This window comes from Rattus rattus, chromosome 4 (assembly GCF_011064425.1).
Source record: "Rattus rattus isolate New Zealand chromosome 4, Rrattus_CSIRO_v1, whole genome shotgun sequence".
Classification (NCBI taxonomy): Eukaryota; Metazoa; Chordata; class Mammalia; order Rodentia; family Muridae; genus Rattus; species Rattus rattus.
The window spans coordinates 52,271,905-52,343,189 of record NC_046157.1 but is presented as its reverse complement, the minus strand read 5'-3'; the positions used below and the strand labels follow the sequence as shown (position 1 = coordinate 52,343,189).

At 48.9% G+C, this 71,285-nt stretch overlaps 5 protein-coding genes across 6 annotated transcripts in view; 2 read left to right on the top strand and 3 right to left on the bottom strand.

The window, feature by feature from the left end:
* Positions 1–12,592: 12,592 nt before the first annotated feature.
* Kcne2 (potassium voltage-gated channel subfamily E regulatory subunit 2) lies at positions 12,593–20,048 on the top strand. The gene is made up of 2 exons (XM_032900409.1): positions 12,593–13,155; positions 18,509–20,048. The coding sequence occupies exon 2, from the start codon at positions 18,521–18,523 to the stop codon at positions 18,890–18,892; it is 372 nt and encodes a 123-aa protein (XP_032756300.1). The 5' UTR covers positions 12,593–13,155; positions 18,509–18,520; the 3' UTR covers positions 18,893–20,048.
* A 6,195-nt stretch (positions 20,049–26,243) lies between these two features.
* Positions 26,244–32,993, top strand: Smim11a (small integral membrane protein 11A). The gene is made up of 3 exons (XM_032900407.1): positions 26,244–27,549; positions 31,194–31,362; positions 32,811–32,993. The coding sequence occupies exons 1-2, from the start codon at positions 27,370–27,372 to the stop codon at positions 31,347–31,349; spliced, it is 336 nt and encodes a 111-aa protein (XP_032756298.1). The 5' UTR covers positions 26,244–27,369; the 3' UTR covers positions 31,350–31,362; positions 32,811–32,993.
* A 6,770-nt stretch (positions 32,994–39,763) lies between these two features.
* On the bottom strand, positions 39,764–42,336 carry Fam243a (family with sequence similarity 243 member A). The gene has a single exon (XM_032899377.1). It carries the CDS (start codon positions 42,329–42,331, stop codon positions 41,576–41,578), a length of 756 nt encoding a protein of 251 aa, XP_032755268.1. The 5' UTR covers positions 42,332–42,336; the 3' UTR covers positions 39,764–41,575.
* A 5,929-nt stretch (positions 42,337–48,265) lies between these two features.
* Smim34a (small integral membrane protein 34A) lies at positions 48,266–48,857 on the bottom strand. Its single transcript, XM_032899668.1, is given in 2 exon segments — positions 48,266–48,435; positions 48,438–48,857. Coding segments are annotated over 2 exon segments (441 nt in total). The 5' UTR covers positions 48,709–48,857.
* A 22,067-nt stretch (positions 48,858–70,924) lies between these two features.
* The window catches only part of Kcne1 (potassium voltage-gated channel subfamily E regulatory subunit 1), a 10,237-nt gene continuing 9,876 nt past the window's right edge, over positions 70,925–71,285 (bottom strand). For both annotated transcript variants that reach the window (XM_032899375.1, XM_032899376.1), the window contains exon 2: positions 70,925–71,285. This exon is cut by the window's right edge and continues 201 nt beyond it. In XM_032899375.1, the coding sequence (XP_032755266.1) occupies positions 71,055–71,285 (231 nt within the window). In that variant the 3' untranslated portion in view covers positions 70,925–71,054.

Genomic DNA, 71,285 nt, shown 5'->3' with positions numbered 1-71,285 from the left:
GCATCCGTCCTCAGCAACACCGAGCACTGGAAAGTTACTCTGTCCATTAAGATGGTCTTGCAGCGTCTACAGTGTCAATACTGATGTTCCTAAGCCTTCCCTTCTAGGTTTTGACACTGTAGGCCATTTCCCAGGGGAGCAGCCTTGCTCTTGTCTAAATAGATTCATTAAAGCCCCCCTTAGCCACAACTCCCTTCCTGTCAGAGAAGTGGGAGGAGCTTCCTATTCACCCCTCTCCCCTTCATCTAAAGCAATCCCTAGCTCACCTCGGCGATGTTCCTTCAAGGGGGCTGTCTTTGGGGCTGGCTTTCCATTGTCCCTAGGAAGAAGCCCAAGAAGTGAGACAATGTTTAGATATTGGAGATGCCTCCATTTTGAAGGGGGCCACAGGTTGAGGCCTTCTTGCCTCAGCTTAATGTAGTAGCAGCTATGACTTGGCAGATCGAGTTATACCCGAGTGGCTATTTCTTTTTTATCTAGAATGCATTAACTGGACACCTGTTTTGGTTTGACTATGTCCCTCCCCAGAAGCACGAGCTGAAAACAATGCCCACCATAACATTGGAGAGACACACATCAGCAGAATACCTTCTGCTCCTGGAGGGCTGGCAGGGAGGAGCTTTAAATGTAGTCTCTGTGTGTCTGTCGCACTGTGAGCAGTAAGCCGGAGATGCCCACGGTGAATGGTGCTCTGGATAGCGTCCTGCTCCTTCTGGTGAGGTTAGAACGGATACCATAGGCCAGGTGGTTTATGATAGGTGGAAGTCCGTTGGCTCACAGTTCTAAAAGGCTGAGACGTCTAAGGCCAAGGGGAACAAAGATCTGGGGAGCTTCTCATTACACCTTACTGGGCAGCAGGCACATAGCAAGAGGAACAGCATGAACCAAGAGATGAACTGAGCTCCCGGACCTCTGGTTACTCTCATGAGTCCGTTTAGGGGTGTGGAATCCTCATGGCCCACACACTCCCCATGAGGTCCAGCTCCTTCCACTGTCATGCTGGGCGTCATTTTCAGCACGAGCTTCTGGGGAGGGACATAGTCAAACCGTAGCAGATGTCCAGTTAATGTCCTCTCCTAGATACACAAGAAATAGCCACTCGGGTGTGTCTTGAACTTCTCCAGGCCCTCATCCTTTCAGGGTCAGCTCGAGGCCCTGACTGCAGAGGACCACCTGTCCTCACCATGGTATCTCATGCTGCAGAGGTGAAAGAGACCCAGCGTGTGTTCCCCAAGACTGGCTTAGTGACCACTTGCTGAATTCTCTTTCCTCTGAGTCACTGGCATACTCTCCTTGGGTTCTGGGAGGATGCGGCAGTTGCCTGACATGGGATGGTAGCTCACCCAAGCAGACTGGCTCTGCAGGAGGGTCTTAATGCTTGTGTGTTCCCATGATTGCTCGAGTTTACCCACGGTGAGGAGACTCAAGAGAGGAGCCCACGGCATAACTGAGCTCAGTCAGGTGCATTCTCCATGAGAAGGATCTGGCGGAAGTCTCAACCAGACCTCTGCCAAAAAGCTGAGACACCTGGAGTTGGCCTTTGGTGACTGTCTCTGTCCTGGCAAGGTTTAGCCAGCAGATGAGGACATGACACAGGAGGTCGGAGGAGTCAGAAGTCACCACAAGTTACCGTGCCAAGGGTGGTAAGATGTTTCCTGGGCTCTGTGGCTGCAAAGCCACACTGCCACCACCATCACCTACTCCCAGGGAAGTATGGAAGAGGCCAGGAGGAGGAAGCGTAGATGCTTAGACTTTGTGTTGGTTTCGGGTTTCTTAGAAAGACCAAGCATGGCTGGCAGATGACTCAGGATCTGAGTTATAAAGCATATATCAGATTAAAATTAATCTTCTCATCCCCCAGAAGCAGTAAACAAAACAAAACAAAACAAAACAAAAAACCTGAAGGGAGGTCAAAGAACTTTAAACACAAAATAAAGGAATTTTATTTATTTCCTGCATATAATTTTACTGGACTCTAAATCTGCCACCCTGCCCTCCCCCACAGACACCTCAATGTCCCTTTGACTCACCCCTGACCTCATTGGCTAACAATTGACCTAAATTCCACAGTGAAAACAACACAAGAGATGAACAGCTCACCTTAAAACCCAGCAAAAGACCTGAGTTGGTATTTTTTCCCCTAAGAGATTGAATAACCAGCCAGCTCACGAGAAGATGCTCAACGCCATTAGTAGTAGAAAACTGCAAGACAGTAGTATCCCAAGGAAGGGCCAGTGTTTGCGACAAAGCCTGGCCACCTCAGACCTGACCTCAGAAACCACAAGGTGGATGAGAGGACTGAGTCTGGCAAGTTGTGCTCTGACTAGCACACTCAAACACACTGAACAAACAAGTAAATACATAAATAAGCAAATGTAATAATTGAAAAAAACACAATGAGATGCCACTTCACATCCATTAACATGATCATGACTAAGAGGAGGGAGGGGCTAACATGTTCCTATGTATGATTCGGAAAAATTAAACCCTACATATGGCTGGAGAAAATGTAAAATGGTAAATCCCCAGGGGAAAAATCTTGTAGTGTTTTCTAAATATATTTAGCCATAGAATTGTCAGTTCTGTTCCTAAATATGAACTCCAATCATGAGAAGGCCCCAAGTACTTCACCTTACTTCCCTATAAATTAATCTGCTGGGAATTAGTGGTGAGGTAGACATGAGGCAGGCCCACCCTAAAGCCATCCATGGTAGGTAGGGCTGCTCCCCCAGAATTCCCAGAGTTCACTTTGGGTAGAAGGCTGGCTCAGGCTTGATAGAAGAACGGAAGCAAAATCAGCCAAACCAAACCTGTTCTGGTCAGTGTTCTTGTCAACTTGATATATGCAAGGGTTGTCTGGAAGAAAGACGCTGTCTGAGAAAGTGTCTCCATCAGATTGGCCTGCCGGCGTGTCTGTGGGGATTTTCTTGATTAATGACCAATGTGGGGGGAACCTAGCCCACTGGGCAGGATGTCTTTATTGTATGAGAAAGGTAGCTGAACCTTTCCTCCATAAGCAGCCTTCCTCCATAGCCTCTGCTCCAGTCCCTGCCTCCAGGTCCCTGCCTTGAGTCGCTGCCCTGGCTTCCCTTCATGATGGACTGTAAACCCTTTCCTTTCCAGATCGATTTTAATTATGGCTTTATCACAGCAATAGAAAGCCAACCAGGACAAAGAAAAACACCTCACACCTCACACCCCTCACCCCACACCCCACACAGGAGAACAGGCTTTGGGTTTCAGATACAAATGGGATGAGCACAAAGGACATGTTACCCCAGCCTTGGCCACCATGGCTAGGTCTCTCATGAAGTCCCATATAGTGGTCCCCTCCTCAAAGGTTATCATGTGGTAATCACTTGAAAAGGCACAGTGACCCTTCTGTCAGTAACTGGCCTCAGCACCATGGCCCTCGAGTATGTCTCATTCCATTTTTCTCTTTATTAGTCACTCTCAGATGACATGTTTTGGCTTCTTCTGAATTACTAAACTGAACTGAGTCCTTCTTAGCTCTCACAGCAACTCCCATCTATCTGTTATGGCTTCTTGGAGTTCCCAGTGAAGGAGTCTTAACCTCAGGAGAAAAGATAGCACCGTTGATTGATTGGCCATGGCTGGAACAGACACCACTGGAGAGAACATGGGGGCAGAAGATGCTGTTCAGATGGTGGCTCACCTACGGTCCTGCTTACCAGAGCTGTTCATGGGAAGGCTGACATGGGGACTGATGGTCTGCAGAATCTAGGTAGGTAATGGTCACTCTTCTAAACAGAGAGGGAAGACATCTGGACAAGCCCCCCCCTCCACATCTGCACTCTCCAGAAGAGCAGTAGGCCAGTCTCCTGCTCCCTCCTTCCCCAGGGAGCAAGCTGACCGTGGGCCAGGGGAGCCCGGACCTTTCAGGCTGCTCTGGATCTCTTGTTTGCCCAGGGCAGCTGCTGCCCACAGTTTGTTTCTGGTCATTACAGACTGACGCCTCTCTGAGCCAAAGCTAAATATGAGCTGTGAAGCATCCAAGGGTTTTTTGTTTTTTTTGTTTTTTTTTTTTCATGAGCCCCTGGTGGATTGAAAGCCAGGAGCAGGAACCCACCTGCCAATTATTACAGTTAATTCTGTGTAGGGCTCAACTCAAGCCCCCAGACAGAAGGTTCTGTCTTCTGCTGGGGGCACACGGGGTAGGTGGGAGGGTGGAAGGGACTGAGGCCATGGGCAGTGAATGACTCAGTATGTGCATGCGCCGATCCTGGCATCCATCTCGACCTGCTTTGCACCGTGACTTTGGCATCTAATTGTGACTTCCACGGCCCCTGTTTGTCCTTGGGTCTGCATCTAAGATCAGAGATTTGAGTGTCAGGAACTTTCCCCCTCCTCATATCCACATGCTTGTGTTTATTTCTCCAAAGAAAAGGGACGATGACTACACGCAACCGTGTATTAGTCCCGTTTTACCGGGGACCTCTCTTCCTCTTAAGGTCCCAGGGGGCGGTTAGATATCATCACCAGCTAGCAGCTGGAAGCCCTAGGTATGGTGGGTCCTGGTGGAGTTCAAGCCTGGTGTCCTCTCAAAGTGACTCGTGTTCTGCCGGGCCACCTCTGGTGCACTCATTAATTCACTCATTAATATATTACAGTCGTTGCCAGGGGCTGGGAAGATGGCGGGAACAGACAGGTTTCTTGTTGTCCAGGAATCAGGCAGGAAAGCAGAAGTCAGAACCGCCAAGCGCTGCCCCAGCTGCAGAGGTGACCCAGGGTACACATTACCTGGAGTTGCATTTAACCAGGGGTGTGATTTCCACAAGGTGATACGACATGTGTAAGAAGCCCAGCGTGTCTAGGCGGGAGGAGCTGCTGTGTGGGTATCTGTCCTTGAGGAGGTAGCATTTATGTGGAGACTGGACTAGTGAGAGTGTCCAGGAAAAGTGCATATACGGAGGGAGGGGAAGGAAGCAGGTTCAAGAGACGATACAGTATTTGGTACGTAGCTATTCGAGAGGCCCAAGAATCCAGGTATACAGACCTGACCCGGAGACTTCAGGCCTGACCTCCATATATGAGCGCTCTGGTCTCCTTAGGGACATAGGAGCTGGGGACATGATTTGCACCATGCTGTGGTCTGGATCCGACACGGATCCCACAGTGGTTCAGGTAAGAGGCTCAGTCCTCAGCCTGAAATGGGTCCCAATTGGAGGTTTCTCTGGATTTCAGCCTGGTCCTTTCCACTGTGAGATCCCTCCTTAGAGCTGAGCTGTTTCTGGCCCCATGTTCTTGAACTTTGAACTGCACAAACCACTTTGCGTCTTAAAGTTACCCAGCCTTAGGAATTTCAGTACAGTGATAGAAAAACCAATAACATAGGGATCCCCAATTGGAGACACAGGATCTCTGCTCCTACCCTCATCCGATGTCACCGCTTTCCCCTGAACAACTTGACTACCTGTGCGGGGCTCCAGGTCTGGGGCAAGGCTTATGCAGATGAACCACATCCCTGACTTCAAAGTCACAGGTGACCCTGATGGGAGGGAAAGATCTAGAGACAAGGGATCCCTTTGCCCTTTCAGATGGGGACAGCTGGAGGTTTACTGAAGGGGAACACAATAATCTGAGTCTCGAGAGACATGCCATAAGCCGGCCATCCGTTCATTGGCCTGGGAAACAAGGGCTAGGAAGAAAGCGGGGCTTGGACCAGGACTGGAGGGAATGTCTGACTGGAGACACATCTGCCAACTCTAGAACATGCAAACCTCCCTGCTGACCAGGCCGTGGGTGGCCAATGAGAACCATGTGTTGGACCAAGTCTTCTCCAGGTGGGGCCATGAGAGGAATCCTCGTACTGAACATGGGCTGGCTTGCAGTCTTCCATGCTGGGAGAGGACAGGGCTGAGACTTTCAGGCCATGTCTCTTTGTGACTGACAACAAGGAAAAGATGCTGGTGTCTCTTCCTTCAGCTCCCACACATCTTAAAGACATGTCTGTCCTGCAGGGGACCTCAACCAGAAGACTGACCCGAAAAAAAACAACCACAAAAAACAAAAAACACACACATAACAGCCCCCTCCTACCTGCTCAGGAGCCCCAGGGAATATGTCCCCTCTGACTTCATCTGCAGCAAATGTCTCCTCATGGGGGACCCGACCTCCAGTCACACGGCACTGGGGTCTATTTTTGTTACATAAACAGAGTTGTCTGCATCTGGATTCCAGGGCTGGCTGCAGGAATTTGTAAACAGTGCGGTGTCCGCGTTTCACGGAGAATTGCCAGCACCCGCTCCTTCCTTCCCCACCGCCTGGTGTCCAGTTTTCCCTTTTATAGAGAGTCTGGCTGGGAGAGAGAGAGAGACAGACAGAACTTATTTGGGAATGGAGTACAATCCCTCAACAAATTCTTTTTCTCCACCCCAGCCACCACAACTTCGTCTTCTTCAAGTCTGGGGGTCTGGTGCAAACATGCGACTATTCCCGAGCGAAGGCTTCCTGTAAACAGGCACAGAGATCCCGGGAAAACAGAGCAATGGCAGTTGTGATTCCCCAGAAGGGTGGCAAGAAAGCTTGGAGGTTGAGGCAGCTTCCAAAAATCTTTGGACACTGATCTCCCGATCAGAGCCAAGACTTGGGGACATTATGACATCTCACGTTGGCCTCCTTTCTACTCCCTCTAAGGAGCTTTCCTAGCCTTCAAGGCTGCAAACCCTTGCATAATGACATTGGTGGCATCGTGAAGAAGAGGGCCACTCTTTTGATAGCCATGAAGAGACATCTTCAGATTAGATGCTTTGTGAGCCTTGGAAGAACAAGACACAATGTGTTGGTTTCCAAACACTGTGGTGGAAAGTGGCCAGACTAAGAGTCCCTTAGATGGGTTTTGGACGCAAAGGAGGATGAGTTTTACTGATAGCTTTGCTGGGAGGGAGGGAGGGAGGGAGGGAGGGAGGGAGGGAGGGCAGAGCAGAGCAGATCTGAGGCTAAGATCCATTTCGACTTGAAACCCACCACAGAGACTGAAGCTGAATCTTAACCCGTTAGCCTTCAGTCGACACAGGTGTTTTGCTTGGACTTAAAGCTAAGAGCTTTGAGCTAAGACATATGGTGAGGGATGGGGCCAAGGACTCCTCAGGAGCCCTTGTATAAAAGTTCCCAGGCAAACATTGATATCGATCCCAGCATCTGCAATCCGAAGACTACAGACAAAAGTCCCTATACAGCAAGCTTCCAAATCAGGAAAAAGAATCATGAGATATTGCCCACCAGGAACCCACAAACCACCGTTTCTGCTCCACATTACGGTCCTGGAGACGGAAGGAGTACACATTCTCCGTCCACACAGAAGAAATTAGTACGTAAGCCATGAGGAATTGTGCGCTGACACTCAGAACAAAATCATGGTGGCCCTTCAAAGTCGATCAAACAAACCTGACATTGAATAAAGCTATGGTTGACTTAACTTCTTCTGCACGGAGAACTGAATGGCTTTTAGGTCACTCAAAATGAGTGTGGCTTTGGGACATTTTCTGTGTCCCAGGAGCATCTGAACTAGCTGGGAAAACTGTGTTGTTAGCTTTCTTTACTTTTTTGATTCGTGCCCCTTTCAGAAAGATGGCATCGGCGATCCTCAGTGAAGCAGGGACATCTGCTATTTTGATAAGGAGCTTGATGCACCAGAAATGCTGGAACTAAACCCAAAATTTGGGACACAGAAAGCACAACCAGCAAGAAGGTTCTTGGCCTGTCTGTCTAAGTTGCTTCTCTGGCACCCCCTGGTGACAGACACTCAAATTTCTAAACTCAGAAATGAAGGAAAGCTGCTGTTTGAGTCACAGAGACCGCAGGTCACAGATTTTGTGCTCAGGGGCCATAGGAAGGAATGGCCTAGACCAGATTCCCCCCAGGCATGGGGTCAGGAATTCCCAGCGATTCTGATATTCAAGGCTATTGCTTTCTTATCGGTCAAGTGCCAATCTCTGACCCTAACTGCAGAGACAGCATGGGCCAGAGCCGTCTAAAGTGCCTGGCATTCTACAGACACTCAGAGACGGGAGGACCTGAGCACTGGCAAGAAGTGTTGACAGGACAGACAGAAAGACGGACAGGTAGATGGATGGACAGACAGGCAGACAGACAGACCTGGGTGAACCTCTGACAAACAGGCAGGCAGGCAGACAGACATGGGTGAACTTGAGACAGACGGTTGCAGGCTGTAAATTCTGATGGAATGTGAACCTTGGACCATTAGTAGTTCCCCGAGAGCAGATGACACAGTATGGATTTAAGGTCAGAGGCTGACGCGGGTCTGAACATGTGACTGCAGCCTGACTCCTATAAGACCGCAAAGCACGAGGTCAAATCCCCTGGGCAAGACTTTTTCTGAGGCTTTGAGAGGCACTTAGGTCCCGTCTGACCTTTGACAAGACCGCAGAGACTGCAGCTCTGCCTGCCTCTGGGCAGGGAGAAAAGACGGGAAAAATACAGAAGAGGTGCAGGGGAGACGTCGCCCAGGCCCCTTCTTGGCATCCCGGTTTCTTCCTCTACAGCCTCAGGCTGGACTGCATCAACTCTGAGGCCCCTCAGGGTTCAAATCTCCTAGAGTCCTAGCCTTCCTAGCTAAGGACAATGGAAACCAAAGATCTGCTGGGAAACTTTGGAGCAACTAGGGTTTGTATTCACAACTAATTACAGAGTCAGATGATACAGTGACCCTGGAGACCCCCTGGATTTTTGGTCCCGTGATGCCTTATAAATCTGAACACGCACCCGCCATCATTGTGGGGAAGTTACTGCATTCAGCCCAGAGAAATGAGAGTTTCTGTGCACACTCACAGGTGAACCACAGGAACTGTGATGGTGGGACACATCTCTACAGCAGAATACTAGTTTAAAATAAGGAGAAAGAACGGGTTGCTATTTGCCACAGCCTGCACAGATCAAAGAACATTAGACTGTGTGGGAAAAGCTGGTCTCACAAGTGACCTACTGTGTGCTCCACGTCCCGTAACACTCTCACAATGACAGATTAATAGAGGGGTTTCTGTTGGGTAGTTGCCTGGGCTAATGGGAGACAGGGCTCAGCTAGAAAGGAATGGCATGATGTGGCTTTGAGGATGGGGGAACTTTGATGGATGGGGGAAGTTCTGCACTCTTGCGTTTGGTGGCGGTACCTTGAGTCTTGTCCATCAAACACATGCGTGTGTCAGTGTGCCCGAGAGTAAGGTCTGACTGGCCTGTGTGTTTTATAGTTGCTGTCTTATCAAAATCAGTAACCTACTTCTTGTATTCTGCATAGTTATGATGATGTAATCACCACGAGAAGCTGAGTGGATGGTCCATGGGACGTAACATTTTCTATGAGTCTAAAATTATCTCAGAAAGTTTTCATGAAAGTGTAAAGAAGTTAAAAATTCCTCTCTTAAGGACTAGAGACTTAGGACTTAGGACTTAACTTGGCTCAGCAAGTTAAGAGCACTGGCTGCTGTCAGAGAGGATGCGTGTTCTATTCCCAGTACCTCGCTGAGGTGGCTCACAACCAACGTAACTCCAGCTCGAACATCAGACGCCCTCTTCTGGCCTCAGTAGGCAACAGCACTCACATACACACACACACACACACACACACACACAAATATTTTAATTATCCTTTTATTACATATACTTAAGGTATACAGCATGACATTCTGATGATATACCTTCACACAGTGAAATTGTGACTACAGTTAATCCATCATCCCCACTCTTTGTGGGGGAGCGCTCTAAAGTCTTGCTGGGGGCTGTTAGCAACCAGATGAGACAGAATGGAGCGAGCACGGTCCACTCAGAGGGTGTGACAAGGCTTTTTTCTTAACGTTCTACATAGAGATAGAAACCTCCGACTTCAACTGCTGTCTTACATGTAGCACGCACTTGACGGTTCTGTGGAGACACAGTGTGGCCATTTCGAATACCACAGCCTCTGAGTTTAGAGTCCCTTTCTCCAGACCTCACAGAGGACAACCTATTACAAACAGCCCGATTAGGCAGGCTAGAGACACGATAAAGCTAAATGTGGCAGCTGGGAGCTTTCTAGATATGGACCACGGGCTCCTGCGGCCGCTTTCTTTCTGGATGATCAGTGGAAGACCTGATGTAACACACAAGCACTCACAGAGGCAACATCTCAACGCCGTTCCAGATTCAGGTGTGCCTGGGAGGTTGTAATGTCGTTTAATATTTAAAATTTTTTCCTTCTTATATTCGTGTTTGTGTGCATTGAGAAAGAGGTGGAGGGTTTCGTTTTGTTTTGTTTTTTGGGTTATTTTGGTTTTTTTAGGAATTTCAAATAGAAGTCTCTCTCTCCTTTCTCTCTCTCTCTCTCTCTCTCTCTCTCTCTCTCTCTCTCTCTCTCTCTCTCTCTCTCTGTGTGTGTGTGTGTTGTATAGGTTTTTGAGATGTGGCTATGCTACACAGCTTGGGTTGGCTTTAAACTCGTCCCACCCCTGCTTCCTGAGTCCAGGGTTACAGACGTGTCACTGTCTCTGTCTGAGCTCTGTACTCAATGACTACAATGTAACCATTGGGCATACAGGTATGCCATGCAGTGGTTCCTGCCCCGTGGAGATTAGCACCCCATTTCACACACCCATTAGTATATTTACATGTCCACCCCTGCCTTCATTTCCACGCCTGGAGAAGGGTCCCCTTTAAACGTCAAGGGCACAGGATCCTTTCGAAGACTTCTTCCCCCCCCCCCCGGAGCTGGGGACCGAACCCAGGGCCTTGCACTTCCTAGGCAAGCGCTCTACCACTGAGCTAAATCCCCAACCCCTTTCAAAGACTTCTTAAGGTAGCACATGGTCAGCTGTGGTGAGGCCTTGCAGAGGTAGATCTGCTGCTTCAGAGGAGGGAGAAGAGTGGGCACCTACGGTGACAGTGATGAGACCGATCCCAGGAGCAGCTGGAGACTGTTCTCCAGTGCCAGACCCGCCCCATCCTGGCCTCTCTCCCATCAGAGGCAGAAGCTTTACCAAAAGCATTTGCCCACAGAGAAGACTGATAATGAAGACTGAGGTCAAGAATGGCTGTCCGTCCCCAAATGATCCCCATTTCAGTAGATACGGAACGGAAATCATGAAATACGTTTACTCCAAAACAAATGAATACTTTAGTCTTGTACAGAACTGTAATAATTTCTGTACCTTAAATATTCCTGAATACTTTAATTTTTCAAAAGGTATTTTAATTGTCTATAAAATATAGATATGCTGGGTTTTTTAATTAATTTTTTAGTTGCCATACAAAATGTTGGGCTTCATTGTGTAGCTCAGTGATAGCACTTATGAGACTCTGGGTAACCCACCCACACCCTCCCAACACACACATATACACATACACACACACACATTCACACATGCATACCATTCTATACATACACACCATGCACAGACTCATACACACGTATACACATACACACATATACACTATACACACACACTCTCCCAACACACAGATACATACACATACACACACTCACACACACACACACACACATACATACACTCACACAGACACACAGACACACACATATACACACACCCTCCCAACACACACATACACACACACATATACACTCACACAGACACACATACACACACACACACACACACATACACTCACACAGACACACACACACATACACACACACACTCACACAGACACACACACACATACACACCATACACCGGCAGCTAGAAAGATGGTCTTAAAGGCCACAGTGACACACCTACTCCAACAGGGCCACACCTCCAAATAGTGCCACTCCCAGGGCCAAGCATATTCAAACCATGACACTGTCTTTCTAGGTGCGAGGTTGTGAGCTAAGTGCCATGTCTTCCTTGTCTCATTTGACCACAACGGAACTAGGGACTCTTGCCACCTTCGTCTTCCAGCTGAAGAAGACAGAGGCAAGGCGCTGAGGCATTTCCTTACGTAGGTTGTCAGCGTCCAAGGCCTGGCTCCGTGACAGACCTCTCTCCAGAACTGACTTGATTACTGACTTAACGTGACAACGGGATTCAGAGCTTCAAGGCTGCTTTAGAGGAAAGACGCCTGTTACTCTTTCCACCAACAGGTGGCGCAACCACCTAGCGAGTCCTCGTGTGAACACCCCGCTTCCACTGCTGCGAGGTGCTCACAGCTCTACGGGTCAGGTCGTCTCTCTGTGGTTGGCTTTTGCCTCGTCTCAGGCAGGAACAGATGGCTTCCTGGGAAGCTGGTGCAGGATTACAGAGATACACCCAGTAGATAAGTAATGCTACCTCCCCTAACACCCCTACACTTCTAACCATGTCCTTTGGAGACCATCAAAAACACACCTGTGGAACGAAGTTAGCCTTTCTATTTGATTTTCCCTAGCCACAGCATGGGCCGACAGCCACAGACAGCTACACAGCCCTTAAGTGACTTTGGTTGGCCCTTTTCAAATTAGATTCAAATCCGGGCACACATACGGTGTGGTTCATTTCTCCTCCCTGTGGCAGGATCCCCCAGCTGTCACAATAGTATACTGTGTGTCTAGTTGTGGCGATGGTAATATGAAGCTAATATAATAAGCCCCCGGAGAAGCACCGGCTCACGGCGATGCTCACACACGATAGGTCTCAGGTAGTCCCCCTGCTCTGAGGACCCCCTGCCCAGTCAGCTTTGACTGTCCACTAGACACAACCTAGAATTATCTGGGGAAAGAGCTCCACGAAAGAACTGCCTGGATCAGCTTGGCCTGTGAGTGTGTCGGTGAGGGACTGCCTTTGTTGTTAGCTGGTGCAGGAGGGCATCCTGCGTCCCTGGTGTGGGATGCTCCAAGCATAGCTTCCCTCTTAATCAGAGTAGACACTGACCACCTCTGACCCTCAACAAGATGGCTGCTGGTGCCCACAGACCGTCCCTCCGAGGTCTCGGTGAGGCTCACTGGAGGTCATCTGCGCTTCTATTCACTCACTTTGTTCTGTGCCCTCCCCTCCCAGCAGCACGCAACCCAGCTCTCAGGAGGTGCTGACTACACCCAGTGTGGACGGTGGCTGGAGGGGGACTCCATCTGTGCAGCCGTGGGGAAATCTTCGTCCAGTCGTGCGTGGGGCTCTTTAATCGTGCAGCCGTGGAGGGGTATCAACACTCCTGTGAGGAATCTCTCATCCTGTAAACTCTGGTTCACCACGATGGGTTGGATGGAATCGTGACTTGTGCCCTGTCCGGGGTGAGCAGGTGTCCACGCGCATCTCCCCAGGAAAAGTTCGCGTAATGTCGCACAGAGGGAACTTGAACCACTTCACCCTCAGCCGGGCTTCACACGGGCAACTCTGTGCCCCACCCCTGTCCAGGCATCAAGGTTAATTCCCAGCTGCCAACCAGTATTTAACTTTCCACATAAGATTAAACATTCGGATTCCTAAAAGCCCAGGATTGCCGGCTCCAGGCAGCAAGGGCTTACTGGGCTCAAGCCGAAAGTGCCCAGCCCGCTGAGATTTAGTACAGCCCCGGAGAGCTAACACCAGCGAGGGGCAGAGCCTGGCTTTCTGAAAGCTTCCTGCACTGCTCACATACCGCACAGGTAAGTTTTATTATTTATCTTTTTAAAAGGAATCACATAACTTTTTATTCCTATTTCAGAAAACTAAAAAAAAAAAAAAAAAAAAATTTTTTTCTGGGCATGTGGTCTCGTTCACGCCTGCCTGCCTTCTCCCTACCCACCCCGTTCCTCCCTACGCTTTCCTAGTTCTTTTCTTCAGTAAATGCCTTCAGGTGAGAGTGTTGAAAGTGTTTTTTTAAATGAAGGATTCATGCTAAATGTAGGTATTTATATCTTATTTTTCTACTCTTCACATAAAAAATCCATGATTTTGCTGTCTGTCTCAGATAAGGGCAGTGACCCATCGTATTTTGAGCAAAGAAAGCTTCGGTCACTGGGGTCAAACGTGTGTGTCTCTCCTTGTACTGTCCAGAGAGGCCTTGTCAGATCACATCATATACTTGTGGTAGGAATAGCGAGAACAGGGGGGTCCTTTGGTGGCCGGGAGACACAGCTCAGCCGACAGAAGCAAGCAAGGTCTTGGTCTTTTGTCTTCTATACACTTGAGCCAACCAGTCACAGGAGGGGGAAACACAGGCTACTGGAATGTGTGGCCTCCAGTCGGACAGACTGAGTACTGGCCTGGCCTGGGTCACTTGCTCCTAGCCCAGGCACAGTGGTCAATGTGAGAGCCCTGATCTTAGACGAAGGGAGCTTAGTGCTGTGTAGGCTGTCATCAAGCCGCCCACCAAAGAGTGAGCTGTCCCCGTGTTCCCCAGGGGCCCATCCTGTTCTGAGACTCAGCAAGACCCACCGAGCGAGCGAAATCCAGTTCCCATAGGTGGAACCGTGTGATGGTGACAGGTTACACCTAAACACAGCGATTTCATACAGTTCAATGAATGCACACTGGGTTCTCTGGGTATCCCGAAAGCACAGTGCCTCAAGTGGGATTTGTAGGGGAAAAGAGTGAGGGCAAAACGCGTGGGATTCATGGGGGAAGAGAATGAGGGCCAAACATGGCTATATGTGAGTGAGGTCACTGCTTATTCTAGGGATCAAAATCTCAACCAACCCCTTTATCGTTTTTAAAGGTAGCTTGTTATCTATCCTTTACCCTTTGCAGATTTTTAATTTTCTTAATTTGTGTGTGTGTGTGTGTGTGTGTGTGTGTGTGTGTGTATGTGTGTGTGTGCGCGTGCACTTGTGCATGTGTGGTGTGTGGTGTGATTGCAAGCCCAGACAGGTTGCAGTTCATATGGACAGGTCAGAGGGCAGAGCTCCATTTAAAACATGGTCTCAGGTTTACTGCTGTGTTTATCAGACAAATTAGCTTGTTAGCTTCCCAGGATCCTCTTGTGCCTAACTCCCATCTCTCCACAGAAGCACAGGGATTACACACACACACACACACACACACACACACACACACACGAGCTACCCCTCCAGACCCAGGCCCTCAGGCTTGTCAGTTAGCATTTTGCCCACCGAACTTTCATCTCCACTGCCCTTACTGTACTGTTGGAGATTGGTGTACAAACTGTGGCATTCTCCTGCGTTTTTAGCTTTGGTTAGTCCTCCCTTACAGCTCCCCTCCGTCTCCCTGACTGCCTTTCACCCCAGTATTCCTTTCCCCCTGCTAGCGTGTTCTGCTTAGCATTTGAATATATTCTAACATAGTCTCTATCAATAAAATGGCCTTCGCACAGTGCCTTGGCTAACTTCCCAGCCAAGCCACATCCCATGCCTCGGTGTACACCAGTGAGCCCCTCAGACTCGGCTTCCTCAGCCTGGGCAGAGGGTAGCACTCAGGCATTTATTTACTCCCTGTGGGCCCTTTCAAGCCTAAGATTAAACCTGAACAAAAAAAGTCCTCTTGATCTGCTTAGCAGAGAAGAGCTGAGCAAACAATGGGTAGTTAGGCCACTCCATCCTTGGAGCTGCCAACTGTGTCCACACCTCCACACCAGGAAGCAGCTGAGTGCATTGTTTAAGTCTCTCTCCTCGAGATACCTGTGGATGGTGGGGAGCCTAGGGGGTCCCCTGAAAGTGAACTTAGAGCTTCCTATATGCATACATAAACTTCATGGAGAAAAATAATCTTAGTTCTTCTCCTTCAGAGCAAACTTCATTGTTTAAAGGACAATGCATTCCTCTGCCGCACCTCTTGGAAAATGTGCTTGGTGTGTTCCTGGGACCAGTCTCATCTGTTTGCTAACTTTCTCCTTAGCCGGCCAGGCTTTGAGTGGCAGGAAGAGAGATCTTAGAGACCTTTGAAGAACAGACGTTAGACAGTCAGATGAGGGGCAGGCAGGGTTGTGCTTACAGGGGACCAGAATTCAGTTCCCAGAACACACATGGTGGCCCACAAATATCTGTAACTCCAGTTCCAGGGGCTACAACACCTTCTTCTGGCCTCCGGAGGCACCTATCATGGACATGGTATGCATACATACATGCAGACAAGACACACACACACACACACACACACACACACACACACACACATACATGCACAAAATTTAAATAAATATGTCCCCTTTAAAAAGTCAGATATGAAATATACATTGGGAGTAGAGTTCTAAATGAGGGAATGGGAGGATGTGTTTTATGGGAGAATTTCTGGGCATTTATGGGCGGTCTTCTCCAGATGAGGATGCCTGACACAGCCTGTCCATGAAGGAGAGGACTGCCACGTGTTCAAGGCAGCTCACATGCTGGGACCAAGGGAGTGCAGCACGAGGGGGTATAATAGTCTAGGTAGGAGGGCGAGACTGAAATGTTCTCAGACAAGACATGGCTCGGAGGAAAAGAAGGAGGTGTGACCAGCCAGATGCACATAAGCCGTATCCCTCACCTTACAGTGCACATAAGCTGTATCCCTCCTATTACAGTGCACATAAACCATATCCCTCACTTATAATGCACATAAGCCATATCCCTCCTATTATAGTGCACATAAACCATATCCCTCACCTTACAATGCACATAAGCTGTATCCCTCCTATTATAGTGCACATAAGTCATATCCCTCACTTATAATGCACATAAGCCATATATCTCTTATTACAGTGCACATAAGCCATATCCCTCCTATTATAGTGCACATAAACCATATCCCTCACCTTACAATGCACATAAGCTGTATCCCTCCTATTATAGTGCACATAAGTCATATCCCTCACTTATAATGCACATAAGCCATATATCTCTTATTACAGTGCACATAAGCCATATCCCTCCTATTATAGTGCACATAAACCCTATCCCTCATTTATAATGCACATAAGCCCTATCCCTCCTATTACAGTGCACATAAGCCATATCCCTCCTTTTATAGTGCACATAAGCCATATCCCTCACTTATAATGCACATAAGCCATATCCCTCGCTTATAATGCACATAAGCCACATCCCTCACCTTACAATGCACATAAGCCATATCCCTCCTATTACAGTGCACATAAGCCATATCCCTCCTATTATAGTGCACATAAACCGTATCCCTCACCTTACAATGCACATAAGCTGTTCCCTCCTATTAGAGTACACAGAAGCTGTATCCCCCATAAGGATAAGCCAGGAGTGGGTCAGGTGGGAACTCAGGGCAGGCCAGGTAAATCTTGTTAAGGAATTACAAGGTTATTTTAAGAACAGCAGTAAGGTCCTGTGCCCTGTGATGTAAGATAATGGTAGCTCTACTTCCCTTCTTGTAGAGAGGGTGTCCTTGTGCAGGGAGAGAAGGGCACTTGCAACCTAAAGAGATGTTTCCAGGAGGACCACACAGTGTTTCAGAGAGATGGTGGTGGCCGTGGGGATGAAAGTGAGAGACGGATTTTACTGTGAAGAAAGCTCCGTTTACATTTTTTGGCGTTACTACCTAAAATACTCTTTTCTAGTGTGTGTGTGTGTGTGTGTGTGTGTGTGTGTGTGTGTAAGTTTTTCTACCAGCCACAGCCAGCCTTTTGACGTTGTGACAAATGTCATCAACAAAATTCACACAGAAGAATTGTGTAATGAAGTAGTTACAAAGAAATATTGCAACATATTGCATAAATTGCAACAAATGTACACATATATATACATACCATACCACACACATACCACATACACACACACTCACTACACACACATACCACATATACACATACTTATTACACACACACACACACCCCACATATGCACAGCACACACAGCCTCATACACACAAACATACATATCATACTACACATACCACACACACACACACTTATGTCACACACAGACTCGCACGTGCTCACACACACACACACACACACATGCATAGTACCTCATAACTTCTTAGTGCTTTAAGTAGCTTTATGCTTTAAGGCTGCATATATGGCTATCTGGGCCACAGGTTGGGCACACCTGATAAGCCTAGGAAATAGGACAAATTTTTGCCTTATTGCTGCACGTAAATCCCTGCAGTTTGTAAGAACAAAATGCCACTGCTTCTTTGAACAGCATGCCAGATGCATGCTGTGCACGATGTACACACAGGGATGCATTTGCTAGTGGCCAAGAGGTCACCCATGTTTCTCGGCACAAACAGATACAAGATGATTGATAAGAACTCAACGTTCGAGAAAAACACCAAAAAACAAAAAACAAAAACAAACAAACAAAAAAAAACCAAAGATATATGGTTATATAAGCATCCATATATATGCACACATTTTTCTACTTCCTTCAAGCCTTTCTCCATTTTGTGTGTATCTAGTGTGTAAACGCCTTTATACAGCATCACACCTTCTATTACATTTTATTGTAACGGTGCATTCAAAAAATGGATTTAAAACAGTGACTGTGTTTGACTTAAAGACTACCCAAGCTTTAACTCAAGCCCGCACTAGCCTGGTTTAGAGATTGCGTTCTCTCCACTCGCTCTCGCCTCCCTACCTCCCTGAAGGTAGCCAAAGGGAGGAAGAGCCTTAACCTTACTGATCTCTGTTCTCGTCCCAGCAAGGGGGAAACATGACCACTTTAGCCAACTTGACGCAGACCCTGGAGGATGCCTTCAAAAAGGTTTTCATTACTTATATGGACAGCTGGAGGAGGAACACAACAGCCGAACAACAGGCGCTCCAGGCCAGAGTGGATGCCGAGAACTTCTACTACGTCATCCTGTACCTCATGGTGATGATCGGCATGTTCTCCTTCATCGTGGTGGCCATCCTGGTGAGCACCGTGAAGTCAAAGCGGCGGGAGCACTCCCAGGACCCGTACCACCAGTACATCGTGGAGGATTGGCAGCAGAAGTACAGGAGTCAGATCTTGCATCTGGAAGACTCCAAGGCCACCATCCATGAGAACCTGGGGGCGACGGGGTTCACAGTGTCACCCTGATAAAGAACGAGAGTCCATCTGCCCAGGATGGGGTGCTTCTGCCGCCTCGAGGCCCCACTTGCCCTTGCTTGGAAGAAAGCTAGTTCCTCTGTGCAGCCTGGCTGGCGGTGGACGCAGGTGGCGTTCGATCTCAGTGGTTTAGGTGAGCCTGGTGGGGTGAGACTTTATGCTGAGGGCCTCTTGTTGCTTGCTAGGCAATGTAAATGTCATTTAAGTCAATTCCAATCATGAGAACAGAGGCAAACATGAAGCATCGGGACTGGGCAGGGGCAGCGGGGATAGAAAGCAGAGAGTTACAAATCTTTCAACCTTCTTTCTCATGAAATATTAGTTTGAATGTAGCAAATTCAGTTTATGAGTAAGTCAAAAGTGTCCAGACGCTGGGGTTTAAATCTATCTCGGGCTTGCAGAAGTGACGGGAGAGCATTTACTCACTGATTTATGGGCAGGAGTCTGAGGTGGTCAATGAACAAAAGTGTGGGGTTATTTTGCATCTACAGCTTTCCTGGTATTTAACTGATTTGGACATCCGGACAGAGCAAACACTGAAAGGACAAATAACCCACACCAGAGGCATCAAATATTCAAGAGCCCCCAGTGCAACCCAACTTATTTTTAACTTTTCAAGGAAACTTAAGCTTTAAGTTCTCTGGCTTGACACAGTGTGGCCTTCCTTCCCAAACATCGTACTCTTTACTTGGTTTTAGATTCCATTTATAGCTTATTTTCACACACATTTGACATGACGCAAGCTACAGAACACCCCGCTAGATGTTTGCTGCAAGCTGGACAGTGGCTGCTTAATCCTTTGCACCACAGTGGAGGTGCTAAAGAGATGTTGGTCAAAGGCTACACATTTTAATGGGGCTGGGGATGCACGCTCATAACCCAACCCTCAGGAGACTGAGGGGGGAGGGGCTAGCTGAGGGTCCAAGCCATTCTAGACCCATTGCCCTCCAAGGTCAATAAAGGTGCCTTTTGTCCTTAGACACTGTTACCTGAGAGGATAGTTAGGTATCCTTACCACAAAACAGTGGCTACATGAGATGATACCTTAGTCATTCCACAATGTGTATAGCTTCAATATATCGTGTTATGTGTGTAATACAATGTAACCTGTCCTTTAAAAAAAAATAAAGTGAATACTTTGCACAAAGGATACAGAGTCGTCATGCCAGAGCTGAAGGGCACCTTGGAGGTTGTTACCCTGTGCCACTTCACCCACAGATGAGAAGACTGCAGTCTATCAAGATTAGATGTTCTCTTCACTAATCCAACTCCGTGATGTTTATCTGCTTGGGTTACTGGCCCTGGGACCTGGGAGAGGGAGCCCTGGGGGTTAGAGATGGGGCGTGGGGAGATGGAGGAGCTAACACACGGGGTGAGGGAGTCAGCTGTGCACTCGAATGTGACAACTCTTAACAGAGCTCAACAGGAAGTGGACACGGCCTAAACAGAGACATGAGAATGAGGACACGATAGCGCAGGTAGGACGTCCAGGGCGAGTGAGACACATGTGGATTCTCAGCATCCTGTGCTCCATACCCCATGTCTTTACTCTGGGCACAGCCATTGTGAGTGGGCCTTCCAGCTTCAGAGTACAAAGGCAAGACTCAAAGGAGACCATCTCTGTTCCCATAAGACAGAGCCTGACTGGATGGTTTGTAGGGGCTGTGATGAGCCTGTTCTTCTGGAGGCTGGAAAGATTGAGAGCAAAGCTACCAGCATCTGAGGTTCCTGGTGAAGGTCTCATACAGCTTTAATGCATGCAGAGAGGGGATGACCAAATACCAGACCCAACCTCATTATAGCAGTGTGTGCCCTGGTAGTCAGTGCAGCCCGGTGAGGGTAAAGCTCCCGCCACAGAAGGCCACGCCTCCCTCTCATCTCAAGTTCTAACGTGAGTTTTGGTGGCCACACACCATAAAGCCAACTGCGATATCTGTCTCTTTATAGGAGAGACGATGTGCATGAAACATCTGCTTCCTACATGTTCAAATTTGTGCTACCAGAGAAACTAGATGGTGTTAGGGTAAGTCTCTCATGTTCCAAGAGCAGATGTGCTATGCATGGCTTCCTCCCTCAGACCAGAAGCCTAACATCCTGTTGCACACCAACATGTCCAACCTGGATAGCTCAGACCCAGAGATCCTACCCTGGGGCTGTGTCCAGCCAGGTTTTCTACCCTGGTAATGACTTTTCTTTTTTTGTATCAAGTCAAGGTTCCCTGAGCCTCCTTCCTGACTATAGGCCCCGACCTTGACCAGTAAATATCGTATATTCTTGGTTTAAATTATTTCATTGGCCTTCATATCCTAAGAGACTTGGATAAACATTAATATTTTTTTCTAACAGCTCACAGTGGTTATCCAGATGAACCTGGGCCAGGGGAGCCGACTGTTCAGTCCAGCCAAAGTAGGCAGACAGGCTACTGAACCCTCTCCTAGAGCAGATTTTTACAATTACAAATCCTTTCTCTTTCCCTTTGAGGAATAATTCTTACATCTAAAAAGTGTCTCTTAGAAACACAAACACTGAGACCCTGCAAGAACAATTCTTCTACAAACATCTCTCTGAAATGCAGTCATTTAGACGGCTGGCCATGCCCCTTGCAGGTCTACGTCACGTACAGGGAGTTTTTTTCCCCCTCAGAACACAACACAAAACACAGCCTCCTTCCCAGTGTTTGTAAATTTACCAAGGTCTGGCATGGGCTGGCCTAAACCTCCAAAAAAAAAAAAAAAAAGAAAAGAAATTTTTTGCATTTCCTTTTTATCATTTGTGAGATGTTATAATTATAGTGTGTCCTTTAGAGGCCTCGTAGAATTAAACTGTAAGCCAAACGCTCACTGGCTCATCTGTTAGCCAGGAAAACGTATCGGTGGCTAAATCCAGGCTTTCATTAAGCGTACTTTGTCATCACTGGAAAACATATTTACAACATAAACATTAATCAGTCAACTTTATTAAGTATTTTTATGACATGAACATCAATCAGTCAATTTTATTTAGGGGGAACAAGAGAAATGCTACATCTTTAGGTGGTAGTTAATACGGTCACCTTCACAGGATCTAGACTCAGGTAACAGACAAGCCTCTGGGGACATCTGTGGGGAATATAGACTGCTATAATGAGGGGGTAAACATACTCTACATGGACGCCACCATTCCCTGGGCTGGGATCCTGGATGGAACCTAAAGGAGAAGGCCAAGCAAGTGCAAGCCTTGAGCACTCTCTTCCCGGCTGTGGACCCTACTTAGCTAGCCTAGACAAGCCCTTACTTCCCTAAGATGCTCTGTCAAGTCTCTTGTTGGGTTAACAGCAGGTAACTAACACGTTGGACAGGTGTCCAGTTGTTGATTCATTTACCCCAGCTCCCCCTCCAGTATCAACTTCAACCAAAGTGAGGCTTTCCAAACGAAAATGCCAAGTCAAACAGCTGGGGTTTTTTTCTCTCCATGTCCCCTTTAGAGTCTTTCTGCTTAGCCTGCTGGTTCCACACGCCTGAGTCTTAAATAAAGTGCAAATTCAAAGCTATCCCAAAAGGAACAGGCGATAGGGGCTGATCTGATCCTAGTCTCACAACCTATGGTGAGCCCCATGTCTGGCACGTGCTGGACTAAACCTCTGGGGGGGGTAACCCATTCTTTGCGTTTCTGTTTCATCACTTATGATATAATTATAGCGTGTCCTTTATATGCCTCGTAGAATTAAATTAAAGTCTCAAGTGATATTCTCTTGATGGCACAACCAGGTCTGTGAAGCCCTCTGCAAGCTAACATTTTCTACTTCATCTCCACAAAGAGACATAATGAGATCTGAAGGTAGATTTCTTGGGTTCAAGTATCCACCCTGACATTAATGTCAGCATTGGGCATCACTTCCCCACTCCACGAAAGAGGGAGTTGAGGTGGAGAGCTCAGTGAGAACTTTCCATCTCCACAGCCATCTTGTACAGGGCTGCTGTCTGCCCTCCCTACCCGGCACGCTTTCGGGGTTCACTGGTTAGAAATGAAACTGGGAACCTAATGCCAGGGCATCCTTCAGTTATCCAACAGGGACGCATTCATATTGTCCCCGCGGAGGAATGCTAAATCTAAAAAACAAAACGACAAAAAACCTGGGTCCTCTTGTCTTCAGCTGTAGAGAACAGAAGTCAACAAACAATGCACTTGAACAATGGGTCTCAGGTCGCACCCCACCTGCTGCGGACCACCCTCAGGGGTCCCATTTGGATTTCTTCAATAGCCTCAGATCCCTGAGCAACTGGCCTGGTGCCCACAGCGCCTGCGCTTGGAGCAACACCGTCTTTGCCCTCAGCGCCTCTGCAGCCACCCTGGAGCCACTGCGCCTGCGTATCAAACGGTGCCCTTCACCATGGCGCTTCCTTTCCGAGCGGTGCATTTCGGGACATGTAGTTTTCACGACCGGATTGTGGGAGTCGTGGTTTGTGAGCACCAAGCGAGGAGGCCCCTCCGCATTGAATTGTAAGTGTGTGATTGAATCTTTGGGGCGCTGGGGATCCCTCGGTCACCTCGCGTTCGTGCTTCTCCCTGGATGACACTTGCTGGTTACGGCCACACAGCGCATGGGAACCTTAATAGTCTGGTCGCTTTGTTTTGGGGACGCAGGGAGGGAGCAATGATAACTCCTGGCCTTCTTCCTCTCCCCTTAGTGGAGCGCATGCGTGGGGGCGAGAACCTGGCTGGGCACTTCCAAGTACCCAGGGATAGCAAAGCCCTGTTTGATCTGTGGTGCCCCAGATCGCACAGGTGCTAGAGTTGCTCAGATGAGGTGCACCATAATTCACGGGCTCTCCAAAGTTTTAAAATTTGGAGTCTGGCAACCCGGATAAGGTGGGTCTAGCTAGATTTCTTGAAAACCAAGGCCTGTGCTGAGCGGGCTAAGTGAGGTCCAGGCATCAGGGGAGAGCTGAACCTACCGATGCTTTAAATGGTTGGCTGAGGAACTGGAGTGAAAGGGGTAGAGACTGGGAGTGAAAACAGCTTCAGGCAGTTCACACAAGCTGCACAGGTGATGAGTGGTTGGAGTGAGTGGGTAATATGCTGAGATTGATGGACCCACGACTTGGTTAGCCCTGCCAGGTAGCTTGTAAGCAGAATATTGCCCATGCTGCTTTCATTGGTGTAATCAGAATGGGTGAATACCTTCATTGTTTCTAGAATAAAACCTGGAAAGATACTTTGCAATAAAGATCAAACCTACTAGCAGTTGTATCATCTAAGCCCTTTTGCTACCGTGAAGAATTAGGCCTGAATGGCTTTTCTTATATTTTAATGGCTTCCAGCTGTCCTCACCCTGCTGGCTTTGACTCACTCTCTGCTGTCAGCTGCTGCTTGTTTCTGGATGGCACCAGGAGTCCGTGATTCGGAGCAGACAGCTCACTGAGAAGTTTAGCTTTCTTGGTCATCCGATTTGCAGAAAGCTTGCAAGCTGCCTTGAAGTCATCTACTTTGGTGCATGTAGTTTATTTTAAAGCGGTGGGTGACAATGATGGAGGATGATCTGGGTCTCTTCTCCTCACCCCACCCACTCCACTACCATTACAGAGTTAGTTCCCTGTGCTTTTACCACACACGCCCCACTCCTGGTTTTTATTCTCTTTCTCCTTCTTTGGCACAATTACGTGAACCTGAGATTGGCCACAAATTCACTCTTTCTCTGTACCTTGGTGACCTTGAACTCCCGTCCCTTGACCTCCACCCTCAAGTGCTAGGATTACAGGCCTGCACCAAGCTTGTTTGTGAGTTAGCACTCTGACTGAGCCACCTCAGCCCTGTTTCTCTCTTTTGAGACCTTACCTTTTTTTTTTTTATTCATTTGTTATATATGAGTACGCTGTAGCTGTCTTCGGACACACCAGAAGAGGGCATCGGATCTCTTTACAGATGGTTGTGAGCCACCATGTGGTTGCTGGGGATTGAACTCAGGACCTCTGGAAGAGCACTCAGTGCTCTTAACCACTGAGCCATCTCTCCAGCCCGAGACCTTACCTTTTAACCCTCTACTTGCTAGTCTTTTTGACATCAGGTTCTGTGACATCAGAGAGAGGGGAGAGTTGTGAATTCCAGAGTGGGAGACTTATTCTTTGGACCCTGATATTCCAAGAGCACTTTGACTCAGGAGGCTAATGGCTTTCCCAGGTCACATACCTGTCCCTTACTGCCACCCGGAGTAGAGTCCTGTCCTCCTCCTCCTCCTTGCCCTTAGTCTTTACCCCATACCTGGCGCCTTGTACTGACTGCATCCTGCCCCATCGCTGTTCATTATCTGGTAGGACCATTAGGAAAGGAGAGACATTTTCAAGACAGTAATGCTTTCTGTGTGTTACTCATGCTTCTTCGTGATTACTGACTGGCCAACTCCTGAAGGAGAATTTACTAATGAAGGAGGCTTTGAGAGGCCAAGGTCACACTGCTGCTGAGCGTAATGGGTTTACCAGATCTCCAGACCCCTGGGTATTTTCTTCCATTTATTTCCTCTTGTAAGCACCTTGGGCCCGTTTGTTTTCCTTGACCTTGGGAGTCAACGTCCCGTGCGTATCAATTCACACAGGTGACTTGTGGGCAACAGTTAAATCATCTACCATATCACATGTACACAACTAATTAAGAAAGAATTATGAAAATAAAATAGAAACGATTATTTTGTTTTAATATACAGAACGGCTAATCCCTAAGATTACTAGACGTTCAAAGTGTAAATTCCAGCAGCAGGTTATAACACGCAAAGAACTCATTTTTCCCAGCGTAGGTCGGAATCTGCTGCTGTTTAAAGGCAAACACGTGTGGCACCTTCAACCACCTCTATAGCATTTAAACAGGGCTTTGCATTATATGCTCCTTGGTTTATCTGACTTTGCGCAAGTCAAAGGCAAAACTTGGTTATCTTGAGCCAATAGCTGGTTGGTTTTCAAAGTTCTATAACCTTGAATAGACTGAGGTCTGAATTTTATATGTTAGATACTTTTTTATAATTGGAATTTCTTTTTTCTACACCGTCTCCCAAGAGGTTTACTTCGGGAAGCCCATTCTATGAGGTGTATGAAATTTCCCGTTGCTTTCCTAATTCTAACCTTAAGCTCATAGGAAGGAGTGTGATTTTGAAGCTCTCCCTCTGTATCCAGGTGACTTGCTGAGGCTAAAGTTCCCAGACCTGACTGACTGGATGTGAGACAGGCAAGGGCGAGGAAAACCTGGGGTCGGTTTGATTTGAGCTACACAGAGTGCTTTCCCAGTGAAGCAAGTTGGGGTCTCCCCCATGCCCGTGTGGAGCTGCAGGCACACCTCTCTAAAAAAAAAAAAAAAAAAAGGCTATGGACACTCCAAACTATGGCTACTTGGCAACAACCCTCAGTAAGTCCTTTTGGTGACCAAACATATCCTGAAGCTAGGGGACATGGCTAGATCCAGCATATACTGGTTTTGGGTGCATGCACAGTAAGGCAAACTATGACCTTAAAATGAACATTTGGAGGTGTGGGGGGAAAGATCTCCATTTTCCCTCTTTTGGCTATGCGTAATTGGGATTAAAGTCAAATGCATTGTGGGAAGAGATGTGAACTAAAGCTTACATAACCCATATCAATTAGAACTAAAGGACACTCCACTGCTAGCAGTGAGCTCCCTCCCCCTCCGGAACCCACAAAAGGAAGCCACAGCCTTTGTCCACTCCAGCTCAAGTAGTCTGTTGGCCTCTTGTAGAGTATCTGGCCTGTACTACGTCTGCTTCTGAACAAAAGTCCTTGTCACTTTTCCATCTGTGTACACCTTCAATTTTTTAAAATGCAGTGCCAAGAACCTGGAGACACCCATCTGGAACAGAGACCATTGGTACTAGGTGGGTGGGTTCAGAGCTGGTCACACACTTACCCCTTATTTCCTCCCCACCTTAAAGGGGGTAAAATTCGGACTTGCTGGCTTAGCTCATCTAAGCACGGAAGCACAGACAGCACAGTAGAGTCAGGCTATGGATAACTTCCCATAAAGTCAAGTTTCAGAAATAGTGGGGCCCACCCCGTGTCATAGCTAATGAGACACAGGCCGTGGAGAGCGTCTGTTCTCGGGCTGTCACTGCACTGTCCCCTGCTCTAGGTCTCCTCTGCTTTTTAGAAGAAATTTTATGTATGAGCCAGCCATTTTCTCAGGACAGTTTTTTTGCTGTCATTTATTCTTCCCCTCCAGATAGCTTTTGGTTTTTATTTTAAGCCAGGATGAGCACAGTTAATGTTCAGAAGGTCCTTCGTTCCCAAACTAGCTCACGTTCGAGTCAGGAGAAGGCCGGGTCCATTTCCAAGTGTGGGCGTTAAGTGCGCAGAGGAGTCAGATAGGAACAGGTGACTCAGGACCAGCGCTGGGCAGGGGACTGCAGAGAGCCACAGGGAACAGGGTCATCTGTGCAGAACCCCTGCCCCACCTCTGCGTGCTCTCTGTTCACAGGCCTCTCTCTGTCAAAGATGCGGCTTCCCAGAGTGCTCTCCTCTGGAAGCCCTGCATTGACCTGTTTCTCGGACTCTCTCTCCCCAGATCAGAACTTACAGCTCCTTGGTCCTGGCCTCGAAGCTGCCTCTCATGCTGATGTGTACTGGTTACGTCAATCACAAGTGAACCACAGCTGGCCCGCCATGAACTGGAAGGTGAGAATAGTTTCAAAAAGTAGTTTGGTTTTTGTTTGCTTTGGGTTTTTTTTGTCTTTCCACATATGATGTCTATCACAATAGTGGAACACCTGAGCTCGTGGGGTCTGGAAATTCCAGCCCTGTTGTGGAAGTGTGGGTGGTGGGGGGTGACAGACAGCATTTGGTAGAGAATAGAAGTAGGTAAGCAAAGTGGAAGGACAGATCAGAGTCCCTTAAACCTCTGCGGACATAATTCCAGTGACCTGAGAACCTTCTGGAAGGCTCCACTCTCTGAAAGTTTACTGCACTTCATGGTAGCGCCACCAGGGGGCCAAGCCTTTAAGGCAAGAGCAACAATAGAGATACTGTATCAGTAGAGCGATAGTTTTTAGTGAATTGAGTCTCTTCTCCAACAACACGCACACACACATGACCTCGTGCACTCACACACAGTTGATCTCACCCGCTCCAGCAGTAGTCACTTTCTCCCTATAGGTCTGCCTATTTTGAGAGATAAAAGGAACTTAAAGAATAAGAGGAGATGAGCGAGAAATTTAGGCCAGCTGAAGCCAGTTTCTGAGCCCTTTAGTGCGGTTACCCTCTGCTGGTATCATCCGCCCTCCCTCTGGCATCGCCACCCCACCCCACCAACCCCAACCACCCCTGCCTGGAAACTCTTGCCTCTCCAGTCCCCATAAAGAGAAAATAAATAATGGAACCAGCCAACCCGTGTCCATCAGCTCTATTTCCTTTTCAGTTTGTTCTCTAACTTCCTGTTCAGAGAACACACTCCTGCCCTCGCTGATGCCGTCTGGGGCTTGTATCCCAGAGAACCATGAGCTGTGGCATGGGCTCCATGATATGAGAACCCCAGGCTGTATCCATAGGGACGAGACACTACCCTGTCCAGATCTAAGGCAGTCTCAGCCCCAAGCAGCCTGGGGAACTTGAGGGTGATGTGGCAGCGCTCACGTCCCCCACCGGCTAGATTGTGAGCATGGAGTCGAGCTTGTCCAATAGCGCTCAGGAGCAGCCACGTGACAGGCCGTTATCGGGGTACTTGCCCCTCATGTCCTTTGTACTGATATCATCACGATCCTCCACTGCACCCAAGCTGTGGGATCCGCACTCCTCGGTGACGGAGTGGCTGAAAGGGGACATAGTTACTGTCCTAGTTAAATTAAGCAACTGGAATGTATTTCTTCCTCACCCATGGTTTCATTATATTATTCTATCGCAGAAAGAATATCCTCAGAAATCCTCAGTAGCCATTCCTAATAGTTAAGCAGTGTCTAAGGTATGAAGTCCAGCCGAGTCGTGGCTGACCTGCAGGACTTAATTGTAAACCAGATTCCGGTGGAAGGGCAAAACGTGTTACTAGAAAATTCAGTGATGGGAGAGTCGGCCGTCCACAGTGGGGTGGATCTGACTTCCTCCTCACCCATCAGCCACCTCCCCACAGTTACAGGCCTCATCTGTTCAGTCAGGACTGTCTGTCCCCTTCGTTGGGCCCAGGAAAGGGTCAGTCCACAGAAAGCACAGGGCACGCAGACTTTCCAGGAAATAGCAACTGGCGCTGCATCTGCTCCACATGAGAGGGAATCACTAAAGGCCTAGATATAATTGCAGGGACATAGATGTGTATAAATTGGAATCAGGAGCTGGGGTCTGGCTTCACTCTAACCCTGACCATCTCTCCAGCCCCTTACATTGGCTTTCGTATATGTCTCAGGGCTGCCTACCTGGGACTGGTGCCGCCCACAGTAGGCGAGCCGGGCTACATCAATTAATAATGAAGACAGTCCCCCAAGGATAGGCCCACAGGCCAGTGTGGTCTAAGCTGCTCCTCCTGCCCCGAGCCAGCCCAGCCTGGAATGGTTTGAAATGGGACACAGCATTGGGCACAGAGGTAGCTTTAAAGACTGATGGTCTCTGGCCTCCCAGCTCTCTAACTATACTGAATGGTTGCTGATAACTTCTAAATAATCCTAAAAACTTTCTTGTTTATTCTGTGCTTAAAAAAATGCTGGCTTAGGTGGTTAACACCTGCTGGGAATTTAGTAAAAAGTGTATTGTTCTCACTCCCTTCTCTTCCAGGGCCAGGAACCTCTCTGGCTAGGCTAGTTAACTCTTTGTGAACCAGAGAGGAAGGAGAGGAAAAGAATCAAGATGCTTTATTCATTGCGCAGACAGACACATATACATTCACACACAGACACATATACACTCACACACAGACACATATACATTCACCCACAGACACTCTGGCCAGCCTGATCATCTGTCACAAATAACAAGTATTCATGCATGCTTACATACATACATACATACACCTATACAAGTACATAGAAACAAGTAGACATATACATTTGGATGAATGGATGGATGGATGGATGGTTGGATAGATGGATGAATGGATGGATGGATGGATGGATGGATGGGTGGATGGATGGGTGGGTGGATGGGTGGGTGGATGGATGGGTGGATGGATGGATGGATGGGTGGATGGGTGGATGGATGGATGGATGGATGGATGGATGGGTGGATGGATGGATGGATGGATGGATGGATGGATGGATGGATGGATGGGTGGATGGATGGGTGGGTGGTTGGATGGATGGATGGATGGATGGGCAGATGGATGGGTGGGCGGATGGATGGGTGGGTGGATGGATGGGTGGGTGGATGGATGGATGGATGGATGGTTGGTTGGATGGAGCAGAGCTCCCCAAGCCAAACCATCTAACCAACAACTTTATTTCTTTCCTCTGGTCTTTTTATACCTTCTTAGACAAAAAGTTCTTTAGAAAATTGCCTCATAGATAAAATGTTACACAAAATGGGAGTTACAGAATGATGTTGATATTAAGTTCAAAGCAATGTTTCATTCTAATATGCTGGATATAAGTTCAAAGCAACTGTTTTTTGTTTGTTTGTTTGTTTGTTTGTTTTTGTGGTCTTGCCTTTTCATAGTACATGGCTTCATCCTGGACCTGAATGTTTTTCCTTGAACTCAAATTTGTCCCAAGTCTATTTCTCTTTTTAGTGTGATTATGAAAGCTCATTGTATTTCTTATTACTTACTGTTATGAGGAGTGGGCATGTTCTGTTCTTGATTCTAACTTTGTTACATCTTTCTAGCAAAGCAACTAAGACCATCTCTTAAAATTTTCTTCCTAAAATTTGAATCAAATCAGGAAGTCTATAGAATCATTAATTCATCTAAAACCGCATTAATTCATGGAAGTTTATCCTTGTTAATCTGCATGAATCTGATCAATAGTGTGGACTAGTACCCAGAGATTATTATATCAATTTAATAATGACAGGAAAGGCAGATCAGCTGCAAGAAGAAGCAATCCTGAGATGAAGTCTCTGGAACTTACCATCGAGCTCACCCATCACAGACCATGCAAAAATGGTGGGCCGCCTGCTAGCATTAACCTATCCTGATGGCTCCTGACATGCTCCAATCATAACTCTCCTCTTAGATGATTCTAGATTGTATCAAGTTGTCAGTTAAGCTAACTAGGACACCAGTGTGTTCCAGGAGTCTAGCCTCAGCTTGGAACATTGTAGCTGCTCAGTAACATTTGCAGAAGGAAGGAACCGAGACTCCTCGTCACTGCTAATGCAATCAGCCTGTGTCTTTCTCCCTCAAGGTTCTCGAACATGTGCCTCTGCTGCTGTATATCTTGGCAGCAAAGACCCTGATCCTTTGCCTGGCCTTTGCGGGAGTGAAAATGTACCAGAGGAGAAACTTGGAAAGAAAACTGCAAGCTGAGAAGAAGCGGCAATCAGAGAGGAAAGAGAACTGAAGAGACCTTAGAGGTACTGGGCTTTGCAGACAAAACCTGCCAGAGGGCTGCAGTGCCTGGCCAAGGGTATGGTGGCCTGAGAGCTCCGCATCCTTGCTCTGTCGCAGTGAGAGGACACATGGGCACTGCAGCTAGGGTGCAGAGCCAGAGCCTTGGCCCGGCCCCGCTGCTAACCAATTAGAGGATCAGTCCTCTGCTCCTTGCCTGTCGTGCTTTAGTGGGGAGGGTTCTGGAGCATGTGTGGGGAAGTCAGGACTCAAGGGCCCTGGGAACTCTCCTTAAGGCCTTGCCACAGATATACCTGACTATTTACTTTTCATGTGGGTATCTGTTTCTTCACATTTCAAGCTGAACTCCGAGCCTCTCTTAGTATCGGAATTCAAATAAGGTGAGCAAGGATTCTAGATTCTGGTTCCAGAATCCAGCTGGTTTCTGATCAGAATTTCTATACATGGCTGCTGGATCCCACTGTGTTGCTTGTTAAGACCACAGCTTCCCAGGGTCCAGCCTCAGGTCCACCATTAAGTCTGGGCAGTCAGTCCTTTGAACGTCCAACAGGCGATTCCTATATGGTCTGCTTAGCTCCGGGTCGCCGTGGGAACCGCCTCTGGCGTCATGGCACTGCCCACCTGATGCTCTGAAAGCGGGCGTTCCCTCGGGCTGTTGGGTAAAGCAGGCTCCTTGGTAACAGTGAGACTGGGGCAAGCGTTTCATTAAGCAAGGCATGCCTCAGCCCTCCTGACAGTGCTCCGAGGTGACAACAGGCTGAGAGAACAGATCTGGGAAGTGAAGCACCCTAATCACTCCCCAGCCGTGCCACCTCCGAAGTGTACAATAATGAGACCAGAGAACCACTGCCAAGTGTACAATAATGAGACCAGAGAACCACTGCTGTGTGTCGCTCGCCCAAGCCTGCTGCCACTCCTCAGAGAGTGGAGACGTTCCAGGCAGAACTTACCACCGTGGAACCTTGCCTTTTGAAAATCGTCTTATTGACGGAAAACCAAAAATAACCAGGAAGTGCTTGACCTCAGGGCTGGTCGGAGGCGAGGGGGTGATTAGCAGTTTAAAATGCTGAGGGCAGACAGTTGAGTGGAAGTGGTTAGGTTTATGGTGCAGTCAGAGTCATGCTTCCTGTCAGCTGAGAGGAGGGCGGGAAGATCACGAGTGATCTCGTCGGTGCCTATTAAATCCACGTTTTCATTGAGCCAGGGCCACCATGCGCATGCGCACACCGCCACTTAGACCCGGCCCGGGAGCTGGCCTGTTTCAGGCTAGCAGCCCCTCCAGAGCCTGCGTCAAAGAAAGAAGCCCATGGTGTCCAAACGCACTGATTAGTAGGTCAGACTGAGTGGCCTCCCTGGGGTCTCCAAGAGCTAGCGGCAGTTGGCTCTGACCATGCAAAGCACCATGCTGTTCTACCCAGCCTGCCTCACTGCTGTCCTCTGCCCTCCTTTCTAGATTTTCCTATTTAAATGTCAGCTTGGGTGGACTCCAGCAGCGAAGAGAGAAGAAAGACTTAACAGAGGAGGACACACTTCTGGCCTAGACCTTTAACTTAAATGATTAACAGCGTGAATTTTTATAAGTTTTTAGAAGAACCAGTATTTTGTTTACTGAAATAAAATGCATTATTCTTAAAAAGGCTGTCTGCATTCTTCCCTCTTTCCCTCCCCCCTCCCTCTCCACTCTTTCCCTATCTCTCCTGAACACAGAACACCTTATAAGAGCTTTCTTTTCTCTGCTTCTTTCTGGTTTTGGAGTTACGATAGCAAATCCTGGTGCATGTGCGTGCCCACATCAATGGTGACGCTGCTGTTGGGGACAGTCCCCAGCAATGGGAGCACCAGTAGAAGCCTCGGCCAGCATGTCCCCACTTTCCTCCATGCTTCTGCTTGTGTGGCTTGTTTCCATGGTGACTGTGCATACCATCAGGGAAGCTGTGTGCTTGTCTATGTCAAGAGGGCTGGACCCTGTGCTGGCCTGGGAGGGTTTCTGTGGGGAGGGTGAGAGCCATGGGCTATCACAGTACCTCAGTCTAGAAAGAGTCCATAGCTCTCAGTCTTGTAGAGGCATGATGGCTCACACCTGCAATCCTAGGAGGCTGAGGTAGGAGGACTGCTGATAGTTAGAGGCTAGCCTGTGCTAGTGACTTCTCAACCAGTTTGATGCTTTCCTGAGAGGAAACAATGGTGAGCTCCTCCCCTCAGCACCTAAGAGACCAAGGTGCTTAGAGGCTTAATTCTCTCACCTCATGGTAGAGGATGGAGGCGGGAACCAGCCCTGCTGTGCTGGGAAGTTCTGGGTCCCACTGCAGATGGCCACAGGAGTGTATAGCATGTCTGTCACTCTTGTCCACTCGATAGAACATGAACAGTAGGGAAATTGCTTATATTAAATTTTTACTATGGTTGCTAACCACTCTGTGGGAACCAGGGGAGGATTCACACAGCATCAGAGATCCCAGTACAGAATGGCCCTCCACTCACAGAGGGCAGGTATCACAACAGGTAGAAGGCTGTGTCCTCTGAAACTCCCCACCTGCAAGAAGGGTGCTCCAGCGTTTGCCTGGGTGCTAGCAGCCATTTCCTCTCAATGGGCCCACTCGGACCTGGGGCTATCCTGGAGCATAGATGAGCAGAGTCCAAGGTTTTGGATCCTGTGGGTCTGCCTAGATGGAGCTCATGCCTGACCCTGAACCATAGGCAAGTCTCATGTCTCAGTTAAACCCTCCCGAGCAGCCTCCTGCCGGTGGCCCCACCCCTTCTCACGCCTCTGCTGCTCTGCAGAGTTAGGACACAGTCAGCTCTGAGCATGCCTGACCTCAGACGCAGGGCCCTGGATACCACCAGGCCCATCCACATTCCTTCTGTATTCTAGACAGAGACCCACTGACCTTAACTAGGGAGCCTGACCTGCAGGCGTTTGTGTGAAGCACAGCCTTCTGGGCCATGGGAGTTAGAGCTCACCCCTTGGCTTTGCAGAACGCATAGCTGTCTCCTTGGATCACTCCGAATATGACCCGGGGGGCTAGACTTAACCCAGTGCTTTCCTTAAAACAGGATGGAGTTGTCTTTCTTTACTGTGCGAATGCACCGTTCTGCCACTAGAGGGAGACGATCGATCACCTGCTGGTGCTGTGGTCTTACTGCCTGTGTAAGCGAACCCTGGGGATCCGAGCCGTACTTTACATAGTAGTTTTGGAAGCAGTGGTTAGAAGTTAGTTGGCAGACTGGATGGAGCAGCCCACAGCCAGAGTCAGCAGCTGGGTGCAGTGAGAAAACAACATAGCTATCCCTGGGTATCTGTAAGATGTCACCATGTTCTCCCCATGAGAAGTCCCCAGCGTCCCTCAGGCAGCCCCCTGTTAATCTCACACACACCTTGACCTGCCTTTTTGGCTAAACTGGCAAAGTCTGAGGTGCACCAGAGAAGAGAGGGAAATAGCAAGAGAAACAAGCGGACCAAGCCAGAGCACAGCTGAACCCCACAGGTCAGACTGGAGGTGCTGGCCAGCAGCCTCACGTCATGCACCCATGTGATGACATTTGTCCCTCGTAGTGACCTTAGGAAAAAACCAAAGTAGCCCCACACTCTGACTATGAGGCAGAGGTCCGAGCGATGTGTTTCGGAGACCGCAGAGCCCTGGCTGTGCTGACTCAGCTTCCTTAGAGGGAGTCACAGATGCTCAACGACGGGCTCCCCAGACTTCTATGTGCCCAGCTTCACCAGTCGAGATGCCAGAGCTTTGCTCAGCACCAGGATCGGTGCCGAGCTCCCGGGTACAGAGATAGCTGTTCAGGCACAACTTATTGGGAGCCCACTCTACTGCCAGAAGTATGTCCATGGTCATGGTGGGCTGGGCTTCCTCCTGCCCTGGTGACAGGGACCAGCTTCTTTATCAGAGCTTGCTCATGGCTGCAGGTGTGGAAGGAGTCTGGAGCTGGTCAGGTCCACACGGCTTCAGGGCCCAAGAGAGAGGTGGGAAGTTTGTGGTTTGAACCCTCCACCCCTATCCCCAGGGTCTATCCAGTCTCTGTCTCTTCCTTTAATGAGGCCTTTGCAAACTCTGTGTCCTCTCTAAGCCCCTTTCTTGCCCTTCTGTAACCTGGACATAGAGAGATAATTGCTTAGCGATCTGAGAGGAGGTATTAGTTATTTAGGTTGGAATGAATGCATTTGCCAATGGCCAGCCACCCAGGGGAACTGGAGTGCTTGTCACATCGCAGCTGGTTAAATGGCTGGCATAGCGCCTGAGTTTATCGCTAGGGAGTTTTCCCTAGTAGTCTGTGGTGAAAAGACCTCTGTGCCCCACGGAGCTGGCACCCTGGGCCCTGGCACCTGGCGTTCATCACGTGTACCAGGACAGCCCCCTTGGCACTTCTGACTTCAGTACCTGCCCGTCTGGTGACATCTCCGTGGACTCCTGGCTCAATCTAATGCCACCTGGTGTGTGAGACCAAGAAGAGATGGGCACAGGGCTCCCTGGTAGAAAGTCCTGGATTCTGTTGTAGTGACAACTCTGGGATTTTGGTATAATATTGCTGTATTTTTTTTTTTAAAGAAACAGTACGTTCATTTTAATCCCAGGCGTGGGGATGTGGGGCTGCTTCCAACCCTCTGCAGCACCTGACTGTGATTTGCCTCATGCTCTAACAGAGGCATGGTTTTGCCAGCCGTAGACAGTTTCTGTGATTGTGTGATGTTAGTAGCTGTGGTCAAAGAAGAAAAAAAAGGGAAGAAATTAGGTTCAGGGTTTTCCTAATTCCTCTTTTCCCTCTACCCTTCTTTCTCTCCTATCTAGTGTTAGGAAGGAGGTGAAACAGGGTGAGGGAGGAGATAAAGGGTGGGAACAAGAAGCAGCCACAAAGTAGCAAAGGCCAGATACATCCGGGCCTCAGCTTCCTGCCACTGGTGTGTGTGTGTCTAGGTGCCAGCCACCAACCCAACCTTGCTGTGTTTGTAAAATGATCATAAAGGTCACTGCCCTGGGCATCACAGATGTGTGAACCTAGCCTTGCTGAGTGTGGAAAGAGTCATTGCCGTGTGGGAGAAAAAATACTCACCCATGGGAGAAGTGTAAACCACTTGTGTGATTGTCCAGCAGGGTTGGGCAGAGCCAAGGGGTAAAGGGTCTGTTCCCCTAGAATGTCCCTTCCTTTTCTCATGCTAGGACGAAGTGCCTTAGAGGAAGGAGCGTTTGCTTGGGCTCAGGTACAGCCTGTCATGGTAGGACAGCTCTGGGTTAGCACCAGCAGGGGAGGAAGGACTGGAGGCAGGGCAAGGCAGTGGTGTAACCCTCAAAGTATTCCCCACAGCGACCCCTTAGCTTCCCACAACTTCCCAAAACAGTGCCACAGCTGAGGACCAGGTATCACATCACAGGGTGGGGGTGATTTATATCTAATCCACGCTTATTCATGCTGGTTCTAAGAAAGCGTCATTTCTAGACCACTGCTTCCTCAGACATCTCTGGTCCACAGAAAGACGGTGAGGTATAGCAGCTGGAGACAGAAAGGCCAGAGAGACTAACACCTCCAACACCACAAAGGCTACTCTGGAGGACTCGTCTGCAATGAAGTTGCTCAACCCTGAACCGGTACATGACAATGTCTACCCTTCCTTTCACTTGCTTCTTCCCAGAAAGCCTCCAGCGTCCAGTTGTTCTGCAGCCTGGCTGCCCCAGCCCCACAAGGATGAGCATGTGAACCCCCTAACCGAGTGCAGATGGCCAGGAATGCCAGGGAACAAAGCCTGCTCCTCAGATAACAAAAAGCCAGTGACTGTGGCGACGTTAGTTTAACCGACGATGTCTGCTTTGACCTCACCTCAGGCTTGACATGAGCTTCATTTTGAGCTCTTGGTAAAGGCCGGGCTTATATGGTGGCTTTGGCACACGTGACTCCATTTTAAGGCCTTCATCCTGTTTTCTGATGAGCTACTCTTACCTCAGGCCTCAAGGAAGCAAGGCAGTTTACCCAAGGTCTTGTCACTAACAAGATTCCAGCAGGGGCCACTGGTTTCCAAGCTCGGTGTTCCATGTGACTTTCTACTGGAGTGTCTGTGGCAGAAAGCCTCGTTCCACACCTGTGCTAGTGCCTCACAAGCAAACTGTACATTGTGTGGCCCTTCGAGGGCCCTGGTTACGGTGAACTTTCTTTTGTTTTACTTCTAGGTGAGACTCACTCCCGCTAGCCATGCTGGTCATCTAATACCCAAATGAGATGCCATTATTTTGTTTACCTTACTCACAATGCTTTATAGGGTGCCCTGCCTCCCTTCCGTTTTGTGCTGAAATGCACTTTTGTCGCTCAGTGTGTAGTCGACACTGGCCACTCTGCTGGGTGGCACCCGCCATTGATTTACTTGCAAGACAAGTAAACAAGAGAAGCAAGCATGGCGGTTGTGAGCACAGCCTTGTCTTTAGGAACTGACAACCCCGGGGATTTGGCTCACCTCCAGCTGTCTGTCAAAGGGGGAAACTGATGCTAGCCGCTGCCTGGCAGGGTTACCTTGGACACACGATAAACAAGGCACTGTGAGTGGCACCCCAACTGTGAACTGCGTTTGAGTCTTAGCTCCGTGCACATCAGTAGCTCACACAGGTGCTTTGCACCCCAGATCTCCACATCTGTATGATACAGATTCAGTTCTGGCTGCTGTGAGAACCAGATTTATTAACTCATGCAAACTAATGAGTAACCAGATCATTTAGACATATACATAACCAGGGACCTGAGAGCTGGCAGCCAAGTTCAAGATTCTTTTTTTTTTTTTTTGGTTCTTTTTTTTTTGAGCTGGGGACCAACCCAGGGCCTTGCGCTTCCCTAGGCAAGCGCCTACCACTGAGCTAAATCCCCAACCCCAAATTCAAGATTCTTATCCCAGAGCCCCATAGGAACCACTCTTAGGGAGCACTGCTGTTAGGAGGTGTGGCCTTCTTGGAGTAGGTGTGGCCTTCTTGGAGTAGGTATGGCCTTCTTGGAGTAGGTGTGGCTTTGTTGAAGGAAGTGTGTCTCTAGGGGTGCGCTTCGAGTTTCAGAAGCCCAAGCCAGGCTCAGTGTCACTCTCTCTTCCTGTTACCTGTGGATGCAGATATAGAACTCTCAGCTATTCTCCAGCACCATGTCTGCCTGCACACGGCCATGCTTCCTGCCATGATGACAATGGACTAAACCTCGGAACTGTAAGCCAGTCTCAAGTAAATGCTTTTTTTATGAAGACTCACTGGTCCCAATGCGCTTTCACAGCAACAGAAACCCCAAGACAGTGATCAATATAATCAAAGGGCGAGGCACAATTACGCCCCCAAACTCAGGCGTGTTAGACCCCCGGTGTTCCACACCCAGTGACAGCTGGAGAGACAGGAGATCTAAATACTGACCATGCTAATTGCTCTCAAGGAATTTAGATCTCCAAGCACATGTGGAGTAGAGAAAAGACCACACAAATTGCCAAAGGGAAGAGCTACACTTCAGTGGGCAGAGTAAGGTAACAATCACAGCTTCAGAGCAGTGGATGACCGAAGAGGCATTCCGGTCCTGATTCCCAGAGCCCATGGCTCTTATAAGGAAGAGAGTCTTTGCATATGTGGTCCAGTTAAGGACAGTAGTGTACTGGCTGGTTTTGTGTGTCAACTTGACACAAGCTGGAATTATCACAGAAAAGGAGCCTCCCTTGAGGAAATGCTTCCATGAGACCCAGCTGTAAGGCATTTTTCTCAATTAGTGATCAAGAGGGAAGGACCTAGCCCATTGTGTGTGGTGCCATCCCTGGGCTGGTGGTCCTGGGTTCTATAAGAAAGCAAGCTGAGCAAGCCAAGGGAAGCAAGCCAGTAAGTAACATCCCTCCATGGCCTCTGTATCAGCTCCTGCTCCCTGACCTGCTTGAGTTCCAGTCCTGACTTCCTTTGGTGATGAACAGCAATGTGGAAGTGTAAGCTGAATAAACCCTTTCCTCCCCAACTTGCTTCTTGTTCATGATGTTTGTGCAGGAATAGAAACCCTGACTAAGACAGGTAGGATGCAAAGATGCAAATGGAAATCAGTACAGAGACAGGAGGCTGGACTCAGAGGAGAGGGGTGTGATGAGGCCTGTAGGGCAAGTGGGCTGCGCCACCGGACAGGAGAGCTGGGGAGGGGTTGAGTGAGCTCAGATTCCGGAATCTCGGGGACTTGAGATCAGCAGGAGGCCAGCCACTCTACATCTACTCCTGTGCCTACTCTGGAACATGACACCCCGCTGAGAGGACCATGGCAGTCAGTCACATAGGAGAGGACCTGTCCCTTCCCATGCAGAGAGAGCATCAGTAACAGGTCAAACTGAGTCAGCAGGAAACACCCACCCCTAAGTCCCACCCCACTTCTCAATGTTTATAAAGTCCCTGCCCACATGGAATAGAGCACACAAGTTAATTCACCGAGGATCGTCTGAGACTGGCTGTTTTTACTGAGCTGTAATGCATGGGGAAGAGTTCTCGCTCTAGAAACACTCATGGCTGGACCTTGGACCAGCCTAGCTGGCCAGGCTCCTGCTGCTGGCCCTCTGTCACTTCTGCCATAGCTGACCATTCACAGGAAGAGACCTGGGACCTCGGCTACCCACCCCGTTGCAGGCTGCCCAAACCTCCCCACTTCTCCTCTGAGGCCTTTAACTCTTCTAGCATTCCTGGCTCGAAGCCCGTGGAGCCTGTTCATCAGCTTCTGCTTCATGGACAGCAGATGACACTAGCCAAGGGCAAGAGGGCCATCAGAAACTGGGAGACACTTGTGGCAGTCTTCCCTAGAGTCCGCAGCAGCGTGGCCATGCTGCTGACAGCTTGACTCACGTCCGTGAAAATGACGTCTGGCTCCCGATAGCCAGAACAGCAAAGAATAAAGTTCTGCTTCCGGCCACCAAGTTCGCAGCCCTTTGTTACAGCAGCCACCAGAGGCTCATACAGCACAGCGTAAGAGTTGGATCTGCAAGAGGTGAAGTTTGTAGGTCCAAGCGATTGGTGGTGTGGGGTGCGACACCCTTTAGATAAGGCGTGTGTTGCATCCCCTTTGCTCCAACTTGGAAAGACCACTGAACCTGCAGCTTACCACTGAAGAGCATTAAAGCCACAGATGCCTCTGTCCATCCCTCTGTTCATCCCACAGCCTCTTTCTGAATAACACCGGAAGGTTCTGGAAAGGAGGAAGACAAGATTGAACTAGGAAGCATTCCGCGTTGGCAGTGGCCTGGCTTTACAACTTCGTCCACAGTTAAATCCGTTGGGAACTGGTGGACATCTTCGTAAGCTAGTCCTTCCATAGACTTGTCCTTAGAGCTATTTTTCTTTTTTGCAGGTTCAGCAAACCTGAAGACCAAGTGGAGTTCTCATGGCCTTTCTGCTCCCGCCTGGTGGCTGCCCACATTTTCCGTGTAGGTCATTATTTGATGCACCCCAGTGTAACTGCTTCTGTTGTAGAGTCATTGCTTGGACATGCATAAGGAAGCAGGAACTTTGTGGTGGATTTCAAAGGAGTCAGGCTTCTCCTGTAACAGACGTGCAAGCACAGATCTTCCGGCCCACAGCAGGCACCCTGGGCTTGAGCAGGAGATTGTACCAACTGCAAGTGGCTCAGCAGGCCCGAGATAAACACCATGGCAACCTTGGACCCTCGGGATGGGACTCCTGCAGGTTGGATATGTGGGTTCCATAGCCCCCCTTTACCTAAGACCCCTTAAGCCTTTGATGTCTTCATGGCTTCCTTTTGTGGCTTACCCATTGGCCTTGGACATACGGCCACTACCTCAGAGAGGCATAGCACCGGCTCGACAGCTGTGTGCTTACGTCTCTTGCTCATGGCATGATGGATCCTTGTGGAATAGTCTAAAGTTCATCGGCTCAGTATTAAATTCAGAGTGTTTATTGTTTTTCTTAGACCTAGGTTTTGATCACATGTCCCTTAATCCTGCTCGCCAGAACCCTCCCCTGGCTAGAGTCTTTCCAATCCTCCCCTAAGCATGGTCCTCGAGGTAGCCATCACAAGATGAGAGTTGAGACTCCATCCATACGAACAAACTTTAATGGAGCCTCTATCAACCCCAGGACTTTGCGAATAACCCTTAGGAACCTCCCAGTTGAGGCAAGAATCCCTCGAGGTCACTCCTAGAGTGTTTTTGGTGATGGCGAATCAAACTTGGACTCCACGGTTAGCAGCAAAGACCATTCAGCTCAGCACTTTGTGGATGAGATGCCCTTAAGAGAACTTCCCGAGATAATAGTTCTCCCACCTCCGAACCTTGTTGGTTAGAGCCTTCCACTTGGTCAGGTTAACCTTCTCAATCCCTTTGCTAATTAAGTCACTGAAGAGTATATATTGGTAAGTGTAGATGTTGTCAACAGACTTCAGGCAAAACTCTTTCCGGTTGTTTATGATAAACCATTTCACGAAAGACCAGGCTGAGTCTAAGGGGTTCAGATAATTATAGGGGAGAGGCAGAGAGATTAGTTCGTGGCCGTAGGACTTGGCCACTCCTGGGGAGCACACGATGCTCGTTAAATTAATGCTTCTTGGAACGTAGGCCTGGCCCTCCTCCCCTTTGCTCGTCTTTAACTTCGCCTCATCTCGCTGCCTTCTCCCTTTGACCACAATGGCGCACTTGCCATAGGCCCTCTTCGCAATGTCGCAGAACTCAAAAAATAGGCTGTCTTCCTGCTTGATGTGCAGGTCGTCCTTCAGGAACATGCGGTATTTCCAAGGCACCCACCCTTGACTGCTCCCAGCATGTAGAATACACCAGGATGGCGTTTGCATGTAACCGTTATCACTAAAGTCTTCCCCGGTGACCAGAGTTTCTGGGATCTCAGTTTCCCCGAAATACACGGTCTTGTATCCATTACGCTGGAGCGACCTCAGAGCGTTGAGATACTGAAGACACTGCCTCCTCTTGGTACTGTCAAACTGACTTTTGATGATGATGTTCTTCAGAAGACAGTTGGTGAAGTGGGCCATGGGGCTTCTTCCTGAGTGGTTCACATTTTCCCATCTGGGGAGTTCTAGAAGGGGGAGGAGGATGACCTCACAGAGGGCTGTGCCATAGCTACACGTCAGACGCAGAACGCCGCAAGGCATGGAAAAGGCCACCTCACGTCACTCCTGGGATAGATATTTTCAGGGCGGTCAGGTTTCTGGTTCCTTTTCATTTGGATTATGGAGATGGATATTCTATCCATCCATTTACCTCAAAGGTATTTACCGTGTGCCTTCTGTGGCTCAGACATTGTGCGGTGTGGCGGAGGATACTCAGGACGTGTTCGGGAGGGCCTACGGTGTGAGTGTGTTTGTCTGCGCACTGGTGTGAACTGTGCCACCTGCCTGTCTACTTTTACGTCAATGGTGGTTTCCCCGGGCGGCTGAAGGGAGATCTGAGTGGCGGAGAGTAAAGGAGGTAGGCTGCATGCCTGCCCCTCCTAGGGACTGCCATTGTTGAGCTGACACAGCACATTACCTGAGGTACATTTGCTTTGCTACCATTTTTTGAGGCAACATCTTGCTCTGTAACCCTGAGTGGCCCAGCGTTTGGTCCAGGCTGGGCTTTTACTCTTAGCAATTCCCCTGCCTAAGCCGTTTAAGTTATGGGATTACAGACAGGCACCATACTGAGTAGCACTTCAGTTTTCTACTTGGAGAAAATGCCAGTCTGTTTCACTTTCTCTCCACCTTTTTACTTGAATTTCCTTTGTATTTTTTTCCTTTAACCAAAGCTAAAAGTGGTTCGTGAATGTGCCTAAGTGGATCTTCCCAATGACAGTGCAGACAAGACGACTGTCTGGCCCTTCGCTCCTCTGTTGGATGAATGGGAATCTCCTCCCTCTACCCTGATCTCCCAGGGTTTTCTTGGGACTCAGGCAAACCCAGGCTATCACCATAGCCAAGTTCACATGGAGTGTGAGGTTACCAGACGTTCTCTTCTAGAGGCCACGGGCAGCAGCTTCCAGTTTGTGTCCTGTGGCCATTTTCTCTGGAGACATTTCTTCAGCAGTCTAAAACAGTTTTCAGATCAAATTTGATGTGGACACCAACTCTGGCCAGGGTGCTTGGAAGCGTTGGCGGTCCCATAGTCCCCAGAGCAGCTCCCTCCACCAGTTTCCTAGCTCAGTACACGGTGCTGTCAACCCTCATATTAGTGTGCACATCTACATCTACAGAGGACAGAAAGGGTCAAACCGCACACGGCTGAAACACCGCCCTCAGAAAGGCTCGTGGTCTTTGCTGCTACTTAATATGAACAAGTTTTCATCTTTGCCAATTCAGTGGTCACGTTAGCATTTCATTGTTTGTGAAACCGATAAACGAGAATCGGACTGATAGAAGGCACAACTTGCTTTGCGTTTGGGGATCTGTTAGAGCAGGAACGGGGCGGTGAGGTGGAGGGGAACCAGCTGAGGGAGGACTCCCGGAATCCCAGAGCTTGGCTGAGCTTCACTCAGAGCTCAGAGCACTTAGAGCCCAGTCATACAAAACACTGAAGAACCCAAACACCAGGAAGCCTCCAGGCTGCTGTCACTGTAAACAGACGTGAACTGGGGCCAGCATGTCCGTGCACAGACCCAAGGTTCGGAAGCCGCCACGTTTACGGACTTGAATAGAGACTCACGGACTCTATCACTGGGGCTCAGGGCAGTGAGGTCGTCCTCAGACGTTGCTCAGGTCCAAGCCTTTGCGGCCCAGGCACTGGGGTCTTTGCTTGACTGAGATGCTCTGAGCCAGCCCCAGCTCATCCGGGCCCCACAGACACAGCTCCTACAAGGCACCTTCACGGGACAGTTATGACCCAGCAACCTTACAGGTTCCCTAACCCACAGGCTGGAGGACACCTCTGCCCTCACCTGGCTCCCTCGGTGGGTTTATCCTGTCTCTAGAGGGTCTGCCTTTCTCCTCTGCTAGTCAGGGCAAGAAGGGAGAGAGAAGCCCCAGGGACAAAACCAACTTATAACTCAGCAGATAACCCTGCCCCCACCCCTGTGTGTGTGTGTGTGTGTGTGTGTGTGTGTGTGTGTCTGTGTGTGTCTGTGTGTGTCTGTGTCTGTGTATATGTCATGTATGTATGTGAGTGTCTGTCTGTGTCATTGTGTGTATGTGTGTCTGTGTGTGTGTGTCTATGTCTTTGTGTGTGCCTATGTGTGTATGTGTATGTCTGTGTGTCTGTGTGTGTGTGTGCCTGTGTGTATCTATGTGTATGTCTGAGTGTCTGTGTGTCTGTTTGCCTGTTTACCGGACCTCTCCAGTCTCCCCAAATGTGCTCCTGGGGTGATATTTCCAATGAGAAGTGACTTTGCCTCCTAAGATCACTGTGAAGGCCCAGCTGCTAGTGACTGAGAGAAAAAATGCTTTGAGCGCTGATGTCAGTACTGGGAGTGGCTCTGGCCCTTTACCTACCACCTGTCAATCAATCCCTGTGCCCCATGTTATTGAAACAAACATCATCACCCCATTTACAAAGCACACACAGGGGAGAGGTCAAGGGCCCTCCCTGTTTTCTTCTCAACCAAGAAAGGCTCCATGCTTGTTTTTCTACAGACTGCATTCTTTATAAAGAAATCCTTTACCTTGGGCAGTGGTGGCTCAGGACTTTAATCCCAGCACTTGGGAGGCAGGTGAGTTTGAGGACAGCCTGGTCTACAGAGTGAGGTCCAGGACAGCCAGGGTAGTTATACAGAGAAACCCTGTCTCAGAGAGACGGAGAGGGAGGGGGGGGGGGGGGGGGGGAGGGAGGGAGGGAAGGAGGGAGGGAGAGGGAGGAGGAGGAGGGAGGAGGAGGGAGAGGAGGAGGGAGATAGGAAAGGGAGGGGGAAGGGAGAGGAGAAACCATTTAAGGAAAACAACTAGTTTTAAAGGCATAATTTCCAGATCTGAGGACAGATGACCAGGACTAAGGACCAGTTTCCCATCTCAGGACCTTCCCCAGACATGACACAGGATGAGAGAGCAGGATCTAACGTTCAAGGGCAGGCCTAGAACACAGTCCTCTGAAAAAGTCTAAACTCAGGGATTGCTCAGGTCAGAATGGCCTGTATGCAGGGCTGAGTGGGATTGCCTTGATTGATAATTGACAAGGACAGGTCCACTGTGGGCGTCACCATGTGGGTGTCACCATCCCTAAATGATTACCAATGCAGATTTCATGGCCCTTGCTCCTTGTCCAGTCAACCCCGTTTTTGGCTATGGTGTTCAGCTCCCCTAGAAGTATCCCTGCTAACTCCTGCTCTGGGCTCAGGCCACCGCACATTCCGCCATGGCGCTGCTGGGACCGAGGTGTGTCTGTGCTGTGGTTTTACATGAAGTGCCCTCACAGACACACATTTTGTATGCTTCTGTCCCTGGATGGTGGCACATTTTGGATATGGTATAAAATTAGGTATTTTGCTCACAGATATGCAGAAGTAACCACAATGGCCTTACCCTACAGGTACCTAAAAACCTTGGGGTTCTTTTCTGGACTTCTGGGGACTTAGGCTCTGAGGGGCCAGACTTTGTTCTCCCCTCTGGGGGACGATCAGCTTTCACCACTTGACAGAGAAATCTTGTCTGGCTCTAGTGAGAGGGATCTCTGGGGCCTCTGTTTTATGTGTGGTTCCACTAATTGAACTTTCTAGTGTACTCCATGTGACGTGTAAGTCAGGGTGGTAGGACAAAGGACCTGCCCGGCCTTGGAGAGAAGCCTTGATGCCTGTATATTGATGAGGAGACCCTGACAGGTCCATCCCTGAACAGACATTGGTGGCCATGTGTGTGGAAGGCAGGCAATGATAAGGTTTTACGGCCCAGGAGGGATACGCTGTGGGTCCGGCATCCTCCTGACAAATGACAATTGCAGAGTTCATATTCTCCAGAGAACTCTAGGGTTTGTGTACACATGGAACGGCAGGCTGAACAACCGACATGGCCGACTGCTGTTGCTGTGTTAAATCCTCAGGCATCTACTTACAGTGTGAGTGCAGACAGGGGGTGGTATGTCTCATTTCCTGACCTGCCCTATGGTATATCACTCAATTCTCTCAATTCTGTTGTAATTGGTTAGGGGACATCTCATGCATACTTCCCTGACAGAGTCTGTAGTCGATAGAATAGTCTCTGTGCGCCCCACACAGATGTCACCCCTGCCAGGCTTGGGAGAGTCTTACTGATTGGGGTGTCCATATGCTGTGGACTCCCCAGAACCAAGAGAGGCTGTGGCCTCATGTGATCCACCCTGCTCCTCATTCTGTAGGTATTAAGTGCTGAGTCCCTGTGAAGCCTTACATCACACCCCAACTTCTGGCCAGGATTACCTGCCTCCCCACCTCTCCTATGAGATCGTGTGTGTGTGTGTGTGTGTGTGTGTGTGTGTGTGTGTGCACACGTGTGAGTGTGTATATGTTCAGATGAGTGTATGTGTGTGTGCGTGTGTGTGTGTGTGCACATGTGTGTGTGTTTGTGTGCGCGAGTGTGAGTGTGTATGTGTTCAGGTGAGTGACTGTATGTGTGCGTGCGTGTGTGTATATGTGTGTATGTGTACATATACCACAGATATATTCATGTATACATATATATGTATGCATATAAAGACACACATAGCTATGCAGATGTAAATACAATTATGTGTGTACTTGTGTGTGTGCATGTGTGTGTGCATGTGTGTGTGCATGTGTGTGTGTGCGTGTGTGTGTGTACACAGGGAAGTAGAGAGAGTCTATGGGAGAGGACACAGGTCTAAAGGGAGAGGGACAAGAGAGGGTCACACCATATGACGTGAAGGCAGAGGGGGACACTCTTTGGGAAAAGGGAGGGGCCAGCAAGAGAAGAGCAGGGGCCAAGGGAGCATTCCCAAAAACATAGTATAATGACGTACGGAAATACAGTAGTCAAGCCTGAGGTCTAACTGAATCTCAGTTTTAAAGGCAAAAGGTTGACTTGCTGAATTCTGAGAAGCACCAGGTCCTAAAATTATCAACACCGCCACGGCCGCCTCACGAGCAGCGTTAGCCGTTCCCCTCAGCCTTCAGCCTGCAGCACACCTCTATTTCTAGGTGTCCCTTCCATTTCAAAGTACACGCACAGGCACAGTCTCACCAGAGCGTGTCCACACGGTATGACTGGCTGGCAGCACTCCTCTCGTGCGACCTAGAAGCCTGTCTATGTTCAGAGAGGTGCAGTAATAAGTTCCCAGGCATCAGAACAGGGCTGAACATGCCCAGACCAGAGTCTGGAACACCTGAATCCAAAATGAATGCTTTTTTCAGTGCACCAGACTCTTCCAGAAAAAAGAAAGAAGAATTCTTAGCTTCTGCTATGAATGACTTTGGTCCTAAATTCAATGGACAAAGTCACTTCTGGGGACAGTCAATCCCAACTCCCACATATTCCAGGTGACTGACAGACACTCAAGAATATATGCAGTCCCTAGAAGTCAGATGTTACCCTGAGCATCTAACCCCAAGCTCAGCCTTCATCCCCTGACAAGAAGCCACCCCTTTGTCCCAGGAGTATCCAGAACCCCTCTAAGAACCCTGGTCCCTCCAACCTTCAGCTTCTACTGTCTCCTCTTACCACACCAGAAACACCTGGTGACAGCAGCTGGTGACTGTTGACACCCTGTCACCTGAACACGAGAACTGGTGACTGTTGATATCCTGTCACCTGAACACGAGAACTGGTGACTGTTGATATCCTGTCACCTGAAGACAAGAACTGGTGACTGTTGACACCCTGTCACCTGAAGACAAGAACTGGTGACTGTTGACACCCTGTCACCTGAAGACAAGCTACTTGTGGTTTGTTCACACTCCTTGGTCACCCTGCCCTGATCCAGGACTGAGTTCCCTTCTCTAGATCACAGGCAGTCCTCAAACTGTGCCACCTGCAAACCTTCTGAGGCCTCCCAGTTCCCGCGTGGCGGCCTTGACTTCAGTGGAGCCTGCTGTCTTCACACTTTGGTTCCAGGCCGAGCTGCTGAGGCTGAAGGACAGCTGCGTTGCTGCTGATCAGTGACGGACACTGGGCCACCCTGCTCTGAAACCCTTTCCTTTTGAGTTCAGAAGGTAAGTCTGAGCAGTAAATGTCCTCCAAGGACCTCTCCTGAGAATGTTACTGGCCAGCCGGAAGATGAAGATGAGTCCATAGATGCCAATGATGGTGAGGATGTACCACGCAGCGCCGGTTGGATCCGGCAGCCTCAGGGTCCTGGTGGAATTGGTGCTGTTCTTCCCCTCCACCGGGTCACGCAGGAGGGAGCTGGACTGGGTCTGGTTGAAGGCTTCTTGGGGTGTCCACTTGGTTGCTAGGAAACAGAAAGGCCCAGATGAGACAAAGTGTCCTGGGCTAAGAGTGTAGGCCCATAACCAAACCATGGAGAAGTGAGTGCCCAGGACGGTTATGGAAGCTTTCTGTGTCTGGTGGGCAAGAACCCTCCAACACACATGCCACCCTCTCCTCAAAAAGTTTAAAACACCGAGTTTTTGAGTAGTTGATATAACGTCATCAAATATAACCACATTTAAAATTGTCTGAACGTGTTTATGTGCCGGAAAACCAAAGTGTAGGAGACCAGAGAGACAGCTGAGTGGGTAAGAATGCATGTTCTCCTCACAGAGGATGTGATCAGTGCCCAGCGCCCCTGTCAGGTGACTCATAGCCACCCGTAACTCCAGCTCCCAGGTCCCAGGCCCCCCCGCTGGTCTTCACGGCACCTTCACACTTACGCACAAAGAGCCGTGCATAAACACATAATTAAAAGCTTTTTAAATTATTATTTATTAATTTTAATCAAAATACAGGGCTGGAGAGATGGCTCAGTGGTTAAGAGCACCGACTGCTCTTCCAGAGGTCCTGAGTTCAATTCCCAGCAACCACATGGTGGCTCGCAACCATCTGTAATGCGATCTGACGCCCTCTTCTGGTGTCTGAGGACAGCGACAGTATACGCACATATATATAAAAAAAATAAACCTTTAAAAGAAATCAAAATACAAATGGTGAACTGTAGCAACACCGCCATTTATACAGCTGGGTTTCTTACCAACCTTCTGTCCTACAAGGAAAAAAACTAAATCTCAGAGGAAGAATGCACGATCAGATCACAGGAGAAAGGCTTCACGGTAAAGGAGGATGTCTGCATGAGGCGGTGTGGGTTCAAACCAAGTCGACATTCTCTCATCTACTGGTTTGCCAACTTACACAGTTTCAGAGCTCCCCGTCTGTCCTACCAATATGGAGGTGGTCTTAGCAGGCTCTGCTGACATTCACAATGACCTAACCTTTGATCCCCTCACTTGTCCTGAGCAACTTGTCCTCCAGGCTCCCCAGCACAGTGTATTTGGGCCCCCGGATTTGTGGGTTCCACATCCACAGCTTCAACCAGTCCTAGAAAGGAAGTGTTTGCCAAGAAAGCAATCCCGTCCTGCACCTAGGGACCCCCCTCCTCCCGTTATTCCCTAAACAGTACAACGTGACAACCACATAGATACGCGGCATTTACAGTAGGTTTCACCGGGAGTGATGTAAAGACTATTGAAACCCACGGGAGAGTGTGCACAGGGGTGTGCACAGAGCACTTTCAAATTGTATACTATTTCACATAAACAACTTTAGCTAACACCATAGAGTGTGAAAACCCAAGGGTGCAATGACCTGCCTGTAGCTTATGAGTGCATATACTTAACCAGCTTCCCCTCCCTATAGCGAGGACCCGAGGTAAATGAATCTATAAGAGCAAGGGCCATTTGGTCTCAGAGTCTCAGAGGTCTCACCCCATGGTCGCTTGCCCCCCAGGCCCGATTCTGTGTCTGTGGCAGAGCAGCAAACCATGGAGGAAGTATGTGCTGGAGAAAGGGTGGCCAGGAAATGTAAGTGGCTGCTGGATTCCCAGAGTCCCCTCCAAGGTCACTCTTCCAATAACCAAACGTCCACCTACTAGGTCTCACCGGCTCCCAGCAGCGCTGATAACCACGTATCAAGCACGGCAGTATGATATAACTGTGGGAGAATCCACAGGAAAAGGGCACCATGGGTCGCCCCTAGAGTAGGGACCTGGCGGGCAGGGGCTGGGCTCTCTGCAGTATGCCCACTTGTGCATTTGGTGTTAATTTTAAAAAGGAACGAGTACAGGTTGTCTTTTCCGATCTCCTTGGAGAGATGGCCCTGGGTAAAGACATTGTGTGCCTTGTCTGGTGAGGAGATTAAGATCTCAGCAGTTGTTTAAACTCAAAACTGTTCTGTGCTGACCTCAGCCTGCAGGGTCCAGCACGCGGGCTCGTCTGCAGCTCACTGGACATCTGCCAGCGGCTCTCTCACTAAAGCAAGAAGACACCGGAGTCTCATGTTTAAAGTCAGAGTTCCTTGACAGAATGAGTGAATAACCTTTACTCACTTTGGATAAAGGACCATTTAAATGTGAATGTCCAAGTCACCCGTGTCAAAGCTCGGGACCAATGAGATTAGAATCGCATATCTTCAGCTCTCAGAGGCATTTCTACACCCTACACCAGTGCGGGTGGAATGGTTCGAGACACTGGAGGGACACGAGGGGGGAATCTCACAATTACTATTACTATTTAAAGAGCAAATCAACCCCATAAGAATACAGTAAAATTTCAATTAGTGTGAGAGAGTTTATTTAAACTTACAATGGGTGCATAAACTCACAGAGCTTTCTAGAAATTGTTAGAATGCTATTATATATTCAAGCACCGAATAAAATGTACCCAACTAAAGGCTACATATGTTCAATTGCTTTAAAACCAGCCCCATCTCAATAGGAAAGAAGCTAACTGTATCACTGATGACAAAACTGTGCTTTGTTGATCAAATGATGCAGTTGTATTTTAACGGATAAACCCATCCTGTGGCAGAGGTGTGCCCTCCGACCCTCTTACTTAATGGTGTCAAATAATCAAGGGGCGCCAGCAGCCCATCTTACTACTCACATTCCATGAATGGGACTTGACCTTGACTCTCCGGAGGCAAATTCAAGATGCTGCTGGAGAGTGGAGAGGGGAGAGGGACAGGTGACAGAGCTCCTTCCTGCAGGTCACAGTCCCAGCGTGCCCAGGCAGCACCAGCTTCTAACCTGAAACCCAAACAGTGCAGAGCAATCCCAAGCAAGACGTAGCCTGCTGCAAGGGGGAGTCCTCCCTGACCCACGCCCTCCCGCCGGCTGACCGGAAGGTCTGAGCGAGTCTTCTGTAGCCCAGAAGAGACAGCACTGCCTGTCTGTGGCTTGTTCTAAAGGTTCAAATCAAAGGACCTTCTTTTAACAAAAGAAAAAAAAAAAAAAAAAGCAGGCCTAGGGAAGCCCTGGCTCTCCTCAGGGCACCAGAAGCTCGTGGTGCCAGCATGCCGCTCTCAAACTGGCTGGCCGGTTCCAGCCTGGACGGCCCCTGTTCTGCACCTGGTGCAGGTGTGGCCAGCGCCCAAGTGTCACAGGGATAGGGAATCTCATGGCCAAGAGTCACCAGCTTCCTCGCTGACAGTCTCCTGGATGAAAACGTGCAGCAGGAAGGGACAGGCCCAGGACAGCGTGCAGGGTGTCCTGGGAGGAGCTGGTGCCCTGGCCAGAGTTCTCAAGAGGAACAAAACCGATAGAGTGAATATCAGTAGCAAAAGATTTTAGAACCCAGAAAAAAACTAATAGTTCGTCTAAGAGCTAATTTCCTGGGGGCAAAAACATATCAAGTGAGCAGAGGATTAACTTCCTAATAAGAAGTAAAGAAGGAACAGATGCAAAAGTACTAACAACAATCACACGATCCCACCGTCCCCCTGTTTAGATCTGTGTGGATTTCAAAATCTGGACTAAATGAATGGTTTTTAAAAAATGTAAATTAGCAAACCTAACCGCCAAAGAAACGTTTAACTGTCAGAAAACGTTGCTTATCAGAGAAGATGTCAAAAAATAAATAAAAGCTTTAAAAATCACCACTCTGAGGTTGGGGATTTAGCTCAGCGGTAGAGCGCTTGCATAACAAGCGCAAGGCCCTGGGTTTGGTCCCCAGCTCTGGAAAAAAAAGAAAAAAAAAAAAGAAAAAAAAAATCACCACTCAGAGAGTCGCCTGGCGTCCGCTGTTTCAGAAGTGGTCCCTGCGGACATTTGCGGGGGACTTCAGCTTGGCTTATCTAGCACTAGAAATCACGAAGAGGGAACCAAATCTCTTCATTGATTTCGATGGAGCCAGGCTATCCATTCCATTACAGAAGGATTTAAAAAAAGGTAAAACACCCGAAACAACAAATGTCCAAGAGGAATACAAAGAGAGTAAAGACAGCGGACCGGAAGATCGAGGGTGCCTTTCCAAAGGTGCAGCTTGACCTTCTCATCCCACCTCCACCTCTGTGCCACTGAATACGGTTCCACCTCGGAGGCTTGGAACTAAAACCATGGTAAACTAAAAGAGGCATGTGTCCCTCTGTTCCTGTGGGGAGCTGCGCTCCCTTGCCACACCGCGGTCCCTCTGGTTAATCTGAGGGACTGATGGACGAATAGCAATCTTTAGTGGCTCAAGTTGCTGCCTGCCATGCCCTGGCTAGGGTACCCTGGTTTCCTCACAGGGCAGACCACAAGTCCTAGCAGGAATATTTAAATGATTCCTGTTTTTTTTCTCCAAACTCTTCTGAACTTAACTACCCTGTTCAAGGAGGGTAAGGGGAAAGAGAGGGATGGATTTGTTATTCAGAGGAAGAGGTCAAGAACTCCGTTTAAATGGACACGTGCAAACGGATGCCAGATTTACATGGGAAAGTTGAGTGCACACGAAAAGCTAAGAACACACTGAGAAGAAAGGTAACGAAACAGTATCACTGAGAGTGGTTTACAGATCGGAAGACCACACAACTGAAAGTGGGCCATTCGGCATCAACACAGGCAGACGGATCGTCTGCAAACAGGCTAACGGTGTTCAGGGAATATTCCAAAGGAATTGTGGGTCTCACACCGGTGGGGAAAAGAATTCCCAGTCAGTCATGGATGGGCATAAGCGTCAGTGTCTGCCAAGGGCAAATCTCACTCATCACCGCTCTAGGCTGGTTCCCCCCTCCCCCCGACGGAGAGTGAGTCAGTGGATCCAACAAGACTTAGGGGAAAAAGCCACAAGGGAGCAAGAACAAACGCAAAAATCTCTTCTCTCTCTCTCTCTCTGTCTCTCTCTCTCTCTCTCTCTCTCTCTCTCTCTCTCTCTCTGTCTCTCTCTCTCTCTGTCTCTCTCTCTCTCTCTCTCTCTCTCTCTCTCTCTCTCTGTGTGTGTGTGTGTGTGTGTACATGTCTCACGTGGGTGTGGGACACGTGCCTGATCAAACTCTAAAGCTACGAGAGGGCGTCCGATGTACCCCACTGTCCCACCTATTCCATGGAGGCAGGGTCTCTACCTGAGCCCTGGGCTTGCTCTTCAGCAAAGCTAGAAAGCAGCATACCCTGACCATCTTCCTGTCTCTGTCCTTCCCAGCGCTGAGCTCCCAGGAGTTCCTAGGGGAATGACAGACTTGTGGCTTGAGAGCTAGCAACAAGAGCCCCCTCACGACCTCAGAGCAAGTGCTTTTGACCGCTCAGCCATCTCTCCTGCCCCTTCACCTCATATTTTAAGGTCAGGTCTCTCTCATAGAACCTGGAGGTTGCTGTTCTGGCTAGACTGACTGGACTGCAAGCCACAGGGGTTTGCCTTTCTGCCTCCCTAGCACTGAGACCATGGGCACAGGGCACTCGTGGGTACTGGGGTCCCCTCTGCAGTCACAGCAAGTGCTTACACTGAGACATCTTACCAGCCCCGCCAAGATTCATTTTAATAACTGCAGGTCTAGCGACCTTTTCAAACATGGTACAAAGGCCAGGGGAGGTGATCCAGAGAGAGGGAGGGACACACACACACACACACACACACACACACACACACACACACACACAGATAGAGAAAGAGAAGGAAAGAAGGATCAATTCCATAACAACTATTTCATCGTCGGAAATATCCAGAGTGGAGGATGATAAATGATAAGAAGGAATGAGGGGGTGGCCCTGAGATAAGCTGCCTCACTTCTCAGTATTCAAAAGACTTTCAACACTGAGCACAACTCAGCAGAAAGACGATTGGAGGATATGAACGCTAGACACAGAAAAGTAAGGATAAAAGTCTTGCCCTGTGTCTCTCTTCTCCCCTCCCCTTCCTTCCTTCCTCCCTCCCCCCTCCCTCCTTCCCTCCCTCCCTCCCTCCCTCCTTCCCTCCTTCCCTGCCTCCCTCTCTCCCTCCCTTCCTCCTCCCCTACCTGGTGGGAGAGACCTTGCACATGCTAGGCAAATGCTCTAACACTGAGCCAAGCCTTCAACCCGCACAGCATCTTTTCTGCAGACAAAGCAACCTAAATGCTGATAAAAACATGCAGATAATTTCGCTGCCTGCAGCCCAGAAAGGTACAGCCTTCATGCCGCTTGCTTGGACCAGAATTCTTGCACCCACGAATGCTCTGCCCCCTGGTGGTGAGAATGTGTTATAACAATCAGTCCATTCCACACAGGGGCATCATAGGATTCTCCATGATCAGCTCACAAAGTTTCCATAGAGGGCTCTGCTGAGGCAGCCGTGCAGGAGCTGGACTATCTCCTCCCTCCCAACCTGGTGAGCTACAGCCGGCTCCCCCAGCATCAGCCCTCATAAGAATGTATCACCCCGACAGCTATCGGGCTTCTACCCTTGTTTGACCTTATAAGGTTCTCCCCACAGCCCCTGAGTATGCAGATGAAGCACCCATCAACACCCTACCCTGGCCAATGGTGCACGGACACACAAACCTTGCCCCACAGACCACCTTGCCCCACAGACAACCTTGCCCCTGGCCAACTCCCCAAGGACATAATACACCTTTCTCCACCTGACCCCCTAGTAAACCAGTTCTCTGACTCTGGGCATGTTCTTTCCGATCCTGCACCGCTCCCACCCATACCTAGTTAAGCCTTCCTCCTCCGGTCCAGCTCAATGTGCAATGGGCCTGGGTACCCTACCCTGAGGGGAAGTGGGCGCCGGGTGCCACGTGACTGCTTAGGACCCAAACTCAGGTCCTCGTGGTTGCTAAGAATTCAACTTAGATTATATGCAAATGAATGCGCCTGTATCTCATAAAACTTTACTGAAAACACATGGCAGGGCCGATAGATACTACCAGAGCGGCCAGATTACAGAAGGCTGGCAGCAGGGAGTCCTGGAGCAGCGAGTCCTGGGACAGCACAGGCAACGGAACACTCACTTGGCCCTTGTGTGGATACCGGATCGCGCAGTCATATAGCGCACAGCAATGGATTCTTATAAGGCTAAGCACGTTCTTCTCTGTGACCTGGCAAGGCAGCCCTTACAGCTCACCAGGAGGGGTTGAAACCTATGCCCTCATGAAGTCCGCACACCGACGTTCATGTGGCTTTAGTCATTTTTGCACAAACCGGCAGCCGCTAAGACACCCTCGCTAGCAGGAAGTGAATAAGTAGACCACGGTGCGTTCCGAGGAGAGAACACTATTCAGCGTTGGAGAGGAAGGAAGGAGGGAGGGCGCTTTCAACTTGTGAAAACACAAGGGAACTTTAAAGCCGTTGCTGGCTGAAAGAAGCCAGTTCAGAAAAGACAATGTGGCATGTGATTCTGACGATGATATTGTGGGAAAGGCAGAGAAAGGAGATGTGGTGGCAGGGAGGGGTGATGAGGCAGGGCACCGAGCGCGGGAGGGCAGAGACATGACTAAGAACAGGCACGGCCCGAGACTATAAGATAAATAACACCAAAAGTAAGTCTCGTGTGGTTTGGGGCTGGAGAGATGGCTCAGCGGTTAAGAGCACTGACTGCTCTTCCAGAGGACCTGAGTTCAATTCCCAGCAACCACATGGTGGCTCACAACCATCTGTAATGGGATCTGATGCCCTCTTCTGGTGTGTCTGAAGACAGCGACAGTGTACTTATATACATTAAATAAATAAATAAATAAATCTTTTAAAAAAAATGTCTCATGGGGTTGGGGATTTAGCTCAGTGGTAAAGCGCTTGTCTAGCAAGCGCAAGGTCCTGGGTTCGGTCCTCAGCTCCGAAAAAAAGAAAAAAAAAGTCTCGTGTGGTTTGAGTCCGGAAGCTCCCCCAGAGGCTTGCTCCATAGTTGGTGGCCTTGGTGTGAGAGGTTGTGCAGGCCTGAGGGGTGGGGCCTAGTTGGTGGAAGTAGGTGACAGCAGGCGGCCCTTTGAAGGTTACCCAGGTCCCATGTCCCATTGGTTCTGTTTCCTGGTCTCTGGTGCTATGAGGAACCTCCACCAGATCCCTGCTTCTTTGCCTAGCACGCACGATGAATGACATTTTTGCAGTGTGAGTCCCGGAAGGGGATGGGGAGGCAGCTTAGTCGGCAAAGTGTCTGCCTGACAAGTGTGAGGACATGATTCCGATCCTGAGACCGTGTAAAAGTGCCGGACTTCGTGGCACGTGCTTAAAATGTCAGCGCTGTCGAGGCTAGAGTGGCTGAAAGGAAATCACACATCATCCAGAGACACCCACGCCACTGTGGAACCCTTTCTGCGGGCGGAGCACCAATGGTCCCTTGTGGAGCTGTAAGGTCCCTTCCTTAGGCCTGGGAGGGAGGTTGTCCTCCTAGGGCATGGAAGAATGATGACATCATCCCTGGACTGGGAAAGGGCTGAGGTTACAGTACAAAGGAGCCTCTGAGGGTTTCCCAGAAAACTGAGTTACGATGCCAAAGTCCCTGCATGGAGGGATTGTCTCAAATCACGCCTGGAGAAAGGAGTCTCTCTCTCTGGACCGTAGGTGCCATCTCCCAAGCACTGTGGGTCCATCAAAATGTCAGCCCTATCCTTGGCAACAGCTCAGGGCTCAGCGCTTAGAGAAATAGCCTCAAAATTGCCACTAGGGGGCAGTCACATCCAGAACTTCAATGTACCTGTAGAAATCCATTATTTTTGGAATTCGATTGTATTTGTGATTCGAGGCCACTACGTTCCTGGCCTCAAGTAGACATGGGCACCACCGCTCTTGCAGTGACAGCTGCTCTGTCTGTGTCCCTTCCACATTTAGACCCATTTTATGCATCCAGTGGCTGTACACACAAGAAGGAACCAACCCTGTCGGTCCAGACCGAGCTGGAGCACGTTCCCTGGGTCGTCACGCCCTCCGGGCTTTTGCTTATCGCCTTTAGCCTGACTTAGTATTTATGTCGCATAAAGTCACCCACTGATGAGGACTCAAGATAGGCCTCCTGGCCTGTCGTTTCAGATGACGGAATCTGACCATTTTCTTGCCTGTCGGCTGCTTGCTAACACTCCTTCAGTCTGTTGAATTACAAAGGAGTGCTGGGGGGACCCACATCCAGGTTCAAGGGAAAAGCTAAGTGGCTTCCAGGAAAATGCATGCATCTGGAAGTAGGTGTATTTGGTGAATTGAATCAGCCTCAGAAAGACAAATACTGTAGCTTTCCCTCACTCGTGGTTCCTAGAATTCTGTAGAGATAAGGGTGTGTACTTGAAGCAAACTGCAAAGCTGTCTGGGAACCCAAGGGGAGGGAAAAGCAGGGCATTGGGGGCGGGGGGGGTGTGCACACAAAGTTCAGGATAGAGCTGTGTGAACAAGTCCCTGGGAGTCAGTACTGGGTACGGTGACCATCCACCCAAATATTATTTAAAGGGGCAAAGTGACGAGAGCACTGTTGTCATTTGCAACCTCTTGGTGGCTTAATCTACTTTTTTTCTCTAATTTTTTATTTTATTATTTTTATAATAAATTATTTAGGGGCTGGAGAGATGGCTCAGCAGTTAAGAACACTGACTGCTCTGAGTTCAATTCCCAGCAACCACATGGTGGCTCGAAACCATCTGTAATGGGGTCTGATGCCTTCTTCTGGTGTGTCTGAAGACAGCAACCGTGTGCTCATATACACTAAATAAGTAAACAATTAAAAAAATTAAAAATAAGTTATTTAATTTCATCATATTCTTTTCCATCCTGCAATCCCTCCTAGATCACTCTGCCTCCCTACCCACCTAATTTTATGTTTTCTCTCTCAGAGAGAGAGAGAGAGAGAAGAAACGGGCCTGCCATGTTGGATAGTTGTGTGACAGCCCATTGGAGACAACCTCTGTTCCCTTCCTGCCCTTCCCGCTAGCGATCAATTGCAAATGGCTTCTTGGTTAGGGTCGGGACTTTGCGCCCACCGTCCACCTTCTCTGTGCTGGAATCTTGTTTGTTAACGGCCTAGTTAACTCAGGACCACTTTTTAATGTATCTAAGGAGACATCTAGGTTTACAGGGTAGATGATTCTAGTGACCAATTTTTAGAATAAATTAGCAATACTAAGCAATACCGAAGCCATTACAATTTATGTATAGAAAAATAAAAGCATCAGAGCGGAGTCCTCCGCCCTCCCCCACTGTGCTCCCCAAGTCTTTGCTTTCCGTGGCCGCTGGTGAGTTTCCTTGCTCGGACAATCTTGTTCCCTCCACCCACCACCAGGTGACCTTGCTGTAAAGAAGCGGCCACAGCGGGTAAGGGCTGGCAGTTAAAAACAGCAGAGGGCCTGCTGGGTTTCTCCTTTTAGCAAGCAGAAAAGACCTTGAACCTCACTGAACCTTAGAGACCACCCTCCACCGCGCATGCGCATGCGCACGCCACTGGCCTGCCTGTTTCATAGAGCTCTTCAGAGCCCGCTGAGGTGTCTCCTCTGCAGAAGTTTAAAATCACTCACTGTAGCAGGCCAAGGCGCTCCAGGCGAGGTGAGGACAGGTTGTAATTCCTGCCTCCAGGTCAGCCCTGGGTCCTGTGAGAGGGAGGCACGTAGGGTGGAGCTACCTTTCCGGGCCAGACTTTGTCTCAGCAGTATAAGGGACACACCAGAGCTGTGATGTCCACCCCTACACTGAGGTAAGAGTTGAGAGCGTGGGCTGTTCTCAAGGTGCCAGCCGAGGACCGCCTGACACACAGCACTTCATCATCAGGTCAGGAACTTGGGATTCCCTGGGCCATCCCAGAGGAATTACCCATTTCTGCCACCGTGTATGGGTAGGGTCCCTTCCTGTTTATATTTTCTCTGATTTCCGTTGTGATGACAAATTTGTCTCAAAGCTTTAGATACTAGAAGTCCAAGGTCAGGCAGGTTCATTAGGTCAGCCTCCAGTCCGGGTCTCCACGGCTGTGTCACATGGTGGGTAGAGAGAGAGAAATGACCTATTGAGATAAGGTGACAGAGGATAGGGAGGGAGAGCTCTTGCTACAATATAAAATGTTATTTTTTTATTTTAGTGTTTCTCCTGAATGTGTGTATATGCACCACATATGTGCCTGGTGTCCCCAAAGACCAGAAGAGGGCATCAACGCCCTGAACTAGAACCAAAAGTTGCACCGCTTTGTGGCCACTGGGAACCACGCCCAGGTCCTCGTAAGAGCAGCACTGTCTCTTCACCACTAAGTCATTCTTCTACACCCTACCCCCTTGCGTCTTAGTTTCTAATAACCATAGTCATTGGAACTGACTAAAATTCCAGGAGAACTACACGAATCCCTCCCAAGGACACCTCCCCCCAAACCCAGTTACCTCACACCCAGGATGCACACAGCCCTGTAACGGCGGCTTCAAGAGGCTCTGGTGCCCTCTGCTGGGCTCTCCAGGCACCTGCACTTGAGATGGCACCTCACACAGATGTATACAATAGACTTACCCTTTTTAAACTGTGAACCAAAATAAAACCTCCCTTCCTCAAATTACTTCTTGCCAGGTGTTTTGTCACAGCAATAAGAAAAACGCCCTCTGTGTGTAGCTCTCAGCCAGCCCCAGACCACACCTCACAGGAGGCTTGTTGATTTGGACACTGTTTACCCTCCAAGGCTCTTAGTGGCTTCAGCCTCAGTGTGGTGGTGCTGAGCTGGTAAGAACCTTCAGGCAGAGGTTGGGGAGGAAGAGAGGATATGTGGGTGGGTTGGGCCAACAAGTTGAAAATGGCTTAGGTGGAATGAAATCAGGGAGACAGAGAAGACTGGGCTAGTGTGGTAGATGTGTGATGTGTGACCAGGTCTAAGCCTGGAGTGTAGGTCTGGCTGGTTGGATGTGGTATGTGAGGGGCCTGTGGGTCTGGGCCAGGGCCAGGGCCAGGGCAGGACAGTTTGGGAAGGTGTGTGAAGGTAGGGAACCATCAGAGTAACAGTTGACTTCGCGATGGAAACTTAGAAAGCCAGAAGAGCCTGGAGCAAGTGGTTCCAAGTCCTAAGGGACTATGATGGCCAGCTAAACTATATACTATATACTATATACCCAGCAAAACTATCTGCAATAGTGGAGGGAGAAAGAAAAACATCCCATGATATAAACAGCCTAGAAAAATGGTGGGTTTTCCTTCATACGTGACTTGTCTTTGCCCCTCTTGCAGCTTTAAGTGTTTCCTTTGTATAGCTAGCATTTTCACTATGACGTGCCGTGGGGATTTTCTTCTCATCCCTTGTCTATTTGGTGTTCTGTATCCTTCTCTTATTTGTAGGGATATGTCTTTCGTAGTTTGGGGATGTTTTCTTCTATTTTCTTGGCACAGAAGATCTGTCGGTGCCATTGGCTGAGAGTCTCTGCTCTCACCAGTGCCTATTGTGTCCCTTTCCTATATGTTTTTTAATTTTTTCATGTCCCTTGCTTATTTAATCTAAGCTCTTTTTAACTAATTTCATTGAGCTGTTTCATTGTTTCTTCTTTAAATTGCTTGCATTCTTTGATGAAGTTCATGATTGCTCTTTTAAATTCCCTATTCTGGTGTCCATCTAGGTAATTCCCACAGAGATCTCTGCACATGGACTCATTTTCTGGCTGGCTGTCGATGTGGATAGAGCGGGTTGGGATGGAAGAGAAGATGTGTGGGCGGGTTGTGCCATCAGGTTGAAAATGACTTAAGTGGAATGAAATCAGGGGAACAGAGGGGACTGGGCTACTGTGGTGGGAGAGTGTCCAGGTCTAAACCTGGAGGGTAGCCCTGGCTGGATGATGTGATGTGGGAGGGGCCTTCAGGTCTGAGCCCAGGCAGGGCAGGTTGGGAAGGTGTGTGAAGAGCACGAACAAGCAGGTTCACAATTGCTAGAGACCTGATGTCCTCTTTCTGCCTTCCTCAGACACTTGGTGAGCACATACACAAGCACATGCTTACACAGGAAGTAAATGAACAACATCTTTAGCTTAAAGGAAAATAAGATGGAAATGTGATTAAGGAAGACACTTGACATTGACCCTGGCCTCCATGTGCGCCATCACACTCACACACTCACACACATTCACACACACACAACACAACACAAACACCACACACACACATTCACACACACACCACAGCACAAACACCACACACTCACACACATACACACACACACACACCACAGCACAAACACCACACACACACACACACACCACACACACACACAAACACCACACACTCACACACCTACACACACACACCACAGCACAAACACCACACACTCACACACATACACACACGCACACACCATATCACACACACCACACACCACAAACACACACACACCACAAACACCACAGACATACTACACACACCACAGACACACATCATACCAAACACACACCACACACACATACTACACATGTATACACACTCACACACATGCATATACACACACCACACACACTCACACACACCACACATACACATACACACCACAACACAACAAAAATACCATACACACTCACACCACACACACACTCACACACACATACCACAGCACAAACACCACACCTACTCACACACACACACACACACCATACCACACACACCACATAAACACATACACACACCACAAATACCACACACACCACAAACACCACACACATCACACACATACTACACACACACCACAGACACATATACACACACCACACCGCACACACTTACACTCACATACCACACACACACACACCACACACACCACAGCACCAACACCACACACACACACACACACACACACTACAGCACATAGCACAAACATCACACTCATACCATATGCATACCACAGACACATATATACACACACCACACACTACCCACACACACACACCACACACCACACACACACTGTTGGTATTCTGTCTAAGCTCTGTCCCACAGTCGCCTAGCAACAGCCAGCTGTGCCTGACTATATAGGGGCTGCTTACCCCCTCCTCTGTCTCTTACCCTTCCCTTATCCCCTCTTACCCCCCTCTTTGTTCTTCACTGCTCTTGCCCCTTTCTCCATCCCCCGCTTCACATGCCCATGACCTGCCACCTTTCTGTTCTTCTACTCTTCCCTCATTAAACCTCTCCACGTGGAACCATGGTGGCTGGGTGTGTTCTGTCCCGGCACGGCCGAGATTCAAAACCCTAACACACACTACACACTACACACACCAACACATACCCACACACACCACACACACCCCACACACACCGCACACACACACCACACACACGCACACACCACACACTCACCACACACACACACACACACACACACACGCACACACACACACACAAACACACAAATGACCTAATAATCGTAGTAGTAGTAATGATACTTAACAGTTAAATTACAGGGGTTGGGGATTTGGCTCAGTGGTAGAGCGCTTGCCTAGCAACCGCAAGGCCCTGGGTTCGGTCCCCAGCTCCGAAAAAAAAAAAAAAAAACCAGTTAAATTAGTGCCAGTTCGTGAAGACTTCCCAGCTTCTCTCCCAGAGCCCAGAAGCCCACCATTGCTCTGCTGGTGGGCAGCACCGCCCCTTTAAGAAAGTGTCTTAGCTCGGTTTCTACTACTGTCATAAAGACCTTAACCAATGGCAACTTGGGGGGAAAGAGTTTATTTACCTTACACCCCACTTGTTGTGATAGAATCGCGGCTCGTGTCCGGACAGACCACACCAGGCCAATGCAATTCCACATGAGAGAGGTTTATTGTGGGGAAGGAGACAGAGGGGGCGGAGTCAAAGGGGAGAAAGAGAGAGAAGGGGCGGAGATCGGGAAGGGTTTACCTTTTATTGACGGCTCGCAGGTAAAGATGGGGGAGGTAAACCAAATGGACGCTAGGAACACATGGTGATCACCATGGCAGCAGATGCGCGGGTCCCTGTCACCTATGGGTGACGTCACCATCATCGCTGATTTGGAGGGGATCTGCAACCAACCATAAAGCCGGTTCCTGATACCAACACCACTTACAGTCCATCACCAAGGGAAGCCAAGGCAGGTACTCAAGCAGGGCAGGCACTGAGACAGAGGTTATCAAGGAACACTGCTTACTGGCTTGCTCCCCATGGCTTCCTCGGCCGGTTTCATTCTACAGCATAGGACCACCTGCCCCTCAGTGGCACTGCCCACAATAGGCTGGACCTCCTATGTTAACTGTTAATCAAGAAAACACCCTGCAGACTTGCCTGAAGAGAAGTCTGGTGGGACATTTTTCTCAACTGAGGTTCCTTTCCCCTTGGTTGTGTCAAGTTGATTTAAAAAACAAAACAAAACAAAAAAACCAAAAACAACAAAACACGGCATACAAGGAAAAAGGGCTCCATGAGTAACCACTGTCCACTTTCTTTCTCTCTCTCTCTCTCTTTTTTCTTTTTTTCTTGGATATTTTTTAATTTACATTTCAAATGTTATTCCCTTTCCCAGTTTCCCCGTCCATAAGCCCCCTATCTCATCCCCCTCCCATTCTTCTATAAGGGTGTCCCCCCTCCCAAACCACTCCCATTCCTGCCTCCCCACCCTGACATTCTTCTACACTGGGGGGGTCCAGCCTTAGCAGGACCAAGGGGTTCTCCTCCCATTGGTGCCCAGCAAGGCCATCCTCTGCTACATATGCAGCTGGAGCCATGGGTCTGTCCATGTATACTCTTTAGGTAGTGGTTTAGTCCCTGGGAGCTCTGGTTGGTTGGCATTGTTGTTCTTATGGGGTTGCAAGCCCCTTGAGCTCCTTCAATCCTTTCTCTAACTCCTCCAACAGGGACCCTGTTCTCAGTTCCATGGTTGGCTGCTAGCATTCACCTCTGTATTTGTCATGCTCTGGCTGTGCCTCTCAGGAGACAGCTGTATCAGGCTCCTGTCAGCATGCCCTTATTTGCATCAGCAATATTGGGGTTTGGTGTCTGTATGTATATGGGCTGGATCCCCAGGTGGGGTAGGCTCTGAATGACAATTTCTTCAGTCTCTGCTCCAAAATTTGTCTCCGTATCCCCTCCTATGAATATTTTTGTTCCCTCTTTTAAGAAGGACTGAAGCATCCACACTTCAGTCATCCTTCTTCTTGAGCTTCATGTGTGTGGTCTATGGATTGTATCTTGGGTAATTCAAACTTTTGGGCTAATATCCACTTATTAGTGAGTGCATACCATGTGTGTTTTTCTGTGATTGGGTTACCTCACTCAGGATGATATTTTCCAGTTCCATCCATTTGCCTATGAATTTCATGAAGTCATTGTTTTTGATAGCTGAGTAGTACTCCATTGTGCAGATGTACCACATTTTCTGTATCCATTCCTCTGTTGAAGGGCATCTGGGTTTTTTCCAGCTTCTGGCTATTATAAATAAGGCTGCTATGAACATAGTGGAGCATGTGTCTTTGTTATATGTTGGGGCATCTTTTGGGTATATGCCCAAAAGAGGTATAGCTGGGTCCTCAGGTAGTGGGATGTCCAATTTTCTGAGGAACCTCCAGACTGATTTCTAGAATGGTTGAACCAGTCTGCAACAATGAAAGAGTGTTCCTCTTTCTCCACATCCTCGCCAGCATCTGCTGTTGCTGGAGTTTTTGATCTTAGCCATTCTGACTGGTGTGAGGTGGAATCTCAGGGTTGTTTTGATTTGCATTTCCCTGATGACTAAAGATGTTGAACATTTCTTTAGGTGCTTCTCAGTCATTTGACATTCCTCAGCCAAGAATTCTTTGTTTAACTCTGTACCCCATTTTTAATAGGGTTATTTGGCTCTCTGGAGTCTAACTTCTTGAGTTCTTTGTATATATTGGATATTAGCTCTCTACTGGATGTAGGATTGGTAAAGATCTTTTCCCAAGCTGTTGGTTGCCATTTTGTCCTAATGACAGGGTCCTTTGCCTTACAGAAGCTTTGTAATTTTATGGGGTCCCATTTGTCGATTCTAGATCTTAGAGCATAAGCCATTGGTGTTTTGTTCAGGAAATTTTCTCCAGCGCCCATGTGTTTGGGGCCCTTCCTCACTTTTTCTTCTATTAGTTTGAATGTATCTGGTTTGATGTGGAGGTCCTTGATCCACTTGAACTTAAGTTTTGGACAGGGTGATAAGAATGGATCGATCTGCATTCTTCTACATGCTGATCACCAGTTGAACCAGAACCATTTGTTGAAAATGCTGTCTTGTTCCCACTGGATGGTTTTAGCTCTTTTGTCAAAGATCAAGTGTCAAAGACCAAAGATAGGTGTGTAGGTTCATTTCTGGTTCTTCAATTCTATTCCATTGATCTACCTGCCTGTCTCTGTACCAATACCAGTATTATCACTATTGCCCTGTAATATTGCTTGAGTTCAGGGATAGTGATTCCCCCAGAAGTTCTTTTATTGTTGAGGATAGTTTTTGCTATCCTGGGTTTTCTGTTATTCCAAATGAATTTGCAAATTGTTCTTTCTAACTCTATGAAGAATTGAGTTGAAATTTTGTTGGGGATTGCATTGACTCTGTAGATTGCTTTTGGCAAAATGGCCATTTTTACTATATTAATCCTGCCAATCCATGAGCACAGGAGGTCTTTCCATCTTCTGAGATCTTCTTCAATATCTTTCTTCAGAGATTTGAAGTTCTTGTCATACAGATCTTTCACTTGCTTGGTGAGAGTCACACTAAGGTATTTTATGTTATTTGTGACTATTGTGAAGGGTGGCATTTCCCTAATTCCTTTCTCAGCCTGTTTATCTTTTGAGTAGATGAAGGCTACTGATTTGTTTTGGGTTAATTTTATACCCAGCCACTTTGCTGAAGTTGTTTATCAGCTGCAGGAGTTCTCTGGTGGAATTTTTGGGGTCACTTAAATATACTATCATATCATCTGCAAATAGTGATATTTTGACTTCTTCCTTTCCAACTGTATCCCTTTGACCTCCTTTTGTTGTCTGATTGCTCTGGCTAGGACTTCAAGTACTGTGTTGAATAAGTAGGGAGAGAGTGGGCAGCTTTGAATAGTCTCTGATTTTAGTGGGATTGCTTCAAGTTTCTGTCCATTTAGTTTGATATCGGCTACTGGTTTGCTGTATATCCACTTCTGAAGCCTGGTTTCCTCACTTTTGATCAGCGGGTCCCATGTTCTCCATCCTAACACGCTGACTTAGCTTTCTCACAGCTGCTGGGGTTGCCTTTGAAGCCCCTCCAACAGAGGTTCCTCTTCCAAAAGTGTCACAGTGGTGTGACTACTGCACCACTGGGACATGGAGAAATGGCTTAACACAGCAGCTCTTAACCTTAATGTCTTCATGGCCCCTCATGTTGTGGTAACGCCCCCCTCCCCAACCATTATAAGATTATTTTTTGTTGCTACTGTACTTTTGCTACTGTTATGAATCATAATATAAATATCTGGGTTTCCAATGGTCTTAGGAAACCCCTGTGAAAGGGTCATTTGACCCCCAAAGGGGTCATAACCCACAGGATGAAAACAACTGGCTTAACTGGTAAGATGGTGGACTCCTCAACAGGGGACCTAGGTTAGGTTCCCAGCACCCACATGGCAGCTTAGAGCCATCCATAACTCCAGGAATCTGACCCTCACTCCTGACCTCCGTAGGCACCAAGTCCTATGAAGTAGATGTAAATACATGCAGGCACACAGTCATACCCATAAGGCAGCAAGAAATCAATATTATTTTAAAGAGAACGCAAGATCATGTTTTCAAGGCTTTAACAGCAGCAACAACAGAATAGTAATTCAGCAAAAAGCATAGTCCTGATGGAAATACTGTGTGAAAATCCAGACAGAGCCCGTGAAGAGCGGAGAGTGGTCTCTGCTTGGCCCTGCCCCTCCAGGTGCGTGAGATCAGACATTACAATGTAACAGGCAGATGACATTTGGGGTTCAATTCATTCCTTACTTGCCTCTTCCCCTCTGCCCTTTAAATTGAGAGGCCGAGACTATCGGAAGAGATAAGGAGTGTTCAGTGACCAGTGAGTGTGAGGCCCTACTCTCCAAGGACAGAGAGCTCCCAGGTCTGGGGATCTCCCTGCCTTAAAAGGCACGGGAATTCCTGTGGAGAAAGCCTGCTGGTGATAGGAGGTCTGTGTGCCAAGAGTATCAAGGTCACCATGTCACAAGCTAGTCATGAGCACTCTCTCCAACCCTTCCCTCCAGCCCGGCAACAGGCCTCTGTCTGGAGCAGAGCTTGGCTCACACAGGGGTCACGGATGCAGCTTCACAGCACGGCTCCAGGGGTTCATGACCTCTCAAGACAGCAGGAAAAGTGTCTATGAGCACCTTGGGGCGGGGAGGAGTCAGGCATCCATGGGAGTTCAAAGGACTCTGGGACCCAAATAACTCAAGAATAGTAGCAATTCAGAGGGTGATCCATGACAGGGTTCTGATGCAGAAATTCCTGCCTCCCCCCACAAAACACACACACACACACACCCCCCCCCACCACACACACACACACACACCCCCCCCACACACACACCACACATCACTCACACACACACACACACACACAAAACACACACACACACACACACACACCCAACCCACACACACACACACCCCACACACACACACACACACACACACACACACACACCCACCCCACACACACACACACACACACACACACACACACACACACACACACACACACACACATACACACACACACACACACACACCACATACATACACAGCACACACACATCACATACACACAACACACACACCAAACCCTCATACACACACACCACACACACACACACACACCACATACACACACACCACACCACTCACATACACACCATACACCACACACACACACACACACCACCCTCATACACCAAACCACACACACACCACCCTCACACACACATACACACACACACACATCACATACACACCACACCCACCGCACACATACAGACACACACCACACACACCATACACACACACACACACACACACACACACACACACACACACACCACAACATGGAGCAGTCCCTGCCATTGGGAAATGAGAGCTTGAATCAAACAGAGTCAAATGTGTCTACTGAGCACAGTCTGTGCTGTGGGGTTGCTTTTCATTAGATTATATTGTGTCTTTAAATCTCCTTTATTATTGTTTTATATGTGTATAGAGTGTGTGTGTGTGTGTGTGTGTGTGTGTGTGTGTGAACATACTGTGTATCATGTGGAGGACGGAGGACAATTCTCTGGAGTCTGTCTTCTTCCACTATAGGTTTTGGGATCAAACTCCTGTTACCTCTTGTGCTAAGCCACCTTTCCAGGCCTGCGTTCAGCTTTCCAAATTCATCTCTGTGAGTGCTCCGCACTTTGCAGCCTGGCAGGTGATTTGTCAAGGTGTCACAGTGTAGAGGATCCCTGTGTCTGCAGGTAGCAGTAGGAGAGGGCTGGTACGCAGAGCAGTGGTTCCCCATGCTCCCTGGGCAGGTAGCCTGAGGAGCCTTTGTCTGCTGTGCCCCATAGTTCCCTCTGGTGTGGGGAGTAGGGCAGCAGATACTGCCTTTGCTGGCTAGACTGCTTTATCAGAGTCTCCCAAGCAACAGGCAGGCATTGCCCTGTGTTCTCAAAGCTGCAGTTAGGAGGGCCTCCTGTCCTTGGATGGTCACAGGAACGATTGTTCCTTTTTTTTTGAGTCTGGTGGCCATCTGTCCTCCACTCTCCTTGGCTTTCGTCCTTGTCATTCCAGTCTCTGTCCTGGCATCTCATGGTACTCTGTGTATGTGTCCCTCTTGGAAGGCCACGAGTCCTACTACATAGAGTGGGACCCACTTCAGTCATTCATTGGAACCTGATTTCCAAACAAGGCAACATTCACTAGTACCGGGGGGTGGAGCTTCAGCATGTCTTTTAGGACATAATTCATCTGACAAGTCAGGCCTTACACCTCAAGGATGGGTGTCATGCCCATCCCATGTGTTCCCAGTGCCCCTTCCCCTGGGCGCTTTGGGTGGCCACTTGCCTTCCGAGGATAACAGCACACCTTGTTCATGGCTTTATTCTGGAGGAGTCACTTTTTCCTCCTCTGTCTCAGCCCTGTAAGAAGCTGTTTCTATCCAGATTGAACTGTAAAGGACATCAGGAGGGAGTGTACATGGGGGTGTAGGCATGTGCGTGGGTACTGGGGGGATGTTTGGACAAGGAATGCAGGAAAGGCGTGTAGTAAGGGAGGAGTGGGAGTCAGTAGGACAGACCGAGGACAGAATCACGGCTGGGAACACAACGACAAGGGCAGAGGTGACACTGTTTAGATATTGAGTACGCGGCTTTAACAGAGACCAAACTAAGCAGTAGTTGCAGGGACCGTGGGGTGAAAAGCTCTTTCTTGTGAACTTGACAGGTGGGCGGTACAGGATGGAGAGGAGTACTGCCTCCTCCGTATCACCTGAGAGCGTGCCGCTGCCTCCATCAAAGCTGCCTCCAGTCTGTCAGTGTCATTAGGTGGGACAGGGAGGATGGAGAGCACACCCCTTCCAGGACAGGGAGGACAAAGAGCACACCCCTTCCAGGACAGGGAGGATGGAGAGCACACCCCTCTCAGGACAGGAAGGATGGAGAGCACACCCCTCTCAGGACAGGGAGGACAAAGAGCACACCCTTCCTTGACAGGGAGGATGGAGAGCACACCCCTCTCAGGACAGGGAGGATGGAGACACACCTCCCAGGGACAGGGAGGATGGAGAGCACACCCTTCCTAGGGACAGGGAGGATGGAGAGCACACCCTTCCCAGGGACAGGGAGGATGGAGAGCACACCCCTCCCAGGGACAGGGAGGATGGAGAGCACACCCCTCCCAGGACAGGGAGGATGGAGAGCACACCCCTCCCAGGACAGGGAGGATGGAGAGCACACCCCTCCCAGGACAGGGAGGATGGAGAGCACACCCCTCCCAGGACAGGGAGGATGGAGAGCACACCCCTCTCAGGACAGGGAGGATGGAGAGCACACCCCTCTCAGGACAGGGAGGACAAAGAGCACACCCCTTCCAGGACAGGGAGGATGGAGAGCACACCCCTCCCAGGGACAGGGAGGATGGAGAGCACACCCCTCCCAGGACAGGGAGGATGGAGAGCACACCCTTCCCAGGGACAGGGAGGATGGAGAGCACATTCTTCCTGGGACAGGGAGGATGGAGAGCACACACTTCTCATTTCAAACCTGCTTACAAATTGGACTCATCATGTTCACATCTCCCATCAGAACTTAGTCAGGTGACACTGCTAATGTCGAGAGATTTGGGGGGAAACTCAGCTTGAATTCTCAGAAGCCACATTGTCTGGGACGCTGCTAGATTTACAAAGACAAGGACAGGTGCTGCAGAATAAATTGATTACTACAGAAAGAATGCAATGTCAGAAAACTGGTGTTATTAACTCACCCCTTATAAAAACTCAAGGGTACCCCTACAATAAAGACTGGCAGGCATGTGACTAGAAAGACCCACTTATCACTTGTCTATTAATTAACTATGGAGTTCATGACAGTGGCTTCAGTTCAGGAAGGTGTGTGGCAGGTTGTTCTACGGCCGCCTGGTTTTCAATGACATAGCAAGCTCTGAAGCTCTCCAGAACGCGGGCCTGGAAGAGGGCCTTGCCTTTCTCCTGCCAGGCGTCCGACTCGATGTACACGTTGAAAGGGTCATGCGAGTGTTCCAGCTTCTTGGATCGGATGTAACTCAGCATGATGCCCAGGGTGAAGAAGCCGAA

What these genes read in the sequence shown, in the direction of transcription:
- Fam243a (XM_032899377.1), bottom strand. Translation starts at nt 42,331, where the DNA reads ATGGCCCACTTCACCAACTGTCTTCTGAAGAACATCATCATCAAAAGT.
- Kcne2 (XM_032900409.1), top strand. Translation starts at nt 18,521, where the DNA reads ATGACCACTTTAGCCAACTTGACGCAGACCCTGGAGGATGCCTTCAAA.
- Smim11a (XM_032900407.1), top strand. Translation starts at nt 27,370, where the DNA reads ATGCGGCTTCCCAGAGTGCTCTCCTCTGGAAGCCCTGCATTGACCTGT. An exon ending in GGCCCGCCATGAACTGGAAG is followed by an intron (nt 27,550 to 31,193) that starts GTGAGAATAGTT and finishes TTCTCCCTCAAG; the next exon opens with GTTCTCGAACATGTGCCTCT.